The sequence below is a fragment of the Urocitellus parryii genome, chromosome 11 (genome assembly GCF_045843805.1).
Source record: "Urocitellus parryii isolate mUroPar1 chromosome 11, mUroPar1.hap1, whole genome shotgun sequence".
In the NCBI taxonomy this organism is placed as follows: domain Eukaryota; kingdom Metazoa; phylum Chordata; class Mammalia; order Rodentia; family Sciuridae; genus Urocitellus; species Urocitellus parryii.
The window spans coordinates 22,105,723-22,177,811 of NC_135541.1; the positions used below are offsets into that span (position 1 = coordinate 22,105,723).

A 72,089-nucleotide genomic window follows, 5' to 3' on the forward strand; every position below is an offset into this window, starting at 1 on the left:
AGTAAGAATGGCAGCCATTATAAAGACAAACAACAAGTGCTGGTGAGGATTGGGGGGGGGGGGAAGGTACACTCATACACTGCTGGTGGGACTGCAAATTGGTGCAGCCGATTTGGAAAGCAGTATGGAGATTCCAGGGAAAGCTGGGAATGGAACCACCATTTGACCCAGCTATTCCTCTTCTTGGACTATACCCAAAAGACCTAAAAACAGCATACTACAGGGACACAGCCACATCAATGTCTATAGCAGCACAATTAACAATAGCTAGACTGTGGAGCCAACCTAGATGCCCTTTAATGGATGAATGGATACAAAAAAAAATGTGGCATATATATACACAATGGAATATTACTCAGCACTAAAAAATAATAAGATCATGGCATTTGCAGGGAAATGGACGGCATTAGAGCAGATTATGCTAAGTGAAGTTAGTCAATCCCCAAAAAACAAATGCCAAATATCTTCTCTGATATAAGGGGGGGGTGACTCAAAATGGGGAAGAGAGGAAGAGCATGGGAAGATTACCTCTACATAGGGAAGAGAGGTGGGAGGGAAAGGGAGGGAGAAAGGGAATTTCATGGATAGTGTAAGGAGACCCTCATTGTTATACAAAATACATGTAAGAAGATGTGAGAAAAAAAAAGAATAGTGCTACCTTAGATTAGGTAGAGAGAATTGATGAAAGGGGAGGGGTTGGAGAGATAGGAAGGATAGTAGAATGAAACAGACATTATTATTACTGTGTGTATATATGTGACTGCATGACCAATGTGATTCTGCAACCTGAATACTCAGAAAAATGAGATATTGTATCCCATGTGATTCAAATGAATGATATGTCAAGGTCATTGTACTGTAACGTGTAACTAATTAAAACAAATTTTAAAAAGGGGGGGCTGAAAAAAAAAGGATGGTCTTTAATGGAATCTGTACTTCACTGGCATTTTTCACCTCTAGACAATAGGGAAATCATTTCTACATACAATAAAAATACCCTTCAGAATTGGAGGTGAAATAAAGACACTATCAGGGGGTGATAGATGAAAGATTGTTAGAAATGATCTATGTATTATGTATGCATGAATGGAAATATCACACCAAATCCCCTTAACATATATAATTAGTATGTCCTTAACAATAAGAAACCTTCACTTAAATCCCATCACAGATACCATACTCTGGGATTGTTTACCTCCACCAATCCAGAAGCAATCAGTACTTATTATATAGACTATCCTCCTGTCTCTTGAATGAATCACAATCATTATCCACCACTCTTATCAATTGCTTTCCTTCCTCTACCACTGAGCTGTGGGAGGCCATCCTTGCACGTGATTGAGTTACCTCCCCTGCTGGTTGAGAGGCTATGTGTTAGAGTTTCCCCATCTTTCTTGGGTCGAGGGCTTGTCGTGTGGAGGCATGCCTGACCACAGCCCTCGAAGATCCAATCATCTCACCTGACCTTGGAACAGTGCCCCCCTTAACCTTCATTGGATGGGATTTTTCCCAGAAATTTAAACTCCTTTAGGATTTTCCCACATAGCCGAACCTTCATACCGTCTGCACTGGCCATAGACTAAACTGAGCTACATCCCCAGCCCTTCCTTATTAATATGTGATTTATATTGATTAATTTTCAAGTGTTTAACCAGATTTCCTGGGGTAAAACCCACTTAGTATGGTGTATTATTATTTTTTTAAAGAGAGAGAGAGAGAATTTTAATATTTATTTTTTAGTTTTCAGTGGACACAACGTCTTTGTTTGTATGTGGTGCTGAGGATGGAACCCCGGCTGCACGCATGCCAGGCGAGCGCACTACCGCTTGAGCCACATCCCCAGCCCTATTATTTTTTTCATATATTTCTGGATTAGATTTACAGTAGTTCCCTCTTATATCCTTGGATGTCTGGAACTGCAAATAGTACCAAACCCTACATATACTATGTTTTCTACCATATGTCCATGCCTATAATGTTTTAGTTTATAAATTTGGTACATGTTTTCTGTCCATTTTTCCATCTACATTTTAATGCCTTTTCTTGGTGGGGGGAGAGTATCAGGAATTGAATTCAGGGGCACTTAACCACTGATCCACATCCCCTGCCCTTTTATAGACATGCACCACCCTGCCAAAGTTTGCTTTTTCCTTTTAACTGGGCACTTACATTCTCTGGCCATAACTTTCACAGTTTAAGGTGTGACAGCAAAATTATCACAAATTCCTTTTTACCTTTTCAAAATTATCACAAATTCCTTTTTACCATTTCAAACTTCACAGATGGAAAATTCATCCTTACTGTGGATCTTAATGATCTTAGCCCATGATTTTGTTTTCTTATTAAGTCAAGAACTTCTGGGACAAGGGTTGTGGCTTAGTGGTAGAGCACTTGCCTACCATGTGTGAGGCACTGGGTCGATTCTCAGCACTGCATATAAATAAATAATATAAAGGTCCACTGACAATTAAAAATTATTTTTAAAAACTGGCTTTGAAAAAATAAAAACTTCCACCTTTTCACTTAAAGAAAGCACTTTATAGCTTCTCTTTGGAATATTAAAATTACCAACATCACTATTATTGTGCCTTGGAGTCATCATTAAGTAAAATAAGGGAAACCTAACTGCAAGCATTGTGATAGCACTGCTTTACTTACACAGTCAATCTGATTACAGAGATAGCTACTAAGTGACTAAGTGGTGGGTAGCATATACAGAGTAGGTACACTGGACAAAAGAACAACTCAGGTCCTGAAAAGAAAAAAGTGGAAAGGCATGAGATTTCATCATTCTACTCAGAATGGCACATAATTAAAAACTTATGAATGGTTTATTTCTGGGATTTCCCATGTAATATTTTTGGAGCATGGTTGGCCATGTGGAGAGTGAAACCACAGATAAGGGAGGACGACTACTACACTTATATTTTTGTTAAGCATAATTTTTTTTTTTTGCATTGCTAGGTATCAAACTCAGGGCATTCTGCATAGTAGGTAAGCACACTACCACTGAGTTTCATCCTTATCCAGAAGATCTTTTGTATTCATGTTAATGAGGGACCTCAGTCTATAGTTTTAATTACCTATATTTGACTGATTTTATTACCAGGATAATTCTGGCCTCATACAATGATGTGGGAGGGCTGAGGATATTGCTCAGTGATAGAGCACTTTCTTAGTATACACAAGGCTAAGGCTTCAATCCCCAACCCTGAAAAAAAAAAAAGAGGAGATGAGAAATATTCATTTTTATTCTATCTTCTGAAATATATTACAAAGAGTTTCAAAGAATACAAAGAGTATTCACCAGTCAAATCTGGACATTTGGGCCTGGACATTTCTATTTTGGAAGGTTAAACAGTGAGATCAATGTCTTCAATTTGTATACGACAGGTTATCTATTTTTTTAAAAGATAGAAAGAGAGAAGAGAAAGAGAATTTTCTAATGTTTATTTTTCAGTTTTCGGTGGACACAACATCTTTATTTTATTTTTATGTGGTGCTGAGGATCGAACCCAGAGCCCGGCGCATGCCAGGCGAGTGCGTTACCACTTGAGCCACATCCCCAGCCCCAGGTTATCTATAAGTTTTGGTTTTTTGAACCTAAGTGGTTAAATATTTATGTGCAAAGTTGCTTGTAGTATTTTTGTTCTTTTCATGTTTATGAGGTCTATAGCAATAGTTTCTTTTACATTGCCTCCTCTTGCTTTATTTTGATTGTGGACTGAATTCAGGACCTTACATAAGCCAAGCACATGCTTGTACACTGAACTATTTTCCCAATCTCCCTCCCCTCTTTCACTTCTGGTATCAATAGTTGGGATTACTCTCATTTTTCTTTGTCAGTCTTGCTACAGGGTTACTAATTTTATTGATCTTTTCAGAAGTAAACTTTTGGTTTTATCAATTTTTGTATTATTTTCATTTTGAACTATTTATTTTATATTTTGCAGAACTGGGGCTAGAACTTAGGGCCTTGTGCATGCTTGGCAAGAACTCTACCACTTAACAACATTCCCAGACATTTTTTTTAATTTCATTGATTTCTACTTAAAATTTCCTTCATGCTGCTTACTTTGGGTTTTTCTCTCCTTTTTCTAATTTTATAACAAATTTGTATCAGTGATTTGAGGACATTCTTTATAATTACTTAATGCTATAAATCTCCCTTTAAATACTGCTTTGATGGCATCCCACAAGTTTTGATAGGTTGTATCTTTTCATTCAATAAAAAATATTTTCTAATGAGCAGGGGTTGTGGCTCAGAGGTAGAAAGCTTGCCTAGCATGTGTGAGGCACTGGGTTCAATCTTCAGCACCACATAAAAATAAAGATACTGTGTCCACCTATAACTAAAAAATAAATATTAAAAAATATATATTTTCTAACCAGGCAGGGTGGTGCAAGCCTGTAATTCCAGCAGCTCCAGAGGCTGAGTTCAAAGCCAACCTCAGCAACTTAGGAAGGCCCTGAGCAATTTAACAAGACTCTGTCTCAAAATAAAATATAAAAAAGGGCTGGGGATGTGACTCGGTGGTTAAGTGCTCCTGGGTTCAATCCCTGGTACCAAAAAAAATGTGTGTGTGTGTGTATATATATATATATATATATATATATATATATATATATATAAAAATTACTTTTTAATATTTTTTCTATTTTTCCTCCAGTCTTCTCCTTTGATCCACATTTTGTGTTGTTCAGAAGTTTTGAAGTTTGTTTAATTTCCAAATGTTTTGAAATATTTTGTTATCTTTCTGTTATTGATTTATAATTTATTTCCTTTATGTTCAGAGAAAATATTCAGTTTTTTTAAACTTATTCTGATTGGCTGGATGTGGTGATACACTCTTGTAGTCTCAGGGACTTGAGAGGATGAGGCAGGAGATCACACATTAAAAGTCAGCCTCAGCACCTTCATAAGACAGTGTCTCAAAATAAAAAATAAAAAAGGAATGGTGAAAGGTCACTCACAGAGTCCACGCAAAGTCCAAAGACCAAGCCATACCCCAGGTTCCCATGCAAGAGATTCATTGTCGGTAACATAAGGTATACGCTGTCCTTCCAAGGAGAGCAGCAGCCTGTCGGCACTTAGAGAGCAGCTTTATGGCTAGCAAGAGGAATCTCATAAGCTGATGCCAATATTGGTTTGATGCTAATATTGATCTTATGCCAATAGATGGGGATGTGACTCAGTGGTAAAATGCCCCTGGTATCAATCTCTAGTACCCTCGTCTCCCAATTTATTATAATTGGTTTTTATGATACAAGATATTGTCTATCTTGGAAAATGTTACATTTGTACCTGAAAAGAATGTACATTTTGCTAGGTGCAATGGCACATGCCTGGAATCTTAGCAGCTCTAGAGGCTGAGACAAGAGGGTGATGAGTTCAAAACCAGCCTCAGCAACTTAGCGAGGCACTAAGCAACTTAATGAGACCCTGACTCAAAATAAAAAATAAACAGGACTGGGGACATGGATAAGTGATTACATGCCCCTGGTTCAATCCCCAGTATGTAAGTGTGTATATATATATATATATATATATATATATAAATATATATATATATAAATTTCCTATGGTCAGGTGTGGTGTTCAATTAAATGTAAATTAGGTGAAATTGTTTGATGATGTTATTCAGTTCTTCAACATCCTCGGTTATTTTTTTCTTCCTTCAAGGTATTGTTGTTGGTACTGGGGATTAAACTCAGGGGTACTCAACCACTAAACCACATACCCAGCCCTTGAGTGTATTTTATTTTGAGACAGGCTCTTGCTAAATTGCTTAGGGCATAGCTAAATTGCTGAGGCTGCCTTTGAACTCACTATCCTCCTGCCTCAGCCTCCCAGGCTTCTGGGATTATAGGCCTGTGCTGCCACACCCAGGTCTTTCTTATATTCTAGATTTCTTTCAGGCACTTCCTTCTGTTTGAAGAACTTCCCTTAGCAGTTCTTTCTTTTTTTCTATATTTTTATTGGTGCATTATAATTATACATAATGGTGTGATTTGTTGTTACATGTTGATACTTGTACATGATATTACAATATTATTTGGCCAATAACATTACCCAGTATTGCCACTTTCCCTCGCCCCCTCCTTTTTTTTTTTTTTTTTTTTTTTGGTACCAGGGATTGAACCCAGGGATGCTTAACCACTGGAGCCACATCCCCAGCCCTTTTTCACTGAGTTGCTTAGGGCCTCACTAAATTGCTGAGACTGACTTTGAATTTGAGATCCTCCTGCTTCAGCCTCTCAAGCTTCTAGGATTACAAGCATGCACCACCACACCTGACTAATTTGCCCATTTTTAAGTTGGATTATTTTCAGGGTAGGTTTGTTTGGGTTGTGTGTGTCTGTGTATGGATTCAAGAGAGAGCAGGAGATAGAAATATGTTAGACAGACAGGGTTAAGGGTCCCATCTTCAGGAGTTTCTGCATTTGATGACTTACGCATTTCTGCAGTTGACCACAAATGGAGTAGATAGCTCATAACCAGGGTCTCTATTGGAGACTGAAGGTCTGCAATGGGACTCTGAGCCAGTCCCTGAGGGGAAGCAGTACGTGATCAACATCCTTATTGGACATGGTGCTCCTGAACACCAGGTGCCCTGGTGTGACTGGACTCATTTCTTTAAAATCTGTAGTATATGGTCTTTAAGGGTGTAAAATCTGCAGTATATGGTCTTTAAGGCCACCCAACATCCTTCTAACATTATCATATAAACCCCTGAGAACAGCCATCCAATGGCAACCCTCCTTGGGACCCTTCCCCTTATGGGAGCTCTGCTTTCTATTACTTTAATAAATCCTGTTACTTGGCTCTCACCCTTGTCTGTGGATCTCATTTTTTGAATTTGCAAGTCAAAAAACTTACAACTTTGAGTCTCACAAGCCTGCAGCATGCTAGGAGAGCACCATGCCACTGATCTATACCCCTAGTCCTTTTTATTTTGAGACAGTGTTTCCCAAACAGGCCTGGAACTTGCAATCCTCCTGCCTCAGCCTCCCCAGAAGCTGGGATTATGAGCATGGACCACTGCACACAGGTTGGTTTTTATACATATAGAATCATATCAGAGAAGCAGAGGAAATACTGTTCTTTGCAAGGCAGCCGTCGCTGCCCACTGATCCCTGGCTGTTTACCCCCCATTCGTCCGCCATGATCGCTCACTGTCTACCAGAATATAGCCCGCCTTTTGAACACAGCTCACTGACTGACTACTGCCTATGGTTGGCTGTTTGTGCCTATGACCACCTCTTGCCTGCCCATCACCTACCACCCAACAAATCACTTGCCCTTAGCCTGAAGACCGCCTACAGACCACCAGTGGATCACTGGCTGCACCTTGCTTCCTGGAAGTCCATTGTCACAATACACACAGGTTTGGTTACACATGGCCCCCGCCATCTTGGGGACACTGGCCATGGCCTTCAGTTTTGCCTATGGCTGCCATCTTGGGGCATAGCTACCTCAATCTGAGGACAACAGCCAGAGCCTGGAGATATATTATTGGGGTACTTGCAGGTCTGGTTGTACCTGAGGTCTTTCTGCTGGGTGTGCTAGTGGCTGCCATCTGGCTGCCTCTTTGCATGGTCACTCTGTAGTGGCACCCCCTTTCTCCACAGAAAAGTCTTAACTGGGCTTCTCCAGTAATCTTCACCAGGTTGATTTTAGGACTGTCAGCATAAGAGTCTCTGCAAAAGAGTTCAATGTAGATAAACTTCCTATTTTCATGTTGCCCTATCTTACCTGGCCATTGGCCAGGAAGAAATCAGCACTCCAGGTGCTGGACACCTCCTTACTAGTTTTTTGCAAACATATCTAGTATAGTAGTTTGTAGAAATGTGCAAACAAGGCCTCTGGCCTTGAGCTGGAGCTTCACAGTGATGTCTACATTTTTAAGATAAGAGAAGTTACCAATTGGGCTCCATGGTAACAGATGGCAGTGGGAGGAAAGAAAGGGGAGAAGAAGCTCTCCCCTTCTCAGATGTTGTCCTTGAAGGGTTAACTTGCCCCAAACAGTGAAAGAAAAAGTTGCTTTTATGTGAACTTCTGCAGACTGTGAACTCTGGGACCCTCCCCTTTGATGCTGGGTATAAAACTCTGAAACTACCTGAACTCGGGGTTCAGGGGATTGATTACAGCAAAAGCTGTGCCCTCTGAACCTGGCTGCAGCCAAAGAAATCTGTTTCCTGCTATCTTTGGTGCCTTGCCTCATCTGTCCCTACAACTCCTTTGTGTGAGTGCATCCCTGATGGTCTCCCTTGCAAGTTGAAAGGGCATTGATACCTTGGGACTGCAGCAAGGCAGAGCCTGGGGAAGCTGAAGCCCAACTTGGTCAGATTGCAGTTGGACTGGTGGAGATAGGAGAGAGAGGGCAAAAGAAAAAAAAAGTTGGGACTAGCAAGCCTGTGGAAAGCTGGAGACTAGGGGCAGTTCCCCAGGGGAAGCTCAGGTTGGAGAAACTGGAGAAAACCGGGCTCTCTCCAACTCAGGGAGTCCTGAAGTGAGCAAGGACAGAAGGGGCCAGCTACAAGGAATGGTAAGACTGAAGGTAGGAGAGAGGATGTGAGAGCATCTTGCTACATCAGCTTACCCACCCAAGTGTCCAGCACCCACTGGACTGTAGCTACCATCAAACTTCAGACAAACCCATCTAATGAAGCCAGAATTAAACAGGCAGTCAGAATAGATAGGTAAATCTATTGAGTCGATTGAATCAGGCCAACTTTGAGTGAGTCTGACAAGTTGGAGACTGTCCCCTGAGGGATTGAAATGTTAATTCCTTCAGAGCCCTTCCTCCACCCTTATCAAGAACCTGTCTCTGCTCCAACCTGTTGCCAAGATAACCTGTCCCAGGAATTGCTTCTCCTTACAGGGAGCTAGAAGTTTGTTGATGTGTCCTGGGCTGCTCCATCCTGCCCTTCCCCCTTCAGCCCACCTGTTTCCCACCTTTGGGCCCTCCCACAAAGCATTCCTGGGCCTAGTTCTGGGCCTAATAACGTATGAAGGAAGGAGAAAGATAAGAGGGGAAAGGCAGGAGAACAAAGGAAGCCTAGGACATATAAAAAGGGCAGAACACCTCGCTTCTTGGGATGCCAGGATACCAGCTATGGCCCCCTTCTGCCTCCTGGGAGAAGTCTATGTTGCCCTTTTTTAAATAAACCTTGTTTTATATGCTTGCTCGGCGTGCTTCTCTAACATTCAAACTTCAACATTTGAGGGAGCAGAACTTGTCACAGCAGTAACTGGCGGTTATCACTATGGGTGGAGAAGGGAAGCAAAGAAAATTTTTGAAAACCAGTGGGAGCTATTGTTCAATTTTCCATTGAGACTTTTTTTTCTTTTGCCCTCTCTCTCCTATCTCCACCATCTTTGAATCCAAATATTTCCATGCATCAATTTATTGAGGAATGGAATGTCTGAATATTATATACAGTTTTGTTGTGTATACTTATATTTTTACTTTTTTTAATCTCTCTATATTTTTTTCTCTCACCACTCTGTCTCCCTGGATTCTCTTTCTCACTTCTCTCATACTAGCAGTCAACCTCTATTAATTCCTCCCTCACTCTTATTATAAATTTTTACATCTATTTTCTTTTCTTCTCCCTCATAAACATCACATCTTACACTACTTCTGCTCCTCATTGTCCATCCTTAGAAATAGTAAACCCTTTTATCAAACTTACTGTTTATATTGTAGACAATAATTGAACACATCATTTCTGTTTGTTGCAACAAAACTGTAGATGCCTTAATAGGAGCTATTTGGTTTAAAGGTGTACATTGTTTACTTTGGGTGCTGTTAATATTGGTCTCCCACTTAAAGGTGAGGTCCTAGAAGCCTTCAGGGACACTAATAAGACCACAGGGTAGAAACTGTACCACTAGATGTGAAGACACACAAACAACATGAAAAAACAAGGGAATAAAGTGCCTGAGACAAACCAAGATGTTCAAGAATAGAATCCATAGACAATACAGTAGAAGAAATGTCAGAGAAGGAGTTTAGAAGATAAATAGGCTGATCTTCTAAATAAATGATGGTATTGGAGAGAAAATACAGGAAGTAAAAGATCACTTCAATAAAGAGGCAGAGATTATAAAAAGGAATCAAGCAGAAATTCTGGAAATGAAGGAAACAATAAACTAAATTCAAACTTCAATGGAAAGTATCACCAACAGACTAGACCACTTAGAAGATAGAGCCTCAGACAATGAAGACAAATTAACTCTTGAAAATAAAGTCAACTGCATAGAAGAGATGCTAAGAAACCAGAAACAGAACTTCTAAGAAATATGGGGTAATGGCTGGAGCTATAGCTCAGTTGGTAGAGTGTTTGTCTAAGAAAAAAAGAAATATGGGATAATATGAAATTACAAAATTTAAGATTTATCAGAATAGGTGAAGGAGGCGTAGAGATACAAACCAAAGGAATGCATAATCTTTTTAAAGACATAATGTCAGAAAAAAATTTTAAATCTAAATAATAAAATGGAAAATCAACTACAAAAGGTTTACAGGATCCCCAAAGTACAAAATTACAGCAGATCCACACCAAGGCACATAATAAATGAGAATGACTAATGTACAGAATATGGATAGAATTTTAAAGACTGTGAGAGAAAAAAAATCAAATTACATAGTGGGGAAAACTGAAAGAAAAGTGGTGCAGGATTACACACACACCTGGGATAAGAAGCAGATTTATTGTCAGGAGCCTGATGGGCTGCTCTGTCCCTTGAATGTTACTTTTTTTTAACATTTATTTTTTATTGGGGTTGGCAGAATATCTCTATTTTTTTTTTTAATGTGGTGCTGAGGATCAAATCCAGTGCCTCGTGCATGCTAGGCAAGCGCTCTACCTCTGAGCCCTTGAATGTTACTTTTTATAGGCTAGAATACTGGCGGAGAGTTAGGGATGGATTTAGTACCAGTGACTGGCCCAGCAAGCCTCACCTGATTTTGTGGAAGACACGTTTGTTTCTTGGGAACCAAGTCAGGCAGTTCTCTCTCAAGGAGAGAACAGAGGAACTGACACATCCCCATCTCAAGAGACCAGTAAGTTGTTTCTTATCTCTCAATAAGAGAACAGACCAGCAGTATCCAGACTAGTAAGTTTTTATTTTGGGCTAGTATTTAATTTGATGAAGATAAGAAGGGTATTTGGGCTGGGGCTGTTGCTCAGCGGCAGAGCACTTGCCTCAAATGTGTAAGGCAACTGGGTTCGATTCTCAGCACCACATAAAAATAAACAAATAAAATAAAGGCATTCTGTTCAACTACAACTACAAACTTTTTTAAAAAAAAGAACAGTATTAATTGAGGGTGGGGAAAGGAAGATGGCTATAATTATGCCAACAGAAACCAATTTGGATTTCAGCTGATTTCTCAACCCAGACCCTTAATGCCAGAAAGTCCTGGAATAACATACATCAAGCTCTAAAAGAAAATGCATGCCAACCGAGAACTTTATGTCTTGCAAAATTAAGCTTCAGATTTGAAGATGAACTAAAAACCTTCCATGATAAACAGAAATTAAAAGAATTCACAACTAGAAAGCCTACACTACAGAATACTCTCAGCAAAATATTCCACAAGGAAGAAATGGAAAAAAAAACTTGAAATCCAGCAAAAGGAAAAGCTACACCAAAGGAAAGGCCAATCAAAGGAGAAACTAAGTCAAATTAAAAACCAAAAATAAACCAAAATGACTGGGAATACAAATCATATCTCAATAATAATACTGAATGTTAATGGCCTAAACTCACCAATCAAAAGACATAGACTGGCAGATTGGAATTAAAAAAAAAAAAAGACCCAACAATATGCTGTCTTCAAGAGACTCACCTCAGGCTGAAGGTGAAAGGTTGGGGGGAAAAAATCACTAATATGAACTCTGTAAACAAGCAAAGGTTTCCATCCTCATATCAGACAAAGCAGACTTAAAACCAAAGTTTGTCAAAAAGGATAAAGAAGGACATTTCATACTGCTTAAGAGAATTATACATGAACAAGATATAACAATTGTACATATTTATGCCCCAAACAATGGAGCGTCTACGTACATCAAATAAACCCCTCTCAATTTCAAGAATCAAATAGACCAAACAAAATAATACTGGGTGACTTTAGCACACCTCTCTCACCACTGAATAAATCTGCAAAACAAAAACTAAACAAAGAAACTATAGAACTATGGGCTGGGGTTGTGGCTCAGTGGTACAGCACTTGCCTTGCACATGTGAGGCACTGGGCTTGATTCTCAGCACCATATAAAAACAAATAAACAAAACAAAGGAATTGTGTCCATCTACAACTAAAAAAATTTTTTAAAAAGGAAACTATAGAACTAAATAATACAATCAATGGTTTAGACTTAACAGACTATATAGTGTTTTATCCATCAATGAGCGAATACACCTTCTTCTCAGCAGCACATGGATCCTTCTCTAAAATAGACCACAAAGCAACTCTCAGCAAATACAAAAAAAAGGAAATACTACCCTGCATTCTATCATATCATATGGAATAAAATTAGAAATAAATGGTAAAATAAAAAATAAAAGCTACTCCAACACCTGGAGACTAAATATATGTTATTGAGTGAATGGATAACAGAAGACATCAGGGAGGAGATTTTAAAAAATTCTTAGAGGTAAATGAGAACACCAATACAACATATCAAAATCTCTGGGACACTAAGAAGACAATACTAAGAGGAAAGTTCATTGCATTGAGCTCATTCCTTAAATGAATAAAAAGTCAATGAATGACCTAACATTATATCTCAAAGACCTAGAAAAAGAAGAACAAATCAACACCAAAAGTAGTAGAAGACAGGAAATAATTAAAATTAGAGCTGAAATTAATAAAATTGAAATAAAAGAAAAATTAACAAAACAAAAAGTTGGCTCTTTAGAAAAATAAATAAAATTGATAAACCTTTAGCCACAGTAATGAAGAGAAGGAGACAGAAAAATCATATTACTAGACTTCATGATGAAAAAGTAAATATCACAATGAACACTATTGAAATACAGAAGATAATTAGAAACTATTTTGAAAATTTATACTCCAATAAAATAGAAAGTCTTGAAGGCATCAACAAATTTTTAGAGACATATGATCTACTGAAACTGAATCAGGAAGACATACACAGTTTAAACAGATCAATTTCTAACAATGAAATAGAAGGCACCATCAAAAGCCTACTAACCAAGAAAAGCCCAGGACCAGACTGTGTCTCAGCTGAGTTCTACAAGACCTTCAAAGAAGAACTGATACCAATACTTCTCAAATTATTCCATGAAATAGAAAACTCATTCTATGAGTTTGATACCAAAACCAGACAAAGACACATCAAGGAGAGAAAACTTCAGACAAATATCCCTGATGAACATAGACACAAAAATTCTCAATAAAATTCAGCAAATCACATACAAAAACATATTGAAAAGATAGTGCACCACAATCAAGTGGGGGTTCATCCCAGGGATGCAAGCTTGGTTCAACATATGGAAATCAATAAATGTAATACATCATATAAATGGACTTAAAGACAAGAATCATATGATTATTTCAGTAGACACAGAAAAAGCATTTGACAAAATACAGTACCCCCTCATGTTCAAAACACTAGAAAAACTAGGGATAACAGAAACATATCTCAATATTGTAAAAGTTATCTATGCTAAGCTCAAGGACAACATCATTATAAACAGAGAAAAATTGGAAGCATTCCTTCTAAAAACTGGAACAAGACAAGGGTTCCCTGTTTTACCACTTCTATTCAACGTGGTCCTGGAAACTCTAGCCAGAGGAATCAGCCAGATGAAAGAAGTCAGAGGGATACAAATAGGAAAAGAAGAACTCAAATTATCACTATTTGTCAATGACATGTTTCTATACTTAGAAGATACAAAAAATTCCACCAGAAAACCTCTAGAACTAATAAGTTAATTCAGCAAAGTAACAGGATATAAAATCAACACCCACAAGTCAAACACATTCCTATACATCAGTGATGAATCTACTGCAAGAGAAATAAGGAAAACTACCCCATTCACAATAGCCTCAAAAAAAAAAAAACCCCTTGGGAATCAATTTAACAAGAGAGGTAAAAGGCCTGTATAATGAAAACTACAGAACTCTAAAGAATAAATTGAAGAAGACCTTAGAAGATGAAAAGATTTTCCATTATCTTGGTTAGGCAGAATTAATATTATCAAAATGGCCATAATACCAAAATTGTTATATAGATTTAATGCAATTCCTATTAAAATTCCAATGACATTCTTCATAGAAATATAAAAAGAAATCATTAAGGTTTTTTTTTTTTTTAAAAAATAAGAGACCAAGAATAGCCAAAGCAATCATTATCAAAAGAGTGAAGCAGGAACCATCACAATATCAGAACTTAAACTATACCATAGAGCAATAGTAACAAAAACCACATGGTATTAGTACCAAAATAGACATGTAGACGAATAGTACAAGATCAAAGACACATAGATAAGCCCATATAAATACAGTTATTCTCATACTAGACAAAAGTGCCAAAAACATACATTGGAGAAAAGATAGCTTCTACAACAAATTGTGGAGGGAAAACTGGTAATCCATATGTAGCAAAATAAAATTAAACCTCTAACTCTCACCCTGCACAAAAATCAACTCAAAGTGGATCTGTAGGGGATCTGTTCTAACGGAACAGAGACCTTACACTTAATAGAAGAAAAAGAAGGCCCAAATCTTCATCATGTTGGCTTAGGACCTGAATTCCTTAAGAAGACTCCTAACATGCAAGTAGTCAAATTAATCAGTAAATGGGATGGATTCAAACTAAAATGTTTCTTCTCAGCAAAGGAAACAATCAATAATGAGAAGAGAGAGACTACAGAATGGGAAAAAAAATGTTTACTACATACACCTCACATAGAGCACTAATCACCAATATATATATATATATATATATATATATATATATATATATATATATATATATAGAACTCAAAAAACTTAACACCAAAAAACACAAATAACACAAATAACCCAATCAATAAATGGACTAAGGAACTAAACAAACACTTCACAGAAAAAAATATGATCAGTCAACAAACACATAGAAAAATGTTCATCATCTCTAGCAATTAGAGAAATGCAAATCCAAACTACTCTAAGACTTCATCTCACTTCAGTCAGAATGGCAATTATCAAGAATGCAAGCAATGGCATTGGAGAAGATAATGCTAAGTGAAGTTAGCCAATCCCAAAAAAACAAATGCCGAATGTTTTCTCTGACTCATAGTGGGGTTGAGAGGGAGAGCATGGGAGGATTAGATGAATTTTATATAGGGAAGAGGAGTGGGAGGGAAAGGCAGGGTACAGGGGATTAGCAAAGATGGTGGAATGTGATGGACATCATTACACAAAGTACATTATGAAGACTTGAATTGAGTGTCAACATATTTTATATACAAACAGAAATATGAAAAATTGTGGTATATGTGTGTATTAAGAATTGTAATTCCAAAAAAAACAAAAACAAAGTACACATATAAAGGCATGAATTGGTGTGAACATACTTTATATAGAGAGATATGAAAAATTGTGCTCTATATGTGTAATAAGAAATGTAGGGGCTGGGGATGTGGCTCCAGCGGTAGCGCGCTCGCCTGGCATGCGTGTGGCCTGGGTTGGATCCTCAGCACCACATACAAATAAAGATGTTGTGTCTGCTGAAAACTAAAAAATAAATAAATAAATAAATAAATATTAAAATTCTCTCTCTCTCTCTCTCTCTCCCTCTCTCTTTAAAAACAAACAAAAAAGAAATGTAATGCATTCCACTGCTGTCATGTATTTTTAAAAAATAAAATAAAATCAATTAAAAAAAAGAATACAATCAATAATAAGGGTTGGGGAGGATGTGGCAAAAAAGGTACACTCATACATTGCTGGTAGGACCAAAAATTTGTGCAACCACTTTGGAAAGCAGTATGGAGATGCCACAGAAAACTTGGAATGGAACTATCATTTGATTCAGCTATCCCACTCCTTGGTTTATACCCAAAGGACTTAAAATCAGCATACAACACTAACACAATCACATCAGTGTTTATAGAAGCTCAATTCACAATAGCTAAACTATGGAACCAACCTAGATGCCCTCCAACATATGAATGGATAAAGAAAATGTAGTATATATACACAATGGAATATTACTCATCCCTAAAGAAAAAATAAAATTGTGGCATTTGCAGGTAAATGGATGGAACTAAAAAGCATCATGCTAAGTGAAATAAGACAATCCCCCGCAAAAAAAAAAAAAAAAAAAAACAACGAAGACTGAATGTTTTCTCTGATAAGCAGATGCTGATTCATAGTAGTGGGGGGTAGGGAAGAACGAAGGAACTTTGGATTGGGCAGAAAGGAGTGAGGGTAGGGATGGGGCTGTGGGAATGGAAAGGACGATAGGATGAGACAGACATTATTACCCTATAAATATGTATGAACACTACTGGTATGAGTGCACCATGTATATCCAGAAGAATGAGAAGTTGTGCTCCATTTGTGTACAATGTGTCAAAATGCATTCTTCTATCATGTATAACTAATTACAAATAATTGAAAAAAATATATAGGATAAGGGAGAGGAAGGAAAAGGGAAGTACTAGGAAATGAAATTGATAAAATTATACTGTTTTATTGTGTGCAAATATGAATATATTATAACAAATCCCACTGTTATGTATAATTATAATGTGCCAATTTAAAAAGAATAAAAAACTGTTAAAAATAAATTTCCGTTTTTTCATAAACTAAAAAAAAAAAAACATATTTGAAAGCAAAAATAACCAAAATGGGGACAGACCTCAAGAGATCAGCAAGCTTTCTTTATTAAGTAGCAGAATGGCACATTTTCAGGAGAGAAAATGGCAACTGATTATAGGAGGAGTCTGATTTTTTTATAGAGTTTGAGTGAACTTGGATTCATAGGTTTGAGTGAGTTTTGATTCATAATAAATGAGATTTTGTTGCTGGAAACCTGCTCCTTGTCTTTGATGCCAATCCTATAACAGGACACAGTTTTGAGAAAAAAGGAAAAAGAAGGTTTATTGCTTTGCTAGCAAGGGAGAAACACAGAGGACTCCTGTCCCAAGGCTGTAATTCTGTTCATCAGCAAAAACAGGGGGCTTTTATAGAGGTGATTCAGAGAAAATGAGATTAGGGAGGAGAAATCATGAAGGAGAAGATCAGGGAAAATAAGGGAGGGGGATGGGATTGTGGCTCAGTGGTAGAGTGCCCATCTAGCATGTGTGACACACTGGGTTCTATTCTCAGCACCACATAAAAATAAATAAATGAAATAAAGGTATTGTGTCCATTTACAACTAAAAAAAAATGTAAGAAGAAGAAGAGGAGGGGGAGGAGGAGGAGGAAAAGGAAGATGATCAAGGAGAAGTTGTTTAGGGAAAAGAAGATCAGAGAAGATCAGGGGAAAGGTTAGAAAAAAGATTAGGGAGAAAAAGTTTAGGAAAATAAATATATAAGTTTTAAAGCCACAAGAGATCAAGTGAACCCCTGTTACAATTTGATTCATAATAAGATTTGAATTATTTGTAAAATGCATTGGATGGGCAGTCAGGGGGAACAGTTGTGCAAGTTCAAACCCCAAATCAGAAAACAGTAGCAAAAATTCAAAACCCATTGTTTTTGGGAAAGGGTGAATGAACATCCAGATCCCAGAGCTCACTGTTTGCCTTCTCTCCCCGGCACCCATTGAACTCCTTTCTCCTTGAGGGTTGTTCCCTTTTATCCCTGGGGGTTGTTGTTTTCCATATCCTCCAATTTGCAAACACAATAATTTGACTTTCTCCTTTCCTATTTGTATGCCTCCTTACTTTTTTTTCCTGCCTAATTGCTCCGGGTAGAACTTCTAATGTTATAGTAGAGAAGTGAAAGTGAACTTGTCTTGTTCCTTCTCTTAGAGGAAATATTTTCTTTTTTCCTCATTCAGTATGATGTTGCCTGTAGCAACTGTTTTGTTGTTTGCTGTCCTGGGAATAGAACCAGAGGCCTCCCACCTGGTAGGCCTGTCACTAACCTACATCCCTGTTCTGTAGCCACTGTTAACGGATTACCTTTCCTTATCTCTTTTCCCCTCTACCCTCTGACCTTTGCTTTTGCTCTTGTTGTTTTGGTTATGGGGATTGAATCCAGAAATACTATTATTAGTAAGGGTCTTGATAAATTGCTACAGGTCTCAATAAGTTGCTGAAGCTGACTCAGCATCTCAAATCAATGGGATTATAATCATGCTCACTGAGAAAAAACTTTTTAGTTTGAGTAAGTCCCATTTGTTGATTCTAGTTATTAACTCTTGTGCTATGGGTGTCCTATTGAGGAATTTGGAGCCCGACCTCACAGTATGTAGATCATAGCCAACTTTTTCTTGTATCAGACGCTGTGTCTCTGATTTGATATCAAGCTCCTTGATCCATTTTGAGTTAACTTTTGTGCATGGTGAGAGAAAGGGATTCAGTTTCATTTTGTTGCATATGGATTTCCAGTTTTCCCAGCACCATTTGTTGAAGATGCTATCCTTCCTCCATTTCATGCTTTTAGCCCCTTTATCAAATATAAGATAATTGTAGTTTTGTGGATTGGTTTCTGTGTCCTCTATTCTGTATCATTGGTCCACCCGCCTGTTTTGGTACCAGTACCATGCTGTTTTTGTTACTATTGCTCTGTAATATAGTTTGAAATCTAGTATCGCTATACCGGCTGATTCACACTTCCTGCTTAGAATTGCTTTTGCTGTTCTGGGTCTTTTATTTTTCCATATGAATTTCATGACTGCTTTATCTATTTCTACAAGAAATGCCGATGGGATTTTGATTGGCATTGCATTAAACCTATAGAGAGCTTTTGGTAATATCACCATTTTGATGATGTTAGTTCTGCCTATCCATGAACAGGGTATATTTTTCCATCTTCTAAGATCTTCTTCTTCTTCTACTTCTCTCTTTAGGGTTCTGTAGTTTTCATTGTATAAATCTTTCACCTCTTTTGTTAGGTTGATTCCCAAGTATTTTATTTTTTTTGAGGATATTGTGAATGGAGTGTTTTTCCTCATTTCCGTTTCAGAAGTTTTGTCGCTGATATACAGAAATGCCTTTGATTTATGCGTGTTGATTTTATATCCTGCCACTTTGCTGAATTCATTTATTAGTTCTAGTAGTTTTTTTGTAGACCCTTTTGGGTCTTCTAGGTATAGAATCATGTCATCCGCAAATAGTGATAATTTAAGTTCTTCTTTTCCTATTTTTATGCCTTTAATTTCTTTCGTCTGTCTAATTGCTCTGGCCAGTGTTAGAGGGCATCCTTGTCTTGTTCCAGATTTTAGAGGGAATGCCTTCAATTTTTCTCCATTCAGAATGATGCTAGCCTGAGGCTTAGCATAGATAGCTTTTACAATGTTGAGGTAAGTTCCTGTTATCCCTAGTTTTTCTAATGTCTTGAACATAAAGGGATGCTGTACTTTGTCGAATGCTTTTTCTGCATCTATCGAGATGATCATATGGTTCTTATCTTTGAGTCTATTGATGTGGTGAATAACATTTATTGATTTCCGTATATTGAACCATCCTTGCATCCCAGGGATGAATCCCACTTGATCATGATGCACAATTTTTTTGATGTGCCTTTGTATCCGATTCGCCAGAATTTTATTGAGGATTTTTGCATCTAGGTTCATCAGAGATATTGGTCTGTAGTTTTCTTTCTTTGAGGTGTCTTTGTCTAGTTTCGGAATCAGGGTGATGTTGGCCTCATAGAATGAATTTGGAAGAGCTCCCTCTTTTTCTATTTCCTGAAATAACTTGAAAAGTATTGGTATTAATTCTTCTTTAAAGGTTTTGTAAAATTCCGCTGTATACCCATCCGGTCCTGGGCATTTCTTGGTTGGTAGTCTTTTGATGGCTTCTTCTATTTCGTCCATTGATATTGGTCTGTTAAAATTGTGTGTATCCTCCTGACTCAGTTTGGGCAAATCATATGACTTAAGAAATTTATCGATGTCTTCACTATCTTCTATTTTATTGGAATATAGGTTTTCAAAATAATTTCTAATTGTCTTCTGTATTTCTGTAGCATCTGTTGTGATATTGCCTTTTTCATCCCGTATGTTAGTAATTTGAGTTCTCTCTCTTCTTCTCTTCGTTAGCATGGCTAAGGGTCTGTCCATCTTATTTATTTTTTCGAAGAACCAACTTTTAGTTTTGTTAATTTTTTCAATAGTTTCTTTTGTTTCAATTTTGTTGATTTCCACTCTGATTTTAATTATTTCTTGCCTTCTGCTACATTTGCTTTTGTTTTGCTCTTCCTTTTCTGGGTCTTTGAGATGAAGTGTGAGCTCATTTATTTGTTGGTTTTTCCTTTTTTTGAGGAATGACCTCCAGGCGATTAATTTCCCTCTTAAAACTGCTTTCATTGTGTCCCATAGATTCCGATATGTTGTGTCTGTATTTTCATTTATCTCTAAGAATTTTTTGATTTCCTCCTTTATGTCTTCTGTAACTCATTGATCATTCAGTAACATATTGTTCATTTTCCATGTGATGTAGGATTTTTCCTTTCTTCTTTTATCATTGATTTCCAGTTTCATTCCATTATGATCAGATAAAATGCATGGTATTATCTCCACCCCTTTATATTTACTGAGGGTTGCCCTATGGCATAATATATGGTCTATTTTTGAGAAGGATCCATGTGCTGCTGAGAAAAAAAGTATATCCACTTGATGATGGTTGATATATTCTATATATGTCAGTTAAGTCTAGGTTGATTGTGATATTGTTCTATAGTTTCTTTATTCAACTTTTGTTTGGAGGATCTGTCCAACGGTGAGAGAGGTGTGTTGAAGTCACCCATAATTATTGTGTTGTGGTCTATTTGATTCTTGAACTTGAGGAGAATTTGTTTTATGAACGTCGCAGCACCATTATTCGGTGCATAAATATTGATAATTGTTATGTCTTGTTGGTGAATGGTTCCTTTTAACAGTATATAATGTCCTTCCTTATCCCTTTTGATTAACTTAGTCTTGAAGTCGATTTTATTCGATATGAGGATGGCCACCCCTGCTTGCTTATGAGGACCGTGTGCGTAGTATATTTTTTCCCAACCTTTCACCTTCAGCCTATATATGTCTTTTCCAATCAGATGTGTCTCCTGGAGGCAGCATATTGTTGGATTTGTTTTTTTAATCCATGTTACCAGCCTATGTCGCTTTATTGGAGTGTTTAAGCCATTAACGTTTAGAGTTACTATTGATATATGGTTTGTACTTCCTGCCATATTTGATTATTTATCTTTTTTTTTCTAATTTAGTTTGTTTCTCCATAATTAGCTTTCCCCCTGTCCTCTGTCTTTACCGAGGCACTTCCCACTGATGGTTTTGGTTATTGTTTTTCATTTCTTCCTCGTGTAGTGTTTTGCTCAAGACGCTTTGCAATGCTGGTTTTCTGGATGCAAATTCTTTTAGCTTTTGTTTATCATGAAAGACTTTTATTTCGTTGTCATACCTGAAGCTTAATTTTGCTGGATACAGAATTCTTGGTTGGCATCCATTGTCTTTCAGTGTTTGAAATACGTTGTTCCAGGATCTTTTTGCTTTCAGCGTCTGTGATGAAAAATCTGTTGTTAACCTTATTGGTTTACCTCTGAATGTAATCTGCCTCCTTTCTCTTGTAGCTTTTAATATTTTCTCTTTGTTTTGAATATTGGATATCTTCATAACAATGTTTCTTGGCGTTGGTCTACTGTGATTTTGTGTGCTCGGTGTCCTGTATGCATCTACAATTTGTATATTTGTTTCCATTTGTATTTCTGGAAAGTTTTCTGTAATTATTTCATTCAGCAGGTTACTCTTTCCCTTGGTTTGAATCTCTGTGCCTTCCTCTATCCCGATGACTCTTAAATTTGGTTTTTTTATGTTATCCCATATCTCTTGGATGTTTTTCTCATGATTTTTAACCAGCCTTTCTGAGTTGGCTAGACTCTTTTCAAGATTATACATTTTGTCTTCATTATCTGACGTTCTGGCTTCTATTTGCTCCACTCTGTTAGTGATACTCTCATTTGAGTTTTTAATTTGGTTTATAGTTTCTTTCATTTCTAGAATTATTGTTTGATTTTTTTAATAATCTCTATCTCCTGATAAAGATGCTTAACTTCTTCTTTTATCTGTTTATGTAATTCATTTTCAATGTATTCTTTCACTGTTTGAATTTGCTGTCTCGTATCCTCTTTAAGGTTCCATTCCATCTGTCTAAGGTATTCCTTGAGTTCCTTATATGACCATTTTTCTGATGGCTCTAGGTCCTCCTGAATATTTAGGCTGTCCTGCATTGTTTGTACTCCTTTTCTTTCTTGCTTTTTCATGCTACTCATGTTACTTCTTGTTCTGTTTGACTGCTGAGTTACTGTTTACTCCTATAAATTTATTTGATGCTTGGGAGAAAAGGTATTAGAAGGGAAGGGAAGAAGTCACTAAAGAGAATGAGAGTAAGCAGATAGAATTCAAGGAAGGGGGAATAAGAGAATTGAAAAGAAATGAAAAGACAAATAATAATAAAAAAATGAAAATTTAAATTTAAAAATAAAATAATAAAAAAATTAAAAAAAAATTTTTTTAAATATTTACAAAACAACAAGAAAAAATGAAAATTAAAAAATAATTAATTAATGCAGTCTTAGAGTTTGATTAACTTCTCTTCCAGTAGGTGGAGCAGTGCCCACTGGGCCAAGCTTCTCCTCTCAATAGGCGGGAACCAATCACTGTGCAGCAGCTCTTCCTCCCAGACTGGGCGGGTCTCCAATCCTGGGTGCCTAGGGCCTTCTCTTGTGTCTAGACACTTCCCCTCTTTTCCTCAAGCCAGGCCCCGCTCACTGGTGACGCTCACCACAATATTGGCTACACGCCAGGTCTGCTGCTCCTGGGAGCTCTGTTTTCATGAACGCCTGGGCACACTCTCCCTGTTTGCCATTCCCTCGAACCCTAAGTTTGTAGAGCTTGGGGCTGAGAACCCCCAGCGAATTTGCTTGCCCTCCGGTAGCCACATCCCTGGTAGCTGGTGCAAGGGACATCAGTTGTCAGCACTGGTGGGAGCGGTAGCCGGAAGTTCTGTGCCACGAGTCCCGCGCCACTCCTGATTCCCTTGGTCTGGCTATGGCGCTCACGGGAGAGCTGGGAGGGGGGAGGTTCCCTTAAGGTTTCCTCGCTGTGTGGAGAGGGAAGGCTAGGGGATTACACACCTGTTGCCGCTGGTTTCAATGAATTTATCTCCTCCTCCTCGTTTTGGTGATGTCAATTCTCTGTCATGGTGGTATCCCATGCAAATGGTGACAGTTCGATCCCTTTGCCAGATGACCAATGCAACGGGTAGGTCCTGACTGAAGGCTCGGTTGGCATTTATTTCCATAGGATCAGAAGGGCCGACCAGTTGTTTCAGCGGGATCGTTAGTGCTGAGTCATAGCGGTTTGGCTGCGAGAAGCAGGCGAACAAGAGCTTGAATGCAGCCGATCCCGGCTCAGTGTGTGTTCTGAGAGGCCCGGACTGTTTTCCCCAGATCCACGTCAGCTCTGCATTGCCTCTGCTTTATCTATTTCTACAAGAAATGCCGTTGGGATTTTGATTGGTATTGCATTAAACCTATAGAGAACTTTTGGTAATATTGCCATTTTGATGATGTTAGTTCTGCCTATCCATGAACAGGGTATATTTTTCCATCTTCTAAGATCTTCGGAGCCTACATCCTGGGAACAAATCTTTACTCCTCACACTTCAGATACAGCCCTAATATCCAGAGTATACAAAGAACTCAAAAAATTAAACAATAAGAAAATGAATAACCCAATCAACAAATGGGCCAAGGACCTGAACAGACACTTCTCAGAGGAGGACATACAATCAATCAATAAGTACATGAAAAAATGCTCACCATCTCTAGCAGTCAGAGAAATGCAAATCAAAACCACCCTAAGATACCATCTCACTCCAGTAAGATTGGAAGCCATTAGGAAGTCAAACAACAACTAGTGCTGGCGAGGATGTGGGGAAAAGGGTATACTTGTACATTGCTGGTGGGACTGCAAATTGGTGAAGCCAATTTGGAAAGCAGTATGGATATTTCTTGGAAAGCTGGGAATGGAACCACCATTTGACCCAGCTATTCCCCTTCTCGGTCTATTCCTGTAGACCTAAAAAGAGCATGCTACAGGGACACTGCTACATCGATGTTCATAGCAGCACAATTCACAATAGCAAGACTGTGGAACCAATCTAGATGCCCTTCAATAGAAGAATGGATAAAAAAATGTGGCATTTATACACAATGGAGTATAACTCTGCATTAAAAAATGACAAAATCATAGAATTTTCAGGGAAATGGATGGCATTAGAAGAGATTATGCTAAGTGAAGCTAGCCAATCCCTAAAAAACAAATGCCAAATGTTTTCTTTGATATAAGGAGAGTAACTAAGAACAGAGTTGGGAGGAAGAGCATGAGAAGAAGATTAACATTAAACAGGGGTGAGAGGTGGGAGGGAAAAGGAAAGAGAAGGGAAATTGCATGGAAATGGAAGGAGTCCCTCATGGTTATACAAAATTACATACAAGAGGAGGTGAGGGAAAAGGGGAAAAAAACCAAGGAGGAGAAATGAATTACAGTAGATGGGGTAGAGAGAGAAGATGGGAGGGGAGGGGATGGGGAATAGTAGAGGATAGGAAAGGCAGCAGAATACAACAGACACTAGTATAGCAATATGTAAAACAGTGGATGTGTAACTGATGTGATGCTGCAATCTGTATACGGGGTAAAAATGGGAGTTCATAACCCACTTGAATCAAAGTGTGAAATATGATATGTCAAGAACTATGTAATGTTTTGAACAACCAACAATAAAAATTAAAGGAAAAAAAATAATCACGCTCGCCACCACACACAGTCTTTGTAATGAAATTTAGCACATCTCAGACTTTTTCTTTTATCACCATCTTTTCAGTTTGGTGTTTGTTTGTCATTGTTGCTGTTGCTGCTGCTGTTTTTGAGTTAGTGTCTGGCTTGTTATCTAGGCTTGTTATTTTTTGAGGGGGGTGGGGAGTAGTTGTAGATGGACAGCATGCCTTTATTGTATCTGTTTCTCTTGATGTGATGCTAAGGATTGAAACCAGTGCCTCACATGTGCTAAGCAAGTGCTCTGCCGCTGAGCTATAGCTCTAGCCATTCTAGGCTACTATTGAACTTCTGGACTCAAGTCATCCTCCACCTCAGTTTCCTGAGTGCTAGGACTACAGGAGTGTGAGTGACATCATACCCAACTTTTATCACCATCTTTAACAAGTGTCGTGAATAAATTTTCAACACCCACTGGCCTAGCATGTGTGAGACCCTGATTAGAGGGGAAACAACAAAATTGTAATGACATAGATCTGATCAGTGATGGCTAGAGGTTATGTTAAGGGGTGGATGGGGCTACAAAGAGGGGTTTATGGGGTAATGGTATTTTGATTGCGGGGATGGTTGAATAAACATATACCTGTATTAAAATTCATAGAATAATTTTATGTTAATTGAAAAACATAATATTCAAAACAAAACAAAGATGGTGCATCTCAATGGGAGCTTCTTTTCTTTCTTTAATTCTTGGACTCCTCTTTCTCGTCTCACCAAGACCTGGGACAAAGCCTCTGTAAAGTTTAGCTCTGGCAAGTTTTTGTTTGTTTCTGTTATTTTGGGGGAATGTTTTGGTACTGGGGAGTGGACCCATATGACAGGTTTTAATTCTTGCTTAAGAGGCTGTTTGTCCTTGATGGTTCTTCATGGGCTAAACTGAAGGATGAGCAGGAACAGCATTCAAAAATTCAGTGATTAGGGGTGGGGTTATAGCCCAGTGGTAGAGCGCTTGGCCTTGCATGCGTGAGGCCCTGGGTTTGATCTCCAGCACCACATAAAAATGAATAAATAAATAAAAATGAAGATACTGTTTCCATCTATAACTAAAAAAAAAAAATCAGTGATTGCTAATCTCTCGGCTTCTCATCAACAGCCATGTAATAAAAAGATTGCAGGGGCTGGAGATGTGGCTCAATGGTAGAGTGCTTGCCTGGCATGCGTGCGGCCCAGGTTCAATCCTCAGCACCACATACCAACAAAGATGTTGTGTCCACCGATAACTAAAAAATAAAAAAATATTTAAAAAAAAAAAAAGATTGCAAACAGGAGTTTGTGGACCTGATTTAGCCCACATATTTGTTAATTTAGGTCTATTTAACACTTTTAAAATTTCTAATTTGTTTCCAATCTTTTTATTTATTTTCGTTTTTTTGATGCTCAGGATGGAACCCACTTCTTTGAGCATGTTAGTCAAGTGTTCTACCACTGGCTTGCACTCCCAGTCTGTTTCTAAACTCTTAAAAAGGAAAAAACAAAACAAGTCCCCCCCCCATAAAAACAAACAAATAAAAACAAATCCAGCCAATTTCATATGAAAATATGACTTTCTACCTTCTCTTGGAAATTGGAAGTTTGAGCAACACTGGGCTGTGCACTTCTGCGTGGCAAGGATCAGAGTTGAGTAGTAACTACCTCTTTCGGCTGAGCATGTCATCTTCCATGCACTACAATCCCAAACATTCCCCACTTTTAAACCTAACACACTGATTCATTTCCTGTTAGATTCCTATCACCAGCAGGCTCCTGGTATGACAAAAATTACAACACATTTCAGGTCTTACACATTTCCAAATGTATTTTCCTGAGGCTGGAAAGTGCCTCCAAGCTTCAACTATTGGTTTCTTAAGCTTCTTTCTTCCACACCAAAGCCATCAAAGTAATTTTTCTCTAGTTAACATTGGGAACTAGAATTGAAAAGAAATTAAGGTCCCTATGTTTTTGGATTCTCTTCCCGTACTTAAGTTTATGACCTAATCTTTCAGGCACTATAAATAGTTAGAGGCTTCTGGGCAAGAAAGACATAGGCAATTTGTGACCTGCATCTACTGCCTGAAATGTTACACCAGGTTCTCAGCTCTAAGTGGAGATAACTGAAATACCACAACATCTCCAAATTATCACAAAATTTTTACAGTTCTTGTGATGTCATGAATCCTCCGCTTTATCCACTCTCCAGGAAGTTCATAACAAAGAACTCACTTGCTCTTGGAAGCCCACTGAACCAGGACTCATTTCTGGGTTCTAGTCTAATCCTAGTCACCAAGACTCTTTGTAGGTTGGAGTAAATTATCTTTGCCCTGCTTTCCTTAGCATGCCTTTTGGTAGAATGTGTCTGTTAGAGAAGATTTCAGCAAGATCCCATCTAATTCTAAGTTGAAATAGAGAAAGGCATCAACTTTAATAAAAATTAACTTAGTTGAGAACAGAGCAAACTAGATTTATTGGTGATTGATTAGGAATAAATTCAGAAAAAAAAAACACAGATGCCAATGATCTTGAAAATATTCTTTGAGCCAAGCGCAGTGGCAGACGCCTATAATCCCAGCAGCTTGGGAGGCTGAGACAGGAGAATTTCGACTTCAAAGCTAGCCTCAGCAAAAGTGAGGCACTAAGCAACTCAGTGAGACTGTGTCTCTAAATAAAAGACAAAATAGGGCTGGGCATGTGGCTGAATGGTGGAGTATCCTAGAGTTCAATCCCTGGTACGAGAGAAAGAAAGAAAGGCAGGCAGGCAGGAAGGAAGGAAGGAAGGAAGGAAGGAAATGTTCTTTGAGGTTTTACAAAATGACAGATATATTTACAGCTTTAAGCCTAAAACAGGATTGGAAATTACATTACTTCTTAGGAATGATGACTGGTGCTGGCAAAAGTTAAGCCATCTTGTAAGAAAGGGGTTGGATGCCATCTCAATTTCTGTGTAGTTGATGGAAGAGTTCTGATGTACAGAAGGATATCAGAGGCTATCAATGTTTTAGGATACTGTGGTTCAATCATGTTCAAAGGTTCAGTTGTGGTTGTGTCTAAGATCTGATTAATTATGACCTTCCCAACTCCATTTTAAGTGCACCAAACCTATGCTTCTCAATTGTTATTTTTCTTTGATAAAGATAAGCATAACTATTGGAGCTACTTGTGTAATATTCAGAATCACCAAAGTAGGACAGGGATGTATCTCAGTAGTACAGCATGTGCTTAGTATGTATGAGGCCCTGGGTTTGATGCCTAGTACTATACAAAGTAAAAAAAAAAAAAAATCACCGAAGGTCATGAATTCTAAACTAACTGCAAAGCATATTTAGGGACCATGGCAGCAGGTGTCAGGAGGCCCCTTTGACTTAGAACTCACCTTCACAAAGCACCTCAAATACATGTTTTTATGATTTTGTTTGCAGTGATGGGAATGCAACCCACAGCCTCCCATGTGTTAGGCTAGCACTCTATCTCTGAGCTACACCCCCGGTCCTCAGTTTATACTTTTGATAGTACCTCCTTAAGAAGTTATGGTCTGCTATCTCTTTGCTTTCTGGTTACCATGTCCTGAGCTGCCTTCCTCCACCATGCCCTTCCTCACTCTGGGAACCAGAGTTATGGAGTCAGCCAATCACGGACTGAATCTCTGAAACGTGAGTCAAAATAAACTTTTCCTCCTCTAAAATTATTCTTGTCAGGTCTTGTGGACACACACACACACACACACAATTATGGTCAGTCAGGCATGGTGTAATCTTGTTTTGTAATCCTAGCAGCTGGGGAGGCTGAGGCGGGAGGATTGCCTGGGCAGTTTAGCAAGACCTGTCTCAAACTTAAAAATATAAAAAAGGGTCCAGAGAAATAGCTCAATGGTAACATGTCCCTGGTTACCAATTCCAAGTATGGGGGGGGGGAGTAATAATAGTTATGGTCAAAGACAAGATTGAAATAAATTACCTTACTTCATATTTTTTTTTCCAATTCTATTATGATTTTAGAAATATCACAATTTTTTGGAGGGGGGTGTTGGTACTTCTGGGATTGAACCTGGAGGTGCTTAACCACTGAGCACATCCCCAGCAATTTTTTTTTTTGAGACAGTGTCTTCATAAATTGCTTAGGGCCTCACTACGCTGGTTTTGAACTTGTGATTCTCCTACCTCAGTCTTCCAAGCCACTGGAATTACAAGTGTGCACCACAGCACCCGGCAGAAATATCATAATTTTCAATCATATTTTTTAAGTGTTCAAAGCACTACCTTGTTAAATATAAGCATTTAAAATCTACCATAAATTTTGCCATCGTTTTGGGATTATTTTAATTTTTATATACTCGGTTCCAGGTCCTGGAACATGCCTGTAATCCCAGCTACTTGAGAAGCTAACATAGGAGCTCCCAAATTCGAGGCCAACCTAGGCAATAAAAAAAAAAAAAAAAAAAGAGCTGGGCTAGGGATATGGCTCAAGCGGTAGCGTGCTCGCCTGGCATGCGCAGGGCGCTGGGTCATCCTCAGCACTACATAAAAATAAAATAAAGATGTTGTGTCCACCGAAATAAATATTTAAAAACTCTCTTTCTGAAAAAAAAAAAAGAGCTGAGGTGTAGCTGGTGGTAGGTCACTTGCTTAGCATGCAGATGTCCCTGGGATTTGATTCCCAGCAATGCAAAAAACAAACAAGATGGCAGAGGCCCTTAATTATTATTTTCTTTCTTTCTTTTTTTTTTTTTTTTGTATCATAGATTGAACACAAAGACTCTTAACCACTGAGCCACAACCCCAGCCCAGCCCTATTTTTTTTTACATTTTATTTGGAGACAGGGTTGCTGAGGGTTGCTAAATTGCTGAGGGCCTCCTAAATTGCTAAACCAGACTTTGAACTCGTGATCCTCCTGCCTCAGCCTCCTGAGGCGCTGGGATTACAGGTGTGCTCCACCAGGCCTGGCAGATAAAAATAGCGGGAATATACTCTGCACTTGATGCTTTTCTTAGCATTGCCGAATATTCACAAGCCTAGCGGCAGGCATTTTAATTATCACCATTTCAAGAAGAATAGGAAAGTACGTAAGTTGTCTAATCACTTATTTTAATGCTAGTAAATAGTACTGCCATCTTTCAAACCCGGGAAATTCAATTGCCCTACCTGAGATGAGTCATTCCCACATGCTTCTCTAGCCTTTAAGAACCCAGATTTGCCTGGTGGATAGAGATGACTTCAATGATAAAGCACCTGTGTGGTTTTAAAGCCCTTCCCTGGCCCCTGGCCCCTATCCCCTGGTCCACCTCCCTATCCATCACAAGGATGCCCTTGCGGACGTTGGGAGACAGGACTGCGTCGGGCTGCGCTGCGCTGCGCATGCTCGGCCGCAGAGGACGACGGGAAAGGGGCGGGGCCGGCGGGGCCGTTTGCGTCGACGAGACCCTGAGAAGCTGCTTGCGGCGAGCGTTCCTGAGAGAAATTAGTAAGGCTACTCTTCTGCGGCTCTGGTTTCGGTCTTTACTCCTGCGCGTTACCGGAAAGGGGCAGAGTTTCTCCTGTCTGAGGGAGGATGCTGCGCGGGTGGAACCGGGTTCTAGAGACGGGGCCCTGAATACAAATGCTGGCACCTGGGGGTCGGGGACTCGCGGCCTAGCCCTGACCTGGAGAGCGTCGGTCGCCTCTTTTGACCTCACCCGCCGAGAATCTCGGGGTCACTGCTCCTGCTTCAGAGGTTTCTCGCCGCCCACTGCTCCTGCATCGTAACCCGGCTTTCTGCCTTTGCTCTGTCTGCGACCACCGTTTCTAAAACATTGAAATCACACCCTTGGCTCTCCATGCATTAAACGATGATTTTTCAAACAAACAATCTGGAAACAGTTTTTGCAAATAGAATGGTACACGGTGTCCCAACTAAAAGAAACAATTGTAGCTCAGTGGTAGAGCATTTGCTTAGCATGTAGGAGGCCCTGGGGTTCGATCCCCAGCACCGCCGAACAAAAAATAACAACAAAAAGAGAAATGTAATTATTTTAAAAGTTTGGCTGTTGGCAGGCGTGGTGGCACACGCCTGTAATCCCAGCAGCTCCAGAGGCTGAGGCAGGAGGATCCCAAATTCAGAGAAGCCTCAGCAACTTCGAGAGTCCCTGAGCAATTTAGCGAGATCCTGTATCAAAATAATAAAAAAGGTTGGAGATGTGACTTAGTGGTTAAACGCCCCTGGGTTCAATCCCCGGTGTTCAAAAAAAAGAAAAATGTTTGGCTCTTGAGATGAATTCGGATTTGAAATTGGGATTAAATTAAGGCACCATATATTTTGCTTTAAAGTGCAGGATTGAGAATATCTTGATTTCCTTGAATCAAAAGTTTTAAATTTAATTAGCTTAATCAGGGTATAGTGTCAGCATACTTTTCAGTTAAACTGAACCAGAAGCTGGAAAGTAGATAAATTAACAATTCTTGCTGTAAGAGTTGAATCACCAACAACATCTGACAATACCTTGTATTCCCTGTCAAAATACACAAGAGGCCTCCAAAAGTTATAACAGGAATTTCATTATTACTTTTGCTTATTTAATTCTTAGACTGTGGCAAGAGCATGGAGTAGGTGCACTTGCAGAAGTAGTGAATTTAGATTTAGCTGGTCTGGGCAGTACAGTCCTGTAATCCCAATGACTGAGGCTGCTGAGGCAGCAGAATTTCAGGTTTGAGACCAGCTTCAGCACCTTGGCAAGACCCTGTCTCAAAAAGGGCTGGGAATGGCTTATTTTGCTTAGCATGATATTCTCTAATTTGTATGATGTCACATTTGAAGGGGTTCCAAGAGGCCCAGGGTTCAATCCCAGTACCCCTTGCCCCCCCCCCCAAAAAAGGTAGTGATTTCCCTCTAGGGTTTATGTGAGTGAATATATCACAAGTTCAAAACCAGCCCCAACCACATAGGGAGGCCCTAAGCAATTTAGCAAGAACTTGTCTCAAAATTAAAAAATGGGCTGGGGATATGGCTCAGTGGTTAAGGCACCCCTTGGTTCAATTCCTGATACCAACAAAAAAAAAAATTAATTTTGATCTCTGCTCTATAATAAATTCCCCTTTGGTTTAAGTAAAAAAAAAAAAAAAAAAAAAATTCTTTTTTCTGTTCTGGAGACTAAACCCAGGGCCTGTGCATTCTCAACATGTGCTCTAAATCTACCATCCTCAGACTCTAAATCAAAAAGGTTTAAATTATTCCCAGGCAGTGTTGACCAGTAGGCAGATAATGCCACAGTTTTTTTGTTTTGTTTTTGTAGTTGTGGAGGACAGCATGTCTTTGTTCCCCTCTGCCTCCCGTGCTAAGGATCAAACCCAGTGCCTCACACAAGTAAAGCAAGCAAGTCTCTGCCAAGGAGCTACAATCCCAGCCCCACAGTTATCTTTTGACTGTTAATCAAAAATGTAATTAAAGGGCTGGGGTTGTGGCTCAGTGGTAGAGTGCTCACCTAGCATGCATAAGATACTGGTTTCGATACTTCAGCACTGCATAAAAATAAAGATATTGTGTCCACCTAAAACTAAAAAGCCACTGGGAGGCTGAGATAGGAGGATTGCGAGTTCGAAGCCAGCCTCAGCAAAAGTGAGGCGCTAAGCAACTCAGTGAGACCCTGTCTCTAAATAAAATACAAAATAGGGCTGGGGATGTGGCTCAGTGGTTGAGTGCCCCTGAGTTCAGTCCCCAGTACCAAAAAACAAAACAAAAAAATGTGACTTAGCCCTTGGTTGGAAAGATGGGAAGGACTGCATTAAAAACTAGTATTCGAGACTTGTTTTATTCTCATGTACATTTTGTCGTCATTCATATATGGGTTTGTTTTGCTCTTTATTTTTTCTGATAATTGGACAGACATTTTCCCTGCCTCAGAAATACTTTTTTTCAGGGTGCTTTCCAGTATTCTCTAATTTGTTATATCACATTTGAAGGGGTTCCAAGATGCCAAAACTCATAGGTGCTTTGTTTTGTTGTAGTGGTGGTGGTTGTTTTGTTTTTTTTCATTTGTTCTAATTAATTATACATGAAGTGGAATGCATTTTGACACATCATACATAAATGGAATATAACTTCTCATTCTGCTAGTTGTGGATATAGAGTTACACAGGTCATGTAATCATATATGCACATAGGATAATAACGTCCGATTCATTCTACTATCCTTCCTACCCCAATACCTCTCCCTTCCTTTCACTCTCCTCTGTTAATCCAAAGTATCTCCACTCTTCCCTAGCCGCCCCCGCCCCCCATTGTGAATTAGCATCCACATATCAGAGAAAACATTCAGCCTTTAATTCTTTGGGATTGGCTTATTTTGCTTAGCATGATATTCTCCATCTCCATCCATAATTTCTTCTTTAAGGCTGAGTAGTGTTCCATTCCATACTACAATTTCTTTTTTAATTGTTGGCAGACCTTTATTTTATTTCATTCATTTATTTATTTATATGTGGTCCTGAGAATCGAACTCAGTGCCTCACACTTGCCAGACAAGCACTCTACCACTGAGCTACAACCCCACCCCCCACAATTTCTTTATCCATTCATTTGTTGAAGGGCATCTAGGTTGGTTCCATAACTTAGCTATTGTGAATTGAGCTGCTATAAATATTGATGTGGCTGAGTTGCTGTAGTATGCTGATTTTAAGTCCTTTGGGTATAAACTGAGGAGTGGGATAGCTGGGTCAAATGGTGGTTCCATTCTAGGTGTTCTAAGGAATCTCCATACTGCTTTCCAGAGTGGTTGCACCTATTTGCAGCCTTACCAACAGTGTACCTTTTCCCCCCCATATCCTCGCCAACATTTGTTGTTACTTGCATTCTTTTAATCACCATTCTGACTGTAGTAAGATGAAATCTCAGTGTGGTTTTGATATGCACTTCTCTAATTACTAGAGATGTTCAACATTTTTTCATATATTTGTTGATCAATTGTATATCTTCTGTGAAGTGTCAGTTTGGTTCCTTGGCCCATTTATTGATTTGGTTATTTGTTTATTTGTGTTAAGTTTTTTGAGATCTTTATATATCCTGGAGATTACTGCTCTGAGGTGCATGTGGTAAAGATTTTCTCCCATTCTGTAGGCTCTCTTCACATTCTTGATTGTTTCCTTTGCTGTGAAGAAGCTTTTTAGATTGATTCCATCCCATTTATTGATTCTTGATTTTAATTCTTGTGCTTTAGGAATCTTGTTAAAGTCAGTTCCTGCCAGGCATGGTGGTGCACATCTATAATCCCAGTGGCTCAGGAGGCTGAGGCAAGAGGATCGAAAATTCAGAGATAGACTCAGCAAAAGTGAGGTGCTAAGCAACTCAATGAGACCCTGTCTCTAAATTAAATACAAAATAGGGCTGGGGATGTGACTCAGTTGTCTAGTACCTCTGAAGTCAATCCCCAGTACCCACCCTTTACCCCAAAAAAAGAAAGTCGGTTCCTAAGCCAACATGGTAAAGATTTGGGCTTCCTTTTTTTTTTTAGTTGTCAATGGACCTTTATTTTATTTATTTGTTTGTTTGTTTGTTTATATGTGGTGCTGAGAATCAAACCCAGTGCTTCACATATGCTAGGCAAGTGCTCTACCACTGAGCTATGACCTCAGCTTGACTTTTTCTTCTGTGAGGAGCAGAGTCTCTGTTCTAGTGTCTAAATCTTTGATCCACTTTTGAGTTGAGTTTTGTGCAGGGTGAGAGATAGGGTTTAATTTCATTTTGCTATATATGGATTTCCAGTTTTCCCAGCACTGTGTGTTGAAGAGGCTCTCTTTTATCCAATGTTTTTTTGGCACCTTATGAGAAAACTGTATTTATATGGGTTTGTCTCTGTGTCTTCTATTCTATACCATTTGTCTACAGGTCTGTTTTTTTTTTTTTTTTTTTTTTTTTTGAGAGAGAGAGAGAGAATTTTAATATTTATTTTTTAGTTATTGGCGGACACAACATCTTTGTATGTGGTGCTGAGGATTGAACCTGGGCCGCACACATGCCAGGCGAGCGCGCTACCGCTTGAGCCACATCCCCAGCCCAACAGGTCTGTTTTGATGCCAATACCACTGTGTTTGTTAATGTGGCTCTATTGTATAATTTAAGGTCTCATATTGTGACACCTCCTGCATTACTTTTCTTGCTAAGGATTGATTCAGCTATTTGGGTTCTCTTAGTTTTCCAAATGAATTTCGTGATTGCTTTTCCTGTTTCTATGAAGAATGTCATTGGAATTTTAATAGGGATTGCATTAAATCTGTATAACACTTTTGGTAGTATGGCCATCTTTGTTTTTAATTGATAGACATGTGTAACCTATTTCAGGTGAAGTGAATCTACTCAAAGACAATATATTAATTAATTTCCAGTGCGTTTTGGTGTACAGATTGTGTGCCTTGCTCATTTGGGCTAAACACTGGCTATATGAATTATTAACTGCACTGTCAGTTGCCGCAGTCTGGCTGGGCACAATTCACGAGCCACTTGTCAAGCAGGAGCGAACTTTATTTTTTTTTAACGCACCGCACCACCCGAGCTGTCCAGGAATTCCCCGAGTGCCACCACCTCAACCGCTCTTGAGGCAGATTGGCTGGGTCGCGTGGGCGGAGCCAAAAGAGTCCCCCAATGAGCAGCTCCGTGGTCTGAAAGGGCGGGAAAACAGCCCAATGAGCATCACCACAGAGGAGCCAATCAGCTAGAAGTTTGCTGGGGCCGCTTTGGCTGCAGCTCTCAACATCTCCCCCTCTCTGTTTAATTAAACAACAAGCATGTGGCTTAGGGACCATGCCTGTCTTAGGTTGTCCAATATTACATATGGTTCTTACCTGTCAAGCTGACCTCAAGGCGTCAACCTCCTGTCTTAGGTTGGAACCATTGCAATTGGATCTTACCCGTCATTGACTACCGGTCCAGTATACAGCCACACCTGTGGATAGGCCTTTGTACCAGTGAGGGGGTGAGGTTCTTTGCCTCACCTCTGTTGACCCCCAAATTTTAGCTGAACAAGGCAACTTAAAAGCGAAACAAAAGGAAAGAAGAATCTTAAAATGGCTATCCATCCTCTTGCCCTGCCCTCAGGGGCGAGCAGTTTACCTTATCACTTACCCTCAGTCGTTCCCGTGCAGGCCACCAAATGCCACAGTCTGGCTGGGCACAATTCACGAGCCACTTGTCAAGCTGGAACAAACTTTATTGTTTTTGAACACACGCTGCACCACCCGATATCTCCAGGCAGCCCAACTGCCACCACTGTGTCTTCCAGCCAGCACCTCAACCGCTCTTGAGGCAGATTGGCTGGGTCGCATGGGCGGAGCCAAAAGAGTCCCCCAATGAGCAGCTCCATGGTCTGAAAGGGCGGGGAAAAAGCCCAATGAGCATCACCGCAGAGGAGCCAATCAGCTGGAAGTTTGCTGGGGCTGCTTTGGCTGCGGCTCTCAACAGTCAGTCTATAATTAATTACTTAGTTTTATACCTTGGAATAGGAGCTTTCCAAGCTGAGAACATGGAGATAAAGGGGTGGTTAGGCCCTAACCTCAGTAAAAAACTAATGGCAGAATTACTTGGGTCTTTCATATACTAACCCAGAATAAAACCACAAATCTCAGATTACTCCTGTAACAGCTTTTAACTTCTCTTTTTGTATGTGTTGAATGTAAATTTGTGCCCATGGAGTAAGTTATCCCTACCCTCTATAGTAGTTAGTAAAGCCAGGCATGATGGTGCATGCCTAGCAATTTGGGAGAGTGAGGCAGGAGAATCCCAAGTTCTAGGCCACCTTCAACAACTTAGCATGGTCCTCATCAATTTAGAAAGAACTTGGCTTAAAATAAAAAAAGGCTGGGAGGTGACTCAGTGGTAAAAGCACACTTGGGTTAAATACCCAATACCAAAAACAAAACATACAACCAAAAATCCCAGACAATTTGTAGGTTTTGTGGTATCTGCATCCAGGCCTAGGGCAACAGAAATGGGAATTAGTTCTAGAAGAAAGCACAGAGGTATTAGCTGTCAAAGACTGTAAAGCAAAATTATCTAGAAATATTGAAAGAAAGGAAGGAAGCTGGTGTTGGTGCTGTGAAGGAGCTTTGATGCAGAGTTGTCTAAGACCTCTTTTGTGATTCCACAAAATTACCATATTTAAAATATTAATTTTAAAATCAGACTTCTATCAATATTTAATTTCAGGAATTTGGACACGGTTCCCAGGAAGAAATCCATTAATTTAGAACTGGAAGATTCCTTTGCATGCAATACTAAAATGAAAGGACAACCTTCAGATGGTGAACATAAGACAATGGCATTACAGCTGGAGCGGCTAGTTGAAATTAAGACAGAACCTGACAATACTCAAGTAAATATTTTACATTCTTTTCTTTGTTGATGATGCTGGGGATTGAATTTAGGAGCACTACAACAGTGACAGAGTCTCAGTAAGTTGCCGCATCTGGCCTTCAACTTGTAATCCTCCTGTCTCAGCCTCCTGAGTAGCTCAGATTATGGGTGTGTTCTACTACACCTGGCAAGATAATTTAGTTGTAACTTATTTCCATTGAAAATGGCCTAAACATCCAGTGGCACATGCTTATAATCCAGCTGTTAGGTAGGCTGGGGCAGGAGGCTTGATTGAGCCCAGAAGTTCAGGGCAACATTGGTAGGCTCCATCTCTCTTTTTGGAAAGAAAGAGAAAAAGAAAAAAGAAAAGTATATAAATTAGATCAGTATTGAATTAGTGACATTTGGAAATATTAATCTAGCAGTTAACGATTGCTTTTTCAACCCATGGACAGTCACACATACAAATTAAGTTGAGATAGAGTGGAAATGAAATTGCCTCTAGTTCTGAAAGAAAATCCTACTTCATAAGAATCATTTGGCCCAATACAACAATTCTAAGTTTAAGGTATTTATGAAGATAATGAACTGTTAATGATTAAAACAATAGGGAAAATATATGTCATTATGTCTACTCTCTATTGGTAGTAGCAGTTGTTGAGTAAAAAATTATAGAAGACCATTGTTTTGGACTAAGCTCCTGCACTGGGCCCCAGCAGACTGAGCTAAAAATCAAAATGAAGTCACTAAAGTTCAATGTCACCAAGCTGAAACTAAACCATTTACCTCACCTCAGAAGTCAGGATTAACAGGCCAGTTTCAATTGGTGTGATAATAGAATTCAGTCTACCTAATTCTTACACCAAAAAAGGTAACCTGATATTAACCAATCAGTTATTGGTGTCATAGAAAATTAAAATTATCAGCCACAGGGCACCAGAAGGAGAATGCTTACCTCTTACCTTGGTTTGATTCAGTAATACAGCTAAATTGAACAGACTTAAGTGTAATTTATCATTTTCTATTGAATGATTGTTTTAAGTACATTATATTCATTATTTTCAACTCTTTTTTTTTAGGAATATTGTCAAGCCCAACAACCCAAAACTCAGGAGAATGAACTGAAAATAAATACTACATTTTCAGACAGTGGTAATAGAATTATTTAAGTTAATTATATTTATTCTGACTAGCATAATAACAAATTTATTCTTCTTAAAAATACCTTTGAATACTGCATTTTTGGGGGTTGGATAAAAGTAAACTCTAAAAGAAAATGAAAGAATGCATACTTAGGGGCTGGATTGTAGTTCAGCAGCAGAGCGTTCACCTAACACTTGTGAGACCCCGGTTCTATCTTCAGTGCCACAAAAATTAATAAATAAAATAAAGGTATTGTGTCCAACTACAACTGAAAAAATATTTTTTTAAAAAAATAATGCATACTTAATTTGTTGAAAATACTAATAAGCTTCTTCCTGTTTTGTTTTTGTAGCATCACAGTTGACTACAGGAGTTCAGCTTTCTCTGGCGTCATCTGGCATAAATAAAATGCTTCCTTCAGTTTCAACCACAACTGTTCAGGTTTCCTGTTGTGGTTGTAAAAAAATCCTCCAGAAGGGGCAAACTGCTTATCAGAGGAAAGGGTCTACTCAGCTTTTCTGCTCTACCCCTTGCATCATAGAACATATTTCATCTGCCAGTTCACCAGCTTCTGCCAAAAGAACTTGCTCAAACTGCACAAAGTATATAATTCTAAATTTTACCTTTTACTTCCCTACATAGATTTTGGTCAGAGTATTAGTTGTAATTTTCTAAAGATATGTTACCTTGATTAACTGAAAAAATGCTTTTGCTTTCAGTTGCTCTCATAGATTGTTCAGAAGTAGTTTTTAGTAATTGAGAGGTTTACAGAAATTAACCCACAAGCAATTCTTTCTCTCTCCCTTATAAATGATGTGACTTGCAGAGCTTTCATTTGAAATTTTCTATAAGTAGGGATTATAGGAATGCTCATTATAGAGATGCTCATTCTGTTCTATCATTTAACTGTATAAGAAACAGCCTACTAAAAATATAGTCATAGAACTTATGGATCTTCCAAGATGTAGAATAATATTACATTACTATTATAATGGTAAGTGAAATTACTTAATTATTTTGAAAAGTTAAGAAGCATAGATAAATGTACATGTATGTAGGTAGGTCTGGTCTCTGTGATTGGATTAGTGACATTTTGACTTTGCAAGTCCTAAGATAGTATTAACTCTGGTTTCTTAACAATCATTAAAATGCTAATGCCAAACAAGAACATTTATAGACCATTATATTAACTTCTAAATATAATAAATTCTTCTCAAATGTTATCTTGTCTTGAAATTAAGTTGCCATGATTTGAATTTTGTTTCCTTTATTTGCATTCTGCTATTTAAAGTGTGATCCCCATGCAACTATATTATCATCATCCTAGTGCTTACTAGAAATACAGGTTCTTAGGTCCAGTTAGAATTATTGTATCAGAACTGCATTTATCCCCATATGATTCATATTCATGCTAAAGTTTGAGAAGCATTGAGAACTTCTTTGTTTCTTAGTATTCCCACCTGTTTTATGGAATGTACACAAGATTTATGAGCATTAAGTAATATATTCAATCAGAGCAATACTGGCATATAATAAGAATTCCATACATGTTGACTATCACTGTTGTTATTGTTATTCCCTTAACAAACTCACAGACTTTTTTTGTGGGTTATTTCAGCTCTTCATTTGGCTGCTGCTTCAGGTGTTAACTGTTGCTTCAAGTCTTATTCCCTGAAACTCTACTTATCTGTCTCTTTTGCTTTCTCAACCCTTCAATACTATACTATGTCCTTTGTCTTTTTCCTGTTTAGCTATGGGCTATATGGCACGCTCTTTAGCCTGCTTTCTCTCTCTGCAGAATCATAAAACTGGAAGGGACCTTAGAGAGATCATCCAATCCAAACCTTTTCTTTTGGTTTTGAGGAAACAGAGGCCCTGAGAAGTTAAGGTATCAAGTTGCTCTGTTTGGAGTATACTCATTACTTTTCTTCAGCAGCAGCTTCACAGACAGATTGAAAAAGGCTGAAACAGGAAAGATTTAGTGTGTAAGTTGTTCTTTAAGGTATACAAATCAAGTATGAGCAAAACTGAGAGGCAAATTTTACTTCCTCTATAATAAAGTTTTTTCTCATTAAAAATTGTAGGTTGGTGGAAAGATGGTAGTAATGTTTAGACTAGGAGAGGCTATCATTATTCATAGTAAATTGCTTTGTTAAAAATTTTTTAATTCCACATTCATTACCCTCTTCTGTAGTTCTCAAAATTTTAGCCAACTTTTAGTCATTTTAAGGTGTTTTGTTGTTGTTTTGGTACTGGGGATTAAAACCAAGGGGATTTTACCACAGAACTACATCCCCAGCATTTTTTGGTTTTGATACAGGGTCTCACTGAGTTGCTGAGGCTGTGTTTAAATTTATGACCCTTCTGCTTCGTCCTCCCAAGCTTCAGGGTTATAGGCGTGTGCCACTGCATCCACCTTAAGTTTTCTTTTTTGTTTGTTTTTTTTGTTTTGAACCCATTGCCTTTTACATGCAAGGCAAGCACTCTACCAACTGAGCTGTGTCCCCAGCCCTATGTTTTCTTTTATAGCCATGATTTAACATCAGATTTGAGTTAATGCTGTTTTTATCTTAATTCATGAACCAAGTGAAAGCTAGCTTTGCAGATATTTAAAATCATATTAGAAAGTTATGACTTATCTTTGAGAAGCATATATTTAAGAAGTGTCATTTCTATACTTTAGTGAAACCAACTAGAAATCCAGGAAGCAATTAATAAAGGCAAAAAAATAGGCCTATGCACTAATGCTTGATTTATTTATATAAAAGTTGTTCACACATGTATTCAGAGTTTAGCTTTAGGTCCTTCTAGCAGAGATTCATATTTTAATTTTTTAAATTAAGTAGATTAGAAGCCAACATTCTATTATGCTGACAATAGTTTTAAAAAAAATACTAGTAGTACACATTTTCTGACTTTCGTGTATCTGCTGATGCAGTTTCTTCTGCCTCCTTTCCCAGCTGGCTAATTTCTTTCTGACTTAAGTATGTACCTCAAATATCTATACCTCTTATTTACTCTCACACTGTCCCTCATTCTTCTCTTACCATCACCTCTTCAAATTAATTATTCCATGATCTGATTTTATAGTGTGTATTCATAAGTCCAAGAGCATTGATCATAATATTAAATATTACTCCAAAGAACAAGATCAGTACTGGGAATGAAGTTCAGTTTTTGAAACAGTAAAATTACTGATGTGATAATTATGTGAATCTGTTAGTTTCGATTTTAAAAGGTGGAAAGTTCATGATACATACATTTAAAATTTTAAAATGTGGAAGTGTTAAAGTAATATTGATTTTAGAAGGAGTTTATCTTGAAAACCATTGTCCTCAAAGACTGATATTCTGAGGGTTCTAGGTAGGCAGGTATCTGTATTTCCCAGAGCAGCAGTTCTCATACTTTGTAATCTAAGAACCCTTTATACTTTTAATTTTTTGTTTTTTTTTTTAAATATGAGACAGGGTCTTGCTATGTTGCCTATGTGGCCTCAAACTCCTAGACTTGAGATCTTCCTCCCTGAGACTCTTTGAGTAGCTGGGACTACAGGCATGTGTCACTATGCTGGTGTTCTTTACACTCTAAAACTATTGAAGACTCTTGTGGCACATGCCTATAATCACAGATGCTCAAGAAGCTAAGCTTAGCAGGAGGATTGCAGGCTAGCATCAGCAACTTAGCAAGACTGTGTCTCAAAGTAAAATATTTTAAAAAGGACTAGAATATAACTCACCCCTGAGTTCAGTCTCCAGTACCAAAACAAAGTCAACAATTGAAGATCAAAGAGTTGTGGTTTATACAGGTTATATTTATCAAATTTGCTATGTTAAAAATAAAATGGCATTTTTAATTAATTTCAGAAACTGGCATTGTTTTATCAGCTTTACAAACCACTTTAATATCTGTCTGAATTTTCAAATTTGCTTTTGTTTTCCATATGTTGCAAAATGTTAAGAGTCAGTTAAGAAAATATAGCCTCACAAATATGTAATTAGAAAAAGGAGAAGTGTTTCATTAGCCTTTTAGATATTTGTGGACACTTTTTGATTGCAGTGTTGCTAGGTACAGTGGTGCACCCCTGTAATCAAGGCCAGCCTGGGCAGTTTAGCAGAACCCTGTTAAAAAGGCCTATGGGTGTTACTCTATTGTAGAGTGCCTCTGGGTTCAGTACCCACTATCAAAAAAAAAAAAAAAGAAAATAGTTGCAGTGTGCATTCTGAAACCATGTCAGTGAACTTTTAATACTCTATAGTCTTAAAATATATTAATTTGTCTTGTACCCTTTTTTATTTTTCTTCCTACTTCTGGGGATTGAAAAACCTTGCACTTGCTAGACAAATGTACTAAGCCAATACCCCCAACCCCTCTCTTGTATTTTGAATAGATGTTTTACCAGTGAATGATTTTTGTAATAGCATGCTGTTGTCATTTAGAAAATGTTGATTTATTGCATTCTTCAAATCTTTCAAATGTTGACATATTTCATTATGCAATATTTTTAAAATCATCACCAGCCTCATCAGAAAAGTCTTCAAATGTTGGGAAGAGATCCAGCTTAAGGTAGCAAATACAAGTTTTCAAAAACTCCTAATTTATCATTGAAAGCTTGAATTTTATCATTGGCAAGACTGTAGGAAGTGATAGATCCACTTTTTTCATTTTCCAGAAAATACTTGGCAGATACCTTCTGGATAATAGTTTGTCTTACAGTCATATGTTCAAGTAAATAATGTGATCCATGAAAGAAAAGTGACTTGTTCAGGTTATAATTCTAAACATTCCATGTAGGCTTTTCATTGAGACAGTCATTCACCTTTGGTGGGCAGGGAAAGTACTTTTATGCCCATGTCCCATTTTGTTATAAGGAACATTAAAATTATCATATTTAAGTTTAAAATATTTGTGTTTCATTAAGGACATCCTTAATTGAAACAGAAATGATTTTTGTTTTAGAGTGAATGTGTGTGTTGTTACATTTTGATTGTCACTGCCTTGATTTGTGTTAAGGCTGCAACAGTTTCACCTACCATTGGTTTTTTTCGTTTCCCAGTTCATTTAGGTGAATTTGATATAATAAAAAAATCAACCATGTCATTGGCATCTAGTACATTCACAGTGTTGGACAACTATCACCTCCATTTTGTTCCAGAACATATACATCATTCAGAGTAAAGTGCTGTACTCAATAAGCAGTTTTCCCCCATTTCCCTCTGTCCCCAGCCCTGGGCAACTACCATGGCATTCTTTCTATGGATTTATCTGTTCTGAGTATTTCATATCAGAATGATATACATATGACTTTTTGTGTCTGTTTTTTCAACCTTTTCATGTTTTCAAGGTTCATTCTGTTGTACTTCATTCTGTTTTTAGTAGTTGAGTGATATTCTTCTGTATGTATTTATCACAGTTTGTTTATCCATGTGTCCACTGATGAACATTTGAGCTGTTTTCATCTTTCAGCCATTGTCAATGGTGCTCTTAAGAACTTGCATGAGGGGGGTGAGGCTGGGGCTCAGTGGCAGAGTGCTTGCCTAGCACGTGAAGCACTGGGTTCTATCCTTAGCACCACATTAAAAAAATAAATAAAATAAAGGCATGTTGTCCATCTACAAGTATAAAAAAAATTTTTTTAAAGAACTTGCAAGAATATATACTTATTTTTCAGACTGAAATTGCTATTGCCTTTATACCATCAGTTAAAATGACAGCATAGTGAGAAAGGCAATTACATTAATATTATAAAAATAGTTTTGATCTTATAGTCCCCTGGAAAATATCTGGGGACCATCCTTCACACACACACAAGGAATTGGCAGACCATGTGTTGATATGTTGTATAAATTTCAGTGTTTCTCAGGAATGAATATGTGATTTGTCATCATCATTCTGTTAACACTAGCACCAACTAATCCAAGCTAAATAGTCCTCAAAATTGTGATCACGGACTGAATCTGTAGCTTAGTTGCAGAGCATTGGCCTAGCATGTGTGAGACACAGGGTTCGGTCCTTAGCACCATACACAAATAAAATAAAGGCATTCTGTTCATCTATAACTATAAAAAAATTATTTTAAAAACTATATGTTCAGATGTTTTATATCTCTGTTAAAGCTGATAAAATTAACATTCAGAGAGTACAAATTATTTATCCATGGTTTCTAAATGTAAGTGGTAGAACTAAATACCAAATTCAGGTTTTTACCATTTCACAGTTCTTAAGGTAAAGGAAGGAGCAAGGAGGGACTTGTTTGAGGGGTCAGGGGTCATTTAGTTTATGAAAGAGAAATGATAATCGGGGTAAAGTGTTTAATGGTGTCCTTGTTATTTATTTTTAGAGACATTTTAAATCAGAAGGATATGATCAGTGTTCAGCTGGAAGATAATACTACTAGCAAACATTTTTGCAGCCAGTCTTGTCTTTCCTCATATGAAGAAAAAAGAAAACCATTTGTTACTGTGTGTACTAATAGCATTTTGACCAAGTGTAATATGTGTCAGAAGACAACCATTGTAAGTTGAAATTTTTTTTTAATAACTAGAGGGATTCTGTTGATTCTGCTTGAATATCGGAGTTTGTATTAAATCTTTTATTTAAATCCTAGATTCAATATGAAGTAAAATACCAGAAAGTGAAACATAGCCTTTGCAGTAATGACTGCTTTTCAAAGTTTCACTCTGCTAACAATTTTATCATGAACTGTTGTGAGAACTGTGGCGCTTACTGTTACACCAGCTCTAGTCTATTCCACATACTCCAAATGGAAGGACAGTCTCATTATTTTAATAGTTCAAAGAATATTACACCATATAAGCAGGTATGAAGAAAGACCTGTTGCTCCTTCTGTCAGTTGGTCTATGAATGGTTTCATTTTAGGAAAATGTGGGGATGTAATTTTTAGTACCATTGAGAATAATTTCCATTTGTAAATTGATAAAGATGAAATTGAATACTTTAACAGTTCCTTCTTACATAATTCATGACAAGTACTATGTGGATATTCTCCTAAAGAATTTCATATTGATTGTCTTACGCCAAAGAAAAAGTAAATATGCAGGAGTCTGTTTATACTACAAAAATTAACTCTTTTTTAAATAATACACATAATTTTATTACAGAAAAAAAATGAAACATCCTAAATATAATTAACTCTTTTTTACCTATGCAATGTAAAGAATGTTACATGCTTTTTCTGAATCAGTCATTGGAGGAAATAACCCAATGAGAAATAATCCCCTACTTCTAATAGGAGAGTCTGTCTCTTTCTGAGAGCAGAAAAGCTGACCCTGGGGCTGGGGATGTGGCTCAAGTGGTAGAACACCACATAAAAATAAAGATATTGTGTCCACCAAAAACTAAAAAATAAATATTAAAAAAATTCCCTCCCTCCCTCTCCCTCCCTCTCCCTCCACCTCCCTCCCTCTCCCCCTCCCTCCCTCCCTCCCTCCCTCCCTCTCTCTCTCTCTCTCTCTCTCTCTCTCTCTCTCTAAAAAAAGAAAAAGAAGAAAAAAAAAAAAAAAGCTGACCCTGCTTTGGTGGACTAAGTGAAATGAACAGTTAGGGATGTGATCCCCTTTCATGAAGTGGGACTGTTAGATATCTAGCTTGTTCATATGATACTTTATGATCTTACTTGATCCTTATAAATTCTTCCTTAAAAAACAAGCAGCTGGAGGTTGGGGATTTAGCTCAGTGGCAAAGCACTTGCCTAGTACATGTGAGGCCCTGGGTTTGGCCCTCAGCCCTGGGGGGTGGGGGGAAACAAGCAGCTGCCAGATGCAGTGGTACACACCTGTATCCCATCGGTTCAGGAGGCTGAAGCAGGAGGATCTCTAATTCCCAGCCAGTCTCAGCAACTTATCAAGGCCCTAAGCAACTTAGCAAGACCCTGTATCTAAATAAAATATTAAAAAGGGCTGGGGATGTGGCTCAGTGGTTAAGTACCCCTGAGTTCAATACTCAGTACCACCCCTCCAAAAAATAAAAAAAAACAAGCAACTAAAGGTGGGAGTCCCATCCGCAATTCAGATGTGTCATTTGTGAACTGCATCTTTTCTGTGGCAGAATGTTCCCACCCTGAGAGTATCCTGCCTTGGGACCAGAAGTGGGAGAATGGAAGGCACAGAATCCTTCTTCAAAGGCAGGAAATGCCATTCCTTCTTTACCTTCTTGACTCACACTTAATAAGTAAGCCTTGTCCTGCTTTTATTAGCCTGCATTCAGTACCCAATTCTTTAGCTTATGGGATGGAGCAGGGCTATTGTTGTTATGAGCACAACCTAACACTATGCCCTAACAACATGAAAGTATTGTATAATAGTTATAATGAAATAAACTCTTATTGTTAATGAACATTTAAGAATTAGAAAATGTTCAAATATTGAACAGTACTAATAATGAGTTGCCTTACTATTTTAAAAAATGGATATTAGAAATATTTGTAATTATTTTGACCATATCTTTTTTGTATTCTTCCTCTTCCATTACAGGGGATTGAACCCAGGGGCCTTCTATCACTGAGCTATACCCCTAACCTTTTTTTTTTCCTTTATTTAGGGTTTCACTAAGTGTCCCAGACTGGCCTCAAATTTGTCATTCTTCTGCCTCAGCCTCCTGTATAAATAGGGTTACAGGTTTATGCCACCATACTCAGCCTTTTTTTTGTTTTGTTTTGTTTTTTTGAGTTTTGTATCTTTTATTATTTTTTAAATTTTTTTATTTGTTCTAATTAGTTATACATGACAATAGAATGAATTTTGACACATCATACATAAATGAAGTGTAACTTCTCATTCTTGTGGTTGTATGTGATGTAGAGTAAGTTACACAGGTCATGTAATCATATATGCACATAGGATAATAAAGTCCAATTCATTCTACTATCATTTCTACTCTCATACCCCCACCTCCTTTCACTCCCCTCTGTCTAATCCAAAGTACCTCTATTCTTCCCCCTTTATCTCCACCACCCCTTATTGTAAATTAACATCCACATATCAGAGAAAACACTCTGCCTTTGGTTCTTTGAGATTGCATCCATTTCTTCTTCTTCTTTTTTTTTTTTTTTTTGTACCAGGGATTGAACCACCCAAGGCTACGGTAACCACTGAGCCACATCCCTAGCCCTTTTTATTCAAAAAACAATAAAAATCCAGTCTCACGATAAATTTTTTAAAAGGGCTAAGGTGTAGCTCAATGGTACAGTATCAGCCTAGCTTGCATGAGATCCTGGATTCAATCCCCAGTACTGCCCAAAAAAAGAAAAAAGAAAAATGAAGAAAATAACACCCAGAAGAATGGTAAGGATAGAAATGGAACAAGATTCAGGACAGCAGCAAGAGGAAGTCTGCTGCCCCTGCAGTAAAGCATTCTCTACAATACAACTCTGTACTCTGGTATTATGGGAGGACTCCTAGTTATCCCACCAGCTCATGAGGCTTTGAACAGAATATCAGACAGATTGCCATGTGGAGCAGGTCTAGAGGTTTTCTAGCCACATGGTGTATCCCAGGGACCTAATAGACATAGTGACTTCCCTCTCTTCAAGGAAGGAATTAAACCTATATGGGAGGATGACACAATAAAATGGGAGCAAGTGAATTATCTGCAGAGGGGCTTGGTCTCCCATTGTTGTGAGAATCTCATACTAGAAATGTTGGGGGAACAGACAATTCATGGTTAGGGGGCTGTGGCCTCTGCTTCTAGAAGGAAATTGTTTTAATATAGAATAGGACTGCCAGCAACCAACCAATCACAGCCCAGTTTCAAGTTATACCTCATTGAGTGCTTAACCTACATCCCAACACCATTATGGAATATAAAACTCACAGGCAGCATCAAAATGGCCAGGCAGGCTGTGCCTTTCAAGGCTTCTTTTTTTAAAACTTCTGAAAGCCACAGTTGAGCGTACCATGACCTTCTCCCTCTATAGATAACACTTTGTCGAAACTGGCATCATTAGAGTCTCTTGGTGTGCTACCTGCAAGATCCTTCTATCCTAGACAAGAAGAATTTGAAAAACATTTTAAGAATAGGATGACACACAGTATCTGCAAAACCAGCTGATCACTTAAACTAAAAATTACGAGTATAACAAAAATTTATATTAATAAAAGATTAAAAATAAAAATTTTCAACATTATCTTCTGTTTATTTCCTTATTCTCTTTCCAATATTCTGCTCTTTCACATAGAAAATTTGCATATTTCATTTTGTCTTACCACCATGTATCCCCAAAAGTAGTCCTGTTTTATCATTGTCATTGTATGAAGGAATAGATATTGAACCTCACAGTTTATCCTTTTCCTTTGTACACTTCCTGCAGTTGAACTCATCATACTCTATACTTCTTACTGCTTATATCCTGTTTTCTTACAATATGCTTGTAAGTTTTATCACGAAGTTAGCCTAGAAACATGGTGGCTCCCATAGTATATTGTAGTATATATTAAAACACCCTGGCTCCTCCTTAGCACAGGTAGAAGGCTTTCCTAAGTTGATGTGCAAGCTGGTATTGAAGAAAAACCTATAATTATAAGACTTTGTTGATTTATTCGGTAGACTTCATTGCATGGGATGATGAATATCTTCTATGACCACTTTCTTCTTTGCTTGCATATGGATTATTATCATTATTATTGCTGTTAAATATATCCAAAAAATAACCAAACAGTTTTCAAATAATTTATCATTTTCCTTCCTTCATTTCATTCATTGCAATCTATAGTGTCTTTTTTTTCGGGTTTTATGAAAGTATAAAGATTGGCTTCATTGTCATTGTTTGTAATATTTCAAAAAAGCAGTGGTGGTATGCTTTTGTTTGTTAACAATATATGTTATGCCAGGAATATGAATATTATTTTAATCTCTAAACAGAAACCAGCCAAAATACTTACATCTTTTCCTTGCAAATCATTGAAGCCATCAGATGAAATGATTGAGATTACTAATGACTTGGGGAAGACAGAGATTTTCTGTTCTGTTAATTGTTTTTCTGCATATAATAAAGCTAAGGTGGAATCTTCTACAGGTAATATTTGTTTAGCTTCTTCAGAATTTTATATTATTACTATTGACTTAACTATATTTTGCTTTTAATATGTAACCTGGATTCATTTCCACATTAAACTGACCTAAAAGTCAAAGCAGTCTAAAAGTTGTAAAAACTGTTTTCTAGTATTTCTGTGTAAAAGGATGGCTATGTCACCATCAGAGATGTAACATTTATTTGCTAAGATTAACCAAAAAAAAAAAAAAAGATTGTTATGTTAGATTGATTACAGAATTGATATAGACCCTCTTCATTTTAAGACAAGATTAATGGAAAAAAAAATAGGGATCCATGTCTTTGGAGTATTTAGATCCTTTAGTAAATGAACACATGCATGTCTACATTAGTACACATTGAGTAACCTACTATAGAACTTGGTTCATAGGAGTTAGTCAATGTTGAGTTTATTCAATACATTTCTGATTGAGTAGTTCTAATAAATATAGAATGTTTACTTAGCTTTGCTTTGTAAAATAAGACGTTTTACTTTCATTTTCACATGAAGTATAGGTAGTTAGAAATGCTTGAAGATTCAGTAATAAACAGGGGCACATGTCTATAATCCCAGCAATGCAGGAGGATTGCAATTTTTAGGCCAGCCTCGGCAATTAGTGAGGTTCTGTCTCAAAAAATAGAAAAATAAAGGACTGGGATGATGTAATTCAATGAGAGAGAGCCCCTGGGTTCAATTCCTAGCACCACACACACACACACACACAAAAAAAAAAGTTAATAATAATATTCAATAATAGAAAAAGCACATATAATCCAGGGCCAACTAAGTATTCCATCAACGTGTTTCATTTCTAGTGATGCTATTGACATAGACTACCAGGTGAATAATACCCCTGGAATTTGTATATCTATTACAGAACTTTTGCTACTAACATGGACACTAACTTAACTCCAATGATGCTGAAGTTTGTGAATTATGAAAGAGTTAGAAATTGATACTCACTCAGAGATTCTAAAAGACTCTTTTCTGTTATGGGTAATTTCACAGCAAACGTTTGCTCATAATTTCAAACAAATAGTATAAAAGTACTAAAAAATTATGCATAATAGTGAAAGATATAAAATGATATGGAAGTGTAAATGATCATTTTGTTATTTCAGTATACTAAAAAACCTGGCTATCCAGCTGAATGTGGTGGTACACACCTGTAATACCAGTGGCTCAGGAGGCTGAGATAGGCAAGTTCAAAGCCAGCCTCAAAAACTTAACCAGCCCCTAAGAACTCAGTGACACCTTGTCTCTAAATAAAATTCTTTAAAAATAAATGGTGAGGGCTGGGTTGTGGCTCAGTAGTAAAACACCCCTGGGTTCAAAGCCTATTACCCACCCCCTTCCCCCCGGGGGGAAAACAATGGCTATCCTTTAGCTCCAATAAAAATTACTCCAATACCCAGAAATATCCTAAAGTATGAGATATTTGCATTATTCCTTGAAATACTTTTTTTTTTTTTTTTTTTTTGCATTGCTGAGGCTTAAATAACCTGGGTCTTGTGCATACAAGGTAAGCACTACTACTGAGCTATATTTTAGCTCAAAACATTTTCTGGTTTGACCCATTCTGCCTGATTTTTAGAAAGTATTTTGTTTATTTTTTTCAGCAAATGTTTCCATGACACATGATACTTCAATGGAGCACCTTTCTCCAAAGAAAGATCCAATTCCAGTTATTAGCAATATAGTATCATTAGCAGATAATCCTGTTGCCTTGCCCATCATGGACATTGATGTCTTACAAGGTAAAAGACGATGTGAAGACATTTGATATAAACATTGTTTTGTTATACTTGATGAATGTATGTGTTAATTTTTTTTGTCTCCTGATATAAAATAAGCAGTTAGAGATTATGATACTGTTTTTTTTTTTTTTTTTTTTTTTTTAGTTTATGAGATCTTAAAGTAACGCTCTAATTTATTTTAACAGGTACAGTTTCTTCAGTAACGACAAATGTCATTACAGACGTAAGTTTTATCCTTATTTATTTGTCTACTCTCTTTTCTTTCATGAGCAGATTTTATATATATAATTATGTATGTGCATACATATAATATAGGTATTATGTATATTTATTAATCATTATTTCCCTCCTCCTACTTCATTTTTACTTATTAAGCAATCCTAGTTGCCTGAGCAACAAGTTATTTTATTACAACTATATACAAAATGGTTCTATAAACATTTAATGCTGAATCTGGATTGAAATAATTAAATTATAAATTTTTTTGTTTCCCCAGAGAAGTTCGTACTATAGCATATTCATTTTACTGTGTTATTAAAATAGATATGTTCAGTATTTTATTTAAAGACTATTAAAACAACAGTGATTTTTCTCTTTTTTACCCACAGATCTCTAAGAGTTCACCCAATGAATCAAGTAATGGTGTTGCTAATAGAGTGGAACAGCCAAGACTTTTGCCATCTTCATCAGTACTCAGTCAGCACACATTTGGTGCCAGTATAGAAGTACAGAAAGATAAAGTGTCAAACCAAGATCCTATGTGCAATATGAACTCTGTGAAAATAAGTGATGGACTGTGTCACCCAAAATTTACAGCCAAAGTACAAAAAGTTAAAGGTAAATCACAAAATACTAGGAAACCTTGGCATTCACCTTTTCAGCATGTGGAAAACAGTGTTAAAAAAGATATGACATTCTGTTATTCGTGTCAGTTGTTCTGCCAAAAAAATTTTAGCTATAGAGGAGAGTCATTTGTAACCCAAGGAACTTCTAATTGGAAAAAAACTCTGGAGAAATTCAGAAAGCATGAAAAAAGTGAAATGCATTTGAATTCATTGCAGTTTTGGAGGAAATACCAGTTTTGTGATGAAGCTGTTAGTGATAATTTATCTATTAATTCAAATCAGATTGAGGGAAATAAAAAGTACCTAAAGCTTATAATAGAAAATATTTTATTTTTTGGAAAGCAGTGTTTACCCTTAGGAGCAAATGACCAGTCTATTTCATCCATCAATAAAGGCAATTTTTTAGAATTGTTAGAAATCAGAGCAAAAGATAAAGGAGAAGAAATGTTTCGACTGATGAGTTCACAAGTTGACTTCTATAATAGTACACAAATTCAAAGTGATATTATTGAAATAATAAAGACTGAAATGTTACAGGATATTGTGAATGAGATCAATATCTCCTCAGCTTTTTCAATAATATGTGATGAGACAACTGATAGTGTCACAAAAGAGCAACTTTCAATTTGTGTAAGATACCCACAAAAAACATCAAAGTCTATCTTAATTAAAGAAAGATTCTTGGGTTTCGTCAATATTGAAAAGATGACTGGGACCCATTTACATAGGAATATCAAAACTTATCTGCAGCAAATTGGAGTCGATTTTAATAAAATATGTGGCCAGTCCTATGACAGTACCACTAATTTGAGGGTAAAATTTAATAAAATTGCAGCAGAATTCAGGAAAGAAGAGCCTAGAGCTTTATATATACATTGTTATGCACATTTTTTAGATTTAGCAGTAATTAGGTTTTGTAAAGAAGTAAAAGAACTCCGCTGTGCTCTAAATACTCTCAGTTCTTTGTTCAACACTATTCATATGTCTGGGGAAATGTTGGCAAATTTTCAAAACATTTTTAAGCTAAGTCAAAACAAGACATGCAAAAAACATGTATCACAGTCATGCTGGACAGTCCACGATCGTACATTGTTATCTGTGATTGACAATCTTCCAGAGGTTATTGAAACACTGGAGTTTGTATCAAGCCATTCCTCAAATACAAGTTTGGCTGATGAATTGAGTGACTTGTTGGCACTGGTTTCCAAATTTGAATTTATCTTTTGTTTGAAATTACTTTATCGAGTGTTAAGTGTTACAGGAATTCTTTCCAAAGAGCTTCAAAGTGAAACCATAGACATTTTTTCTTTGTCTTCAAAAATAGAAGCAATTTTGGAATGTTTATCATCTGAAAGAAATGATGTATATTTTCAAACTATCTGGGATGGAGCAGAGGAAATATGTAAAAAAATAACCAGTAAAGGTTTTGAAGTTGAAAAACCTTATCTTCAGAGAAGACGAAAAATTCAGAAAACTATAGATCTTGACAATTCAGATAGTATGTTTCCTACTTCAACAGAAGAACAATATAAGATTAATATTTATTACCAAGGACTGGATACTGTATTACAAAATTTAAAGTTATGTTTTTCAGAGATCGATTATTGCAAAATGAAGCAGATTTCAGAACTACTATTTAAATGGAACGAACCATTAAATGAAGCAACAGCCAAACATATTCAAGAATTTTATCAGCTTGATGCAGACATTATCCCTGAACTTAGATTTTATCGGCACTATGCAAAACTCAACTTTGTCATAGATTATGATTCCATCACCTTTGTCAATCTTGGCTCTTTGTTTATTCAGCATGGTCTTCATAATAGTATTCCTTGCATCTCAAAGTTGTTATATATTGCTTTGTCTTGGCCAATTACTTCACCAACTGCTGAAAACTCCTTTTCTATATTGCCTCGTCTTAAAACATATTTATTTCATAACATGGGAGAAGAGAAATTTAGTGGCCTTGCCCTAATGGCTATTGAGCAGGAATTAGTAAATAAACTAATGGAGCCTGAGAGACTTAATGGGATTGTAGAAAAGTTTATCAGTCAAATGAAAAATATATAATACTTGCTAAATTGAACTGATTTAAAAGAATATTTTGGGAATTTTTTATTTGTTTGTTTGGTGGTACTGGGGCTCAAACCCAGGGCTTCATGATGAGTAGGCAAGTTTTCTACCATTGAACTATACCCCTAGCCTGCTCGCCCTTCCTCCTTCCTTCCTTCCTTCCTTCCTTTCTTTTTTTTCTTTGAGACAGGTCTCACTGTATTGTTCAGGCTGGTCTCAAATCTGTGAGCTGAAGTGATCCTCCTGCTTTAGCCTCCTGAGGAGCTGGGGCTGCAGGCACATACTACCATGCCTGACTTGCAATTCTAGTTTTTATTTTAAAATTGGGTTTCTTAAAAAAAAATTTTCAACAGAACATGTAGCATATTCACATTCAAAAATTCAGAAGACACAATGACATATAGTGAAAAACCTCCTTGGAACTCAGTTCCTCCTCAAAGATTTTGTTTATTTATTTTGCAGTGTTGGAGGTTAACCCAGGGCCTCACAAACTCTAGGCAAGTGCTCTATCACTGAGCCACATCCCCAGCCTCCTCTTCAAAGTTTTTCTGTTCATTAAATATCTTTCGAGAGGTATTTTCCCTAAATGGTACATTACATTGCACACTCTTCTTCGGCTTGTCCTTTCTACCTAATGTGGTGTTTTTGAAATTGTCTCATACCAGTAGGTAGCTTGCTTGATCTTTTTTTTTTTCCCCCTTTGGTACTGGGAATTGAACTCAGGGGCACTCGACCACTGAGCCACATCCTCAGCTCTATTTTGTATTTTTATTTAGAGACAGGACCTTTCTGAGTTTCTTAGTGCCTCTCTTTTGCTGAGGCTGGCTTTGAACTCTATCCAGCTTTGGACTCTTGATCTTCCTGTCTCAGCCTCCTGAGTTGCTAGGATTATAGGTGAGCATCAGTGCACACAGCTCTTTTTTTTTTTATTGTATGAATATATTGCTTACTGACACATTTCTATTTGCAGTCATTTGCTATTACAAGCATTGCTTCCATTTTATACTTGGTACATAGATCATATATTGTGCATGAATGAGTTACCCTAAGATAAAACTGGATTCCTAAGTCAGCAGATTTGTACATTTTTAAATTTATGACAGGTACTGGCTGAATTGCTTTCTCTAAGGATTGTGCCAATTGAAAGTCCCACCAAAAATGCACAAGAGTCCCTATTTTCTCAAATCTTTGTAAGTCTAATTATCAAACATTTTGATCTGGGCTGGAGATGTAGCTCAATAATAGACCTCTTGCCCAACGTGCAGGAAGCCCTGGGTTCCATCCCCAGTACTGCAATGGAAAGAAAGTAAATATGTTATTAGTTGAAAATGGTATTTTAATCTCAGAACAGTTTTCATTTAAGAATAAGGTTGAATATCTGTTTATTTGGGCCATTTGTATTTCCTTTTCTTGAACTGTCACACCTAAACATTAAAATTAGATATTGGGTTTTTTTTTATTTTTACCTCCCATCTAAATGACACAACAAAACTTAAGCTGTTTTTTGAAATATTTTTCAAATAAACTACCACAAAAGAAAGGATTCTTTTATTTCTTTAAACTTTTAGGAGATCTGTTCTCCAAAGATTTGAAAACATTTGGTGATAAAAATATCTGGGCTTGGGGCTGGGGTTGTGGCTCAGTTGTAGAGTGATTGCCTAGCACATACGAGGTGCTAGGTTTGATCCTTATCACCACATAAAAATAAGTAAATGAAATGAAATGTATTGTGTCCTACTATAACTAAATATATATATATATATGTATATATATGTGTGTGGGTGTGGGTGTGTGTATAAATAAATAATCTGGGCTTAGGTGCCAGGGTTGTGGCTAGTGGTAGAGCACTTGCATCACATGTATGAGGCACTGAGTTCAATTCTCAGCACCACATATAAACAAATAATAAAGGTCTATCAATAACTAATAAAATATTTTAAAAATATGTCTGGCTTAGCCAGGTGCGGTGATATACACCTGTAATCCCAGTGCTTGGGAGGCTGAGGCAGGAGGATCATGAGTTCAAAGCCAGCCTCAGCAACTTAGCTAGACCCTAAGCAATTCAGTGAAACCCTGTCTCTAAAGAAAATGCAATAAAGGACTGGGGATATGGCTCAGTGGTTGAGTGTCCCTGTGTTCAAATTCAGTACCAAAAATTTTTAAAAACCTAGAAGTGGGTTGGGGATGTGGCTCAAGCGGTAGCGCGCTCGCCTGGCATGCATGTGGCCTGGGTTCGATCCTCAGCACCACATACAAACAAAGATGTTGTGTCCGACGAGAACTAAAAAATAAATATTGAAATTCTCTCTCTTTAAAAAAATCAAACAAAAAAGTAATTATTTAAAAAAAAAAAAAAAACCTAGAAGTGGACTTGGGGGTTAAAGGCTACGCTCATCTTCCACTTTAACTTGAACATGGGTATATCATTTTTCTATTCCCGGCAATAATGTATGAGGGTTTCTGCTGTTTCACGTTTTTACCTGTATTTGATATTATCATTTTTCTATTTTTTCCAGTGCATTGATTTCTATTTTTAAAAACCAAGGTGTTACTTAACACTTAGTTTTGATTACTTAACTGTATATTTTCATTCCTTTGTTTTATAAGGAAATTGCATAACACTAAAAGTTTCCTTGGGTCAGCTCTGTTTACCATGTATGTTTTTCAATCATTTTCTGTAATTTCTATCTTGTTATAGAATCAAAAGTTTCTGGTTTTTTGTTTTGTTTTATTTTGGGGCTTTAGATTTTTAAGTGTTTGATTTCAGTTTTTAAGTGTGTAAAGCCTATAATGGAAGGCCTAGACTCAAAAAGGAAGACTACATTAATGCATGTCTTTGAGGAATACCTCTTGTGCAATCTGGGACATTTCTTAGGGTTTTATGTTATTTATTTCTCACTACAACCTATGATTTTATAGAGGAAACTGAGGCTATGGATCACAACTAATAAAGGCAAAAGTAAGATTGGAAAACAGGCAGTATGACTGCCTGTAGGTCTTCATTCTCTGCTATCTTTTAAATCATTTTCATCTCTAACAAATATTCCTAAATAAAAAGTTATCTAGCAGAAGTGCATTAAAAAAGAAAAGATGGGCTGGGGATGTGGCCCAGTGGCACAGCACTTGCCCATCATGTACAAGTCCCTGGGTTCAATCCCCAGCACTGAAAAAAAAAAATAGTCGTATAGTTTTTGATCTCCCCATATCCCTCCATGGATAGGATAGTTAAAGGAGAAACCTCTGTCCATCATCTTCAACAAATCTTGGTGACAATTCCAAAATATGGACAGGTAGTGATGAACTCAAAAACAGCTATGAGACCTAAGTGGGACTGACTGTAGGAGCTGGTATAGGAAAAAACAGTGAGTTAAAGGATGATGTGAAAATTAAGAAAACCTCCAAGTCAACAGGTGCTGAAAAGCATGGCAGTCAATTTGAGAATAGCTAAATTAGAAGGCCTCTATAATAGATTCCACCTTGCTAGTGTGTTTAAGGCAACTGTGCAGTTGTGAATATGTTGGAATGATTTAAAGTTCTTAGGAATTCTTGAACCTAACGAGCCTCATTCCAAACCAAAACCCCTTTAAAATAGTAAACTGCACATGGAGCAGAAGAGGGACAATTGAGGGAAAAGAAAGGTTAGAAGTGAGAGAAGCAGAGTAAGCAGATGTCAGGGAGTACTAGGCTATTGTAGAAACTTTGGGAAAACTAGAATTTCCTGACCCTTGAGTCTAGAGAAACTATTCTGTCCCATCTCCCTCCCAAAAGCACAGGAAAATGTATTTCATACAAAACAGCAGTAGAAAAGAATTATGGGATATAATTTTTAAATTACAAAATAGCAAAGGGCAGAAATATAGCTCAGTGGTAGAGTGCTTGTCTAATATGCAGGAGGCCCTGGGTTTGATCCTGAATACCACACACATAAGTAAAACAGCAGAGTAAATCCCTAATAAACAGGTAAGAATGAGCCTTCAAAAAAAAGTTAAAATGATAGAAGGTGGTCAGGTGCATTGGAATCCCGGTGACTTGGGAGGCTGATGCAGGAGGATCACAAGTTTGAGGCCAACCTCAGCAACTTAGACCCTGTCTAAAAGGACTCGGAATATCACTGGTAAAACACACCTGGGCTCAATCCCTAGTACAAAAGATAAAAGCTATTAAAAAAAATAATGTAAGAAAAATTCCGATCAGATAATGGAGTAAAAGATTTGAAAAAGAAAATGACGAGAGTTCAGGAAAGCATTAGGAAAAGATATAAAATTACTTTAGCCAGGCAGAGTTGCACAAATCTGTAATCCCAGCTACTCAGAAGGCTGAGACAGGAGGATCCCAAATTTGAGGCCAGCCTCAGCAACTTAGTGAGACCCTATCTCAAAAAATTAAAAAAGAATGTAGCTCAGAGTTAAATCACCCCTGATTCAATCACCAGTTTGGGGAAGGAAGACACGCATATGTACACAAAAATATTTTTTAATTAAACTAGAAGGACTTGAGTAAGAAAACACAACGATTATTTCACTTAATTTCTAAGTGAAATAGAATGTACAAAGGAGATATGTAAGAATATGCTTAAAAGGAATTCAAGAGTGGTGTTGAATAGAGAAAACACAATATTCATGTATCAGGAATCTTCAAAGAAATTCAAAGCAATGGGAAAGGCTAGCACTCGAAAGCAATATAAAAAATAAATATAAAAACCTACATATGCCTCTTAAAATATTATCACTTGTTTCACACCCACCCTTTTCTATTCTATGTAAAGTAGAAGTTGGAATTCAGCAAACCACATTTCTGCTCCTCTTTCTGGATCCTGTCTACTGACAGCAGCACTAGAGGGAGACTGCAGGTCTTGAGATTTGTTCCTTCCCAGCTGCTTCCTGTGTGCTTACCCTCAACTCTGTGGTATCACTCCAGCACTGCTGCTTTGTCCTGGCAGCAGTACCTCCTTCCTAGCAGCAGATGAGTCCAGGTTGCAAGTCACACAGCTTGGGAGAAGTTGCTGTGTTATGCCTAGTCCCCTTCAGAGGCATGGGCCCCAACCATCCCACACAGCCCTTTCAGGATTCTAGGTGTTAGGCCCAAATTCAGAAACCAACACCAGCATCCCTCAAATGTTTATTTTTTTGCTCCATGGGGCCCCTTTCAATTTTAATAATTCCTGTGTCTTTCATTTGTTCCTTCATCTCTGGAGATTTTAGCTGTTACTTCTATGACAGTCTTGTGTTTTCTTTGCATCCTCTCAAGAACCTAGTTAGTTTGTGCTTAGTTAATGTGTTTTTTAATATTTTCTCTATTCCAATAAACAGGTTTCTGTCTCCTGGTTACACCCAGGCTGGCGCACTAAAATTAAAGAGAATTTACTTGAAATTTAAAAGATGTGAAGGAATGGGGGTAGTATGTATACCTATGTATACAGCCTACATATATGTATACCTACAATGTATAAAGTCCTGGGTTCAATCCCCAGGACCAGAAGCAAAAACTAAATTGAAACTGTTAGAAAAGACACACTGAGTACTTACAAGCATTAGCCCAGAACCGTCAATGACCTAAAAAAATTACAGCCAGATGTAGTGGTACACACCTGTAATTCCAGCAACTCAAGAGGCAGATGCATGAGGGTCACAAGTTTCAGACCAGCCTGAACAATTTAGGAAGACCCCATCTCAAAAACTAAAAAGGCCTGGGGATGTAGCTTGGTGGTAGAGCACCCCTGGGTTCGATTCTCTAGTACTGTATTGCAAACAAAAAGAAAAAAGATAATTATTTTGTTGGAATTGTCAAATACAGAATGTAAATTAACCAGGCCCGGGTTGTGGCTCAGGGGTAGAGTGCTCACCTAGCACATGCGAGGCCCTGGGTTTGGTCCTCAGCAGAAAGAAATAGAAAGAGAGAGAGAGAGAGAGAGAGAGAAATCAGAATGTAAATTAACAAAGGATGAATGCTTAAATAAGTTAAAGGGCTGCGGGATGTAGCTCAGTGGTAAAGTGTGTCCCTAGCATGTGCCAGGCCCTGGATTTGATCCCCAGCACTACAAAATTTAATTACAGAATTACAAAAATGATCAAGCAACCAAAGACAATAAAAATATTAAGCATGTTTAAAAGAGGATTAAATTTTATTTAAAGAAATAAATTATTGAAATAAAATAGATAATAATTATTGAAATAAAAAGCATAATGGATGCATGTAACAACAAGTTAAGTACAACTGAAGATAGAAATCATGACCTAGAAGATAAAATGGAAAAGTATCAACAAAAATATAAGACACCAGGCACGGTGGCACACGCCTGTAATCCCAGCAGCTCCAGAGGCCGAGGCAGGAAGATCACAAGTTCAAAGCCAGCTTCAGCAAAAGCGAGGCACTAAGCAACTTAGCAAGACCCTGTCGCTAAATAAAATACAAAATAGAGCTGGTGATGTGGCTCAGTGGACAAGTGCTCCTAAATTCAATCTCTGATACAAATATATATATATATATATATATATATATATATATATATATATATATATATATATATATATATATATAAAACACAGAGAGCTGGGAGTGTTGAATCTAAATGAACTAAGTGTAGTCCTAGCCACTTGAGAGTCTCAAGCAGGAGGATTGCAAATTTGAGGCCAACGTGGGCAACTCAAACCCCATGTTTAAATTTTTTTTAATTTGAAAAAAAAATTAAAAACTGCCATACAGAGACATAAAGAAAAAGAAAAATAAGTGAACATGGAAGGAAAAAGTTCTAATATAATCTAACCAGAGCCTCAAAGAGGGAAAATTCAGGGAATGAAGGAGAGATAATATTTGAAGAAATCTTGGCTTGTGATTTTTCTAATACTGGTAAAAGAGATACAGGAAACACAACCTATGCCAAACAGATAACAAAAAGAAATATATTTCTGAGCTATAGTGTCCTACAAAATGAAAAGACAAAAGAAGAACTTTAACCACAGACCAGTAAGAAAAAGATAACCTACAGGATGAAAAACTGACTTCAGATTTATCATCAATAATGAACAGGTATGTGGAGTGTGTGTTTGCTTACTCGTTGTGCAAGTGTGCATTACTAGAGATTAAACTCAGGGCCTCCCATTTGCTAGGCAAGGACTGTACCTGGGGCTACATCCCAGATCTTCTTGTTTTATTTTTTAATTTTAATGAGTTATACATAACAGTAGAATGCATTTTGACACATCATATAGAAATGGAATATAACTTCTCCTAGTTGTACATGTAGAATCACACCAGTTGTGTAATCACATATACATACAGTAATAAATCTGATTCATTCTACTATCCTTCCTACCCCTAAGCCCCCTCCCCTCCCATTACTCACCTCTGCCTAATCCAAAGTACCTCTATTTTTTCCTGGCTACCACCACCCCTTATTGTGAATTATCATCTGATAATTCAGCCTTTGGTTTTGGGGGATTGGCTTATTTCACTTAGCATGATATTCTCCAGCTCTATTCATTTATCTGCAAATGCCATAAGTTCATTCTTTTTTAAGGCTGAGTTACATTGTGTATATATACCACATATTCTTTATTCATTCATCTGTTGAAGGGCATCTAGGTTGGTTCCATAGTTTGGCTAATGTGAATTGAGCTGCTTTATATAAACATTGATGTGACTGAGTCACTGTAGTATGCTAATTTTTTTGTCCTTTGAGTATAAATCAAGGAGTGGGATAGCTGGGTCATACAATACCTCTTCATATTCAAAACACTAGAAAAACTAGAGATAGTAGGAACATACCTCAACATTGTAAAAGCTATATATGCCAAATCCAAGGCCAGTATAATTCTAAATGGAAAAAAAAATGAAAGAATTCCCTCTAAAACTGGAACAAGACAAGGATGCCCTCTTTCACCACTTCTAGTAAACATTGTCCTTGAAACCCTAGCTAGAGCAATTAGACAAAAGGTATTCAAATAGGAAAAGAAGAACTCTATCATTATTTGCTCAGGACATGATTCTGTATATATAGAAGATCCAAAAAATTCCACCAGAAAACTTCTAGAACTAATAAATGAATTCAGCAAAGTAGCAGGATATCAAATCAACACCGTAAATCAAATGCATTCCTGTATATCAGTGATGAATCCACTGAAACAGAAATTAGGAAAACTATCCCATTCAAAATAGCTTCAAAAAAATAAAATACTTGGGAATCAATCTAACAAAAGAGGTAAAAGACCTCTCCAATGAAAATTACAGAACACTAACGAAAGAAATTGAAGAAGCCCTTAGAAGACAGAAAGATCTCCCAGGCTCTTGGAAAGGCAGAATTAATATTGTCAAAATGGCCATACTATCAAAAGCATTACACAGATTTAATGCAGTTCCTATTAAAATCCCAATGACATTCTTCATAGAACTACAAAAAGCAATCAGTAAGTTCATTTGGAAAAAAACATGAGACCCAGAATAGCCAAAGCAATACTTAGCAAGAACAGTGAAGCAGGAAGCATCAGAATTACAGACCTTAAACTATATTATAGAGACATAGTAACAAAAACGACAGGGTATTGGCACCAAAACAGACATGTAGACCAATGGTACAAAATAGAGGACACAGAGATAAACCCTTCTTATTTTATTTTGAATGTCTCCCTAAATTGCCCAAGCTGGCCTTGAACTTGTGATCCTCCTGCCTCAGCCTCCCAAGCAGCAGGGATTACAAGTGTGCACCATCTCACTTTGCTAGCAAAAATATATTTAACCAATAAGAAAAAAAATCATACAACCTCAACTTGTGTGTCCAGAAACTTTTTAAAGAATAATAGCAAAGAGATTTTTTTCCAGTGAAAAACAAGGGCTCATCAACAAAAGGTTGTCACAAAGGAAATTTCTTAGGATTGCACTTAAAAAGAAAATAGTGCTCATTTCAGCAGAACATACACTAAAAAGAAGAGAAACAGACTTACCCTTCCTGACACCCCATGCTTGAACCTGGGAAACTCAGAAGGGAAAATAGAATTAGAAGATCATGTGATGATACAGTAAGGTTTATCTTGGTGGATTTAGGGTGCTGGTACCATTTAGATATAATTATGCAAAGCAAAGAATCTAGGAACAAATTGTCTGAGAAACATTTAAAAATAGAATTTTATATGGAAGAAACCACCTCGATCCTGAAGGACAATAAAACAACATCATCAGCAGAATTTGTGCAAACTTGAACACAAAAACCGAGACCCAACTCCCCCCTCAGTGTGTACGACGTTGGCATCAACTACATAAGACATTTTATGTATGGTAAGAAAGCTCTTAAACAGGTAAATAAAATATACACAAGTTGTTTTAAAAAAAGAAAAATAACAGCTTCAAAAATTCTGAAATGTAAGTAATAATTATGAAAAAAATTGGCAAATTTGGAAGTATGTCTAACAAATACTATCGCAGTATTAATAATTTCTAATTTCTGGAATTAAAAAAAATGAAAGACCAGACAGCAGTAATGTGTAATTTGAAAGGCGGTGTTTAGATTAAATGTGTCCCAGCTACACTGATTTATTCTGGGGTTGGATTATGATATCAATTAACTTTATATTCTATTATAAGGGTATGATATATCACACATATATATTACATAATATATATTATCTGTTATATGTATATGTGTATACATATGTGTATACCTATATATGTATAGTGTATGTATATATATGTATGTGTGTGTGTATATATATATATATATATATATATATATATATATATATATACTTTTTTTTTCTTGATACTGAGGATTGAACCCAGGGGCACTTTAGCACTGAGCTATATCTCCTGTCCTTTTTTTTTTTTAAGTTGTAGATGGTCACAATATCTTTATTTTATTTTTATGTGGTGCCAGGGATCGAACCCAGTACCTCATGCATACTAGGCAAGCACTCTGCTCCTGAGACACAACCCCAGCCCCCATCTCATGTCCTTTTTATATTTTGAGACAAGGTCTCACTAAAATTGCTGGACTGACCTCGAACTTGGGATCCTCTTGCTCCAGCCTCCCAGATTGCTGGGATTACAGGAGTGTGCCACCACACCCAGTTTATATCACTAATATTATTAAAATGACAGTGTACAACTTCAAGAAAAATGGAATAAAAAATGAAACTCAATACAAAGGGGGCAAAAGACAAAAAGAGGAATTTTTTTAAAGGTATTGTTTTTTTTTAACTTTTTTTTTAAACATTTATTTTAGGTGTAGATGGACACAACACAATGCCTTTATTTTTATGTGGTGCTGGGGACCGAACCTGGGTCCCACCTGTGCTAGGTGAGCATTCTACCACTGAGCCACAATCCCAGCCCCAGGAATTTTTTTTAATATTTATTTTTTAGTTGTAGTTAGACACAATACCTTTATTTTATTTATTTATATGTGGTGTTGAGGATTGAACCCAGGGCCTTGCACATGCTAAGTGAGCACTTTACCACTGAGCTACAACCTCAGCCCCAAGAAGAGGAATTTTTAAGTTCAACAAATACATGTGAAAAATTAAGTGGCACAAACATCCAAATACATCAACAATCACAATAAAACTATGCTGGGCTGGGGTTGTGGCTCAGCAGTAGAGTGCCCGCCTAGCATGTGCAGGGCCCTAGGTTCGATCCTCAGCACCACAAATAAATAAATAAAATAAAGGTATTTTGTCTAAGTACAACTAAAATAAATAAATAAATATTTAAAAAAATAAAACTATGCTAAGTTGTCAAAAAACAGATGGCACAGGGGTTTAAAAACTAAGCAAGTATATTATATTTAAAAGAGACATATCTAAAACATTAAAGGTCCAGACAGGTTGAGTACAAAAGGTAGATAAAGATATAGCTGGAAAACACTATCTTTAAAGAAAAGTGACTTAGTTACATTAACATTCTAAAAATGGGCTGGGATTGTGGCTCAGCGGTAGGTAGAGTGCTCCCCTAACATATGTGAGGCCCTGGGTTCAATCCTCATTACCACATTAAAAGTAAATAAAAAAATAAAGGTATTGTGTCCATCTACAACTAAAAAATAAATATTTTTAAAAATAGGCTCTACACTGGGCGAAGTGGCTCAGGAAGCAGAGGCAGGAAGATCTCAAGTTCAAGGCCAGACTGGGGAATTCAGTGAGACCATGTCTCAAAATAAAAAGGACTGGGTAGCTAGCACAGTGGTAAATTGCTCCTGAGTTCAATCCCTAGTACCACACACAAAATAAATAAATAAAACAAAAATAATCTGGGTACCGTGACGCACGCCTGTAATCCCAACAGTTTGGGAGGCTGAGGCAGGATTCGAGTTCAAAGCCAGCCTCAGCAAAGGCAAGATGCTTAGCAACTTAGTGAGACCCTGTCTCTAAAGAAAATACAAAATAGGGCTGGGGATGTGGCTCAGGAGCCAAGTGCCCCCTGAGTTTTAAAAAATAATAATTTATATATGTAAATAAAATAGTCAGGCTCCGTGGTGCACTCCTGTAATCCCAGCAGCTCAGAGGCTGAAACAGGAGGATCACAACTTCAAGGCCAGCCTCAGCAATTCAGCAAAACCCTGCCTCTAAATAAAAATACAAAAAGGGGCTGGGGATGTGGCCCAAAGGCAAACCGCCCCTGGTTCAATCTCTAGTATAAATAAATAAAAACAAATTCAATAAATAAATTAATTAATTAACAAACAAATAACAGGAGAGATTTCCCATTGGAAAATATCTCTGGAAGATTCAGATAACCTGAAAGAAAAGAAATGCCTTTAAAATCCCTGCAATTTGAGGGTGAATATCAACTGGGGTAAAATTATAGAAGATGAATTTTCACCATGTTTGAAATAGATGTGCGGGGACAAAAAAATACAGGCTGGTAACTCTTATCTGAAACCCCTTGGGACTAGACTCTTCTCCACTGTGACCTACCATGTGAGTTCAGGTGTGGAATTTTCCACTTGTGGCATCAGGTTGGTTCTCAAAAAGTTTTAGATTTTGGAGCATTTCATATTTTAGGTTTAGGGCAAAATAAATAAATGAATAAAAAGGGTTAGGGGTGTAACTTAGTGATAGAGGGCCTCTGGGTTCAATCTCCAATTCAACAATAGCAAAAGAAAACATGGACTGTCCTTTTGGCTACATACAAGTGAACCCATAGGAAAGGTGAAATTGAAAACATCAAGGGAATGTGTACCGTTCAGAAAGGAACGCCCCAGAGTATTGTTTCCATGACAAAGTGCAAGTGTCCACGGTGTTCCCCAGGATGCCCTTGGCACTGTTGTAAGCAAGCAAGAGCAAGAGTCTCCCCAGGAGAGTTAGTGTGCGCACTGAGCGTGTTAAGGGCTCTAGCATTCCCCCAGCCAAGACATCCTCCTGAAACATGGGAAAGAAGATGATCACAAAAGAAGGAAGCCAAAGCAGAGACACCGGGGTTCAGCTGAAGTGCCAGCCTGCTCCACCCAGAAAAGCGCCCCTTGTGAGAGCCAGTGGAAGGGAACATGAGCTGCTGCAGCCTATGGATTCACAGTTTAATAGATAGGTGTTTAAAAAAAAAAAAACCCTCTGGACCTTAAAAAAAAATTAAAGAGGGATCAGTATTCACATGTCTGTCTGTCTGTTTCATAATTCTATAATTCTCTTCTTTTTCTTATCCTTTTCTTTAATTTTCTTTTTTTAGTACTGGGAATCAACCCAGAACTTCGCCGATGCAAGCACTCTACCACTAAGCTACACACCCAGCCATATATACATATTTTTAAAAATATATATTGATAATGGTAGATATTGTGAGGCCACCCATGGATTTGAAATATCTCACAAGGTATGGAAAGTCGGAAAAGTAAGATGTGAGACAAATGATGCAAATCACGAAGAACATCAAACCACTAAATGGCAAACAGTGGAAGTTGTCGTTTCTTTGTTAATGACTCTAGCTTCTCATAAAGGGAAAAGAGCAGTCATGGTGATAGAAGTAAAGTACACCGGAAAATTTGTTTCTGGACCCAAGGTAAATGACAACAGGTCATTTAAGTTAAGTAACAAGGTGTTGAGGCAAGGAGGGCAACTTTATTAGAAAGGTCTGCTAGATGAGAAGGTGTCTTATCAGGAAGCTGATTTTGGTGTGGTTTGTGTAGGCAATTGATGGGGTGTTCCCAGCCTAGAGGGTGCCCCCTCACAGCAGGTGATAGGTAGCCACAGGCCGGTGAGTACCTTCTCCCAGTGGTTGAATAGATGATGCACTTCTGATCCTAATCACCCTAGTCACAACACGCCTTTCAGTTCTGCCAAACTCAAGAACATTTCCTGGGGCTATTATTGTCACTGAACAGTTTGCCCTGTGCCTTTCCTGACGTATTACACAATGAGGCCCTCTTTCTGGTTGAATTTTGCATGAGATGATCTCAGTGCTTGGCTTGGATCTGAGTATATTGGACAGGAACTTATCTATAAAAGTTTAGTGAACATTTAAGTGAACATTTAACATTTAGTGACCTCTGAAGACTGGCTCAAATAGAGTGTAGTTCTGCTTCTAGTACTCCTAGCTGGGGTTGTGACATCAATACAATCTGCCAGGGTCACAGAGATAGGTATTTTCTAATCTACTTCTACTAAAATAGTTAATAGTGATTGTAACAAACCACATCTAAAATATAGTCATGTCCCACATAATGGTTTTCAGTCAACAGTGGGTCACATGAATGACAGAGGTTCCTAAGCATGTAAATGAGATGAAAATTTTCTGCCACCTAGCAACATTGTAGACATTCTTATGTTAGAGCACAACACATCATTACCCACATGTTTGTGATGATACTGATGTAAGCAAACCAATTCTCCATCATGTAAAAGTATTTAGCACATAAAATTATATACAGTACATCATACTTGATAATGATAAATAACTGTTAATGGATTATGTACGTATTATACCATATTTAATTGTCTGTCAGAGACCAGCTCCAACGGGGGGTTTCAGGAGACGAACGGATGGTGAGGAGTCGGCGAAAGGGGGATGGAGAAACAACACAGACACCAAAGTGAAGGTGCTGAATCCCAATCTTTACTTGTGAAGTTGATCATGTATACTTTTCATTTTGGCAGGCTCACAGTATTTTGTGGTTACAAAACAGGAATCATTATTCAAAAAAACAAAGTATTACGTAGCTACAATTAGATTAGAAGAATGTCTCTTGGCTTAGGCATAAGCAAGCATTTTTACTTTCAGTTCGTGTTTTGCTTTGACCTGTTTCTGCTTAGTTAACTTTTAATAATAGTTAGAAATGTCCCAGACTATTGGCCTATACCTTGACTATTCTTTCTTGACTTACTGACTAGAACCGGTGCCATGGTTATGGCAAGTGGTTAACTTGTTATTAATTTTACTCAAACAAGAGTAAGAGCACAAACCATTGTGCACAGGAACAAGAACAAGTTGCCCAGTACTAAGCACTAATCTGTCTTCTTAACATTATTTCTTCTTCTCTAGATTTTAATTTAATTTCTCAAAAACTTCCTTGACTGTTTTTCCTACAGGGGGTTTTTCATTAAACATTAACAATTTACGTTCCACAGCTGAATCATTGCATTTAGAGCAAACAGATCTATTCTTTAGAAGTAGTTGCATTAATTGGGAAAGTCACGTTTTTTTCCTTCATACTTAATGGTCATATGAGAAATTGCAACTATACTTATTAAAGGAATACAGAAACAAACCAGCCCATTCCCAGAAACATACTGCGCTCCTCCAGAGGATGGACACCTTGCGCCATCCACTCACCAGGGCCTTGCCATTGCCTGAGTCAGGGGAGGGGCGCAGCAATTGTCATTTCATAGTCTCCTCCTCCTCCTCCTCCTCCTCCTTCTTCTTTCTTCTTCTTCTTCTTCTTCTTCTTCTTCTTCTTCTTCTTCTTCTTCTTCTTCTTCTTCTTCTTCTTCTTCTTCTTCTTAATGGTGCCTGTGATCAAACCCAGGGCCTTGTGCGTGCAAGGTAGGCACTCTACCAACTGAGCTATATCTGCAGCCTTCTATTCACTTTTTTTAAATTGTAAAACAATTTAGCTGCATTACACTGGCAGCCTCACATATTGCCTAACATATCTCTTGATTGTCCCAAGAGATTGTGTTGAGAGATTGATCCATCATCTAGGTTTGTGTAAGTACTTCTGTGATATTTGCATAATGGCAGCATTTCATGGAAAAATATCCCCATTGAGAAGCAATGCATAACTGTAGAGAAATAAGGGAAAACCTTTTTCTTGGTAAAACAGTGGATTAACGGGGAGTCCAAGTTAAACATAGCAAAAGGATCTTATATGTTTGTTAGCTCTACCTCCTGATTTATACACGAGATCTCAACAAATATTTGGGAAGAAGAAACCAGATGATAACTGATATAGAAAAATACAGAAAGTTGCCAACTAATAGCCCAGAGAGCTAGCGAATAGAAGAAGCGGGTGGGGGCTGGGGCTGTGGCTCAGTGGCACAGCGCTTGCCTAGCATGTGTGAGGCACTGGGTTTGATCCTCAGCACCACATAAAAATAAACAAAATAAAGGCATTCTGTCCATCTACAACTATAAAAAATATATATATTTAAAAAAGAAGAAGAAGAAGCTGGTCAGGGCTCTGGAGACCTCAGAGGACGGGGTGGAGGAGTGAGTAATGTTTGGAATTCTTTTTATGGAATGGCTTCCAGTTTCTCTCAACCATTCTGCACAGCCAAATGACTAAACTCATTTCTTCCCCCAAAATAAGCAGGGTTTCAACCCTGAAGACACTTAACCTAGGGGCTCTGCACTCATGAGCATCAAATACAACAGAGGCAAAGAAGAGGAAAGAACTAAAAGAAATAAATTTAGCAAATTCTGCATTCTAAGCAATTTGTCCATGTTACTCCCACCCAAGGGGCATCACTGGAGAGAATGGCCTTCCCAAGGAGGTTAACAAGATGATTTATCAGGTAGATGTCAGTCAGGCTCCTTCCAAGTCATCCTAGTATGTGATCCGTGATTTCTTAAATAAAATGGTGGAGATAGCAGGGACAAAAGTTATGTTGGATTTCCTCTCACCAAAGTCACCTGGACTAACTAACATCACTACAAGTTTCCTAACTTGTCAGCAGCTATGACTAACATCAAATCACAAAATATGATACCTAGTATTTTTGTTCAGTTTAAAATAATTACTATTTGCCCTTTTGGTTTTTCATTTGATCCATGGATTATTTAGAAATATGTGATGGAGTCCCTAAAAATTTGGGTATTTTCTAGGTATCTTCTTGTCACATATTTCTAATTTAATTCCATTGTGATCAGAGAACAGTTGTTGTATGTATATAAATAAATATAAATTGATTTATTACCCAGACTAATTTTATAGCCTAAGATGTGGTCTATTTTAGTGAATTTTCCACGTGCTCTTAAAAATAATATGTCTTCTGTTGAGGGTGAGTGGAGTATTTTATAAATGTCAACTAGATAAAGTTGGTTGGTAGTGTTCAACTTTTATATTCTCTACCAATTTTCTAAATAGTTGCTCTAATGATTACAAGGGAGTATAGTATTGAAATCTTCAACTATCATTATGGACTTCTCTCTTTCTTTCTTTCTTTCTTTCTTTCTTTCTTTCTTTCTTTTTTTTTTTTTTTGGTAGGGGGAATCCTGGGGATTGAATTCAGAGGGACGTTACCACTGAGCAAGGCTCTAAGCAACTTAATAAGACTCTGTCTCAAAATAAAAAATAAAAAGCATTGAGGATACAGCTCAGTGGTAAAGTACCTCAAGAAGAAGGAAGGGATAGGGGAAGAGGAGGAGGAGGAGGAGGAGAAAAAGAAGGAGGAGGAGAAAGTTGAAGTCCTAACCTCCTGCCTCTTGTAGCATATTTTACTACTACAGTTGTGTGTTGCTTGATGTAAGAAATGCATTGGAAGGGCTGGGGATGTGGCTCAAGCGGTAGCGCGCTCGCCTGGCATGCGTGCGGCCCGGGTTCGATCCTCAGCACCACATACAAAGATGTTGTGTCCGCCGAGAACTAAAAAATAAATATTAAAAATTCTCTCTCTCTCTCTCTTTAAAAAAAAAAAAAAAAGAAATGCATTGGAAGACAATTTTGCTGTCGTGAGAACATCAGAGAGTGTAATTCTACAAACCAAGATGAGCAAGCCAACATGAGGTGATAAAACCTTGGGGACCACCATTGTCTATGTAGTTCATCATCAGTACACAACTGTGACTCTCACAGGCACTGTTATTCTTTTTGCTGTAAGCAATCAATTATCTTTTAAAGAAATGTATATACAAAACAAAGTCTTTGGGCTGGGGATGTGGCTCAAGCGGTAGCACACTCGCCTGGCGTGTGTGCGGCCCGGGTTCGATCCTCAGCACCACATACCAACAAAGATGTTGTGTCCACTGAAAACTAAAAAATAAATAATTTTTTTTTAAAAAAGCCTTTTATGTTTACCTTCATAGTTACCATTTCATCCCATTGTATAGATATATATTTCATTTTCTTTTTGTTATTCTTTTTAGATATATATGACAATAAGTGTATTTTGACATATTATTCACACATGGAGTATAACTTATTCTAATTAAGATCCCATTCTTGTGGGTGTATATGATGTGGAGTTTCACTGGTCATTTATTCATATATGAACATAGGAAAGTTATGTTTGATTGATTCTATTATCTTTTTTTTTCTTCTTCTTTTGGGTACCGGAGATTGAACTCAGAGGTGCTTGACCACTGAGCCACATCCCCGGCCCTATTTTGTATTTTATTTAGAGACAGGGTCTCACTGAGTTGCTAAGCACCTCGTTTGCTGAGGCTGTCTTTGAACTCATGATTCTCCTGCCTCAGCCTCCCCTACTGGAATTACAGACACCAGCCACTGCACCTGACTCATTCTACTGTCTTTCCTATTTCCATTCCCCCTCCA

At 37.5% G+C, this 72,089-nt stretch overlaps 1 protein-coding gene across 3 annotated transcripts; it reads left to right on the forward strand.

Annotated features, from left to right (window-relative positions):
* Positions 1-30,398: 30,398 nt before the first annotated feature.
* Positions 30,399-56,416, forward strand: Zmym1 (zinc finger MYM-type containing 1). Of its 3 annotated transcripts, XM_026393498.2 has the most exons (10): positions 30,399-30,466; positions 37,172-37,337; positions 38,398-38,470; positions 38,814-39,063; positions 44,799-44,973; positions 45,066-45,278; positions 49,337-49,490; positions 51,126-51,263; positions 51,449-51,486; positions 51,872-56,416. In XM_026393498.2, exons 2-10 carry the CDS (start codon positions 37,245-37,247, stop codon positions 54,176-54,178), a joined length of 3,441 nt encoding a protein of 1,146 aa, XP_026249283.1. In that variant the 5' UTR covers positions 30,399-30,466; positions 37,172-37,244; the 3' UTR covers positions 54,179-56,416. The 3 variants fall into 3 exon arrangements, with proteins under 3 accessions (XP_026249283.1, XP_026249281.1, XP_026249282.1); XM_026393496.2 differs by lacking the exon at positions 45,066-45,278; XM_026393497.2 differs by lacking the exons at positions 30,399-30,466; positions 37,172-37,337; positions 38,398-38,470; positions 45,066-45,278 and adding an exon at positions 40,260-40,349 and having other exon boundaries at positions 39,026-39,063.
* Positions 56,417-72,089: the final 15,673 nt, after the last annotated feature.

Coding starts and splice junctions, on each gene's coding strand:
- Zmym1 (XM_026393498.2), top strand. CDS start 37,245: ATGAAAGGACAACCTTCAGATGGTGAACATAAGACAATGGCATTACAG. Junction 39,064..44,798: donor ACTTGCTCAAACTGCACAAA/GTATATAATTCT, acceptor ATTTATTTTTAG/AGACATTTTAAATCAGAAGG. Junction 51,264..51,448: donor GGACATTGATGTCTTACAAG/GTAAAAGACGAT, acceptor TTATTTTAACAG/GTACAGTTTCTTCAGTAACG.